General features: G+C 53.6%; 1 protein-coding gene across 1 annotated transcript; it reads left to right on the top strand.

Moving 5' to 3' along the window:
* Positions 1-17,214: 17,214 nt before the first annotated feature.
* LOC144951636 (protein CBFA2T1-like) lies at positions 17,215-71,491 on the top strand. The gene is made up of 12 exons (XM_078881927.1): positions 17,215-17,610; positions 40,387-40,545; positions 47,426-47,877; positions 49,921-50,010; positions 64,136-64,560; positions 65,941-66,413; positions 67,563-67,648; positions 68,027-68,360; positions 68,905-68,973; positions 69,736-69,926; positions 70,740-71,049; positions 71,454-71,491. Exons 2-12 carry the CDS (start codon positions 40,419-40,421, stop codon positions 71,489-71,491), a joined length of 2,595 nt encoding a protein of 864 aa, XP_078738053.1. The 5' UTR covers positions 17,215-17,610; positions 40,387-40,418.
* Positions 71,492-72,089: the final 598 nt, after the last annotated feature.

Here is a 72,089-nt window from a genome sequence, read left to right as displayed (position 1 = left end):
GCTGCTACTCGCTAACAGCACTTGCCCAAACAGTCTGTTAAGGCTACACGAGGGGACTTTGTCTTTGTCACTGGGAGACTTGCCCGCTCCAATCGAGACCCTTATCTGCCACATCCACATGTGGCAGATTTCAAAGCCAGCAACACATTTGCTTAAAATTGGCCGTGGCGTCGGTGTAAGATATTCTGCTTTAAATGACGCGTAATGTTTTCGTTGATTCTGGCACACACAAAAACATAACAAATAAAAAACCAACATTGGCACTGTTTTATCTCCGTAATATCGAAAAATACCCACGGTGGCTAGGAGATGTTAACTACCTCGCTTGGTATGCAGGAGGTCGTGGGTTCGATCCCGACCCTGACGCCTGCTGCTGTATATTTGGAGTTTGCGTGTCTCTCTCTCATCATCATCATGGTGGCTAGGAGATGTTAACTACCTCGCCTGGTGTGCAGGAGGTCGTGGGTTCGATCCCGACCCTGACGCCTGCTGCTGTATATTTGGAGTTGGCGTGTCTCTCTCTCATCATCATCACGGTGGCTAGGAGATGTTAACTACCTCGCCTGGTATGCAGGAGGTTGTGGGTTCAATCCCGACCCTGACGCCTGCTGCTGTATATTTGTAGATTGTGTGTTCTGTATCTCTCCCCGTCCCCACGTTTGTCGCGTAGATTTGTATCCGGGTTCCATCCTGTTTTTTTAGAATCAACGCGCATTCAAATTCTATTTGCTGTCATGCATTTCCACGTGGTAAGCCACTTCGTTGAGATATAATTTGGAGTCGCTCCTGATAAAAAAAACCCTAATAGCTCAGTGGGATTTTAGCTCGTGAAAAAAATATATATACGAACAATTAGTTAATTTTCGATTTAAAGCTTTCGTGACAGCAGGGATTCATCTTCTTGGTTCTTTCGGTAAAGTCACGTAGAAGGGAAATAATAAAATAATACAAATTTAACATAATAAAATAATTCTCACGACGTTTCGGCCACAACGCAAGCAACCTGGTCTTCACCTGAGCACGGCTGCTTGCGTTGTGGCCGAAACGTCGTGAGAATCATTTTATTATGTTTTATTTTTTTATTTTTTTATTTCCCTTCTACGTGACTTTTAATTATAGTTTACTTGTTTTTTACTCTCCCCCCCCCCCCCCAAAAAAAGACAAATCCCACGCAAACATTCCACGCGACACTGGCGAGGGAAACGGATGCGAGAGGTTGTGTAGAGGAAGACAAAGGCGGCCGGGCATGTGGTGCTGACCACTTCACACCATCATGTGGTGGCGCTCGCTCACAGCCCTTGCCCCGACGGCACGCGCCGGCTACTCGGGTCATCTTTGTCGCTGTGCACGTGATTGATGCATGTGTGAGTGTGTATGAGTGTGTGCGAGTGAGTGTGTGTGTATGAATGTGTGAGTGTGTGTGAGTGTATGCGAGTGTGTGAGTGTGTGTGAGTGTGTGTGAATGTGTGCGAGTGAGTGTGTGTGAGTGTGTGCGAGTGTGTGTGAGTGAGTGTGTGCGAGTGAGTGAGTGTGTGTGCGAGTGAGTGTGTGTGCGAGTGAGTGTGTGAGTGAGTGTGTGAGTGTGTGTGTGCGAGTGAGTGTGCGAGTGTGTGTGAGTGTGTGTATATGTGTGTGAGTGTGAGTGAGTGTGAGTGAGTGTGTGTGAGAGTGTGTGAGTGTGTGTGAGTGTGTGCGAGTGTGTGTGAGTGAGTGTTTGCGAGTGAGTGAGTGTGTGTGCGAGTGAGTGTGTGAGTGTGTGAGTGAGTGTGTGTGCGAGTGAGTGTGTGAGTGTGTGCGAGTGAGTGTGTGCGAGTGAGTGTGTGAGTGTGTGCGAGTGAATGTGTGCGAGTGAGTGTGTGCGAGTGAGTGTGTGTGAGTGTGTGTGTGAGTGAGTGTGTGAGTGTCTGTGTATATATTTACGTGCTCGTTACGTCCCAAGGCTTCTTATCAGTGAGTCTCCAAACTTCCCCCGCACGCAGTCCCTGTCTTTTCCGGCTACAGACACACACGTACACACACGCACACGCACACACGTACACACAGACACACACGTACATACACCGACATCAACATTTCACTTCGTCGTTTTTCATTCGGTGGGGGGAGGGAGGGACGGAGGGATGGTGGTGATTACTGTTCTGCATCTGAATAGAAAAAAAAGTCAATTAATTCAAAGTCAATCATCTTCATCGCTGGCGAGGTGTTAACTACCTCGCCTGGTATGCAGGAGGTCGTGGGTTTTATTCGGACCCTGACGCCTGCTGTGTATTTGGAATGTGTTTCTCTCTCTCTCCGTGGTGAGATTGTTAACTACCTCGCCTGGTATACAGGAGGTCGTGGGTTCGATCCGGACCCTGACGCCTGCTGCTGTATGTTTGGAGTTTGCGTATCTCTCTCTCTCTCATCGTCATCACGGTGGCTAGGAGATGTTAACTACCTCGCCTGGTATACAGGAGGTCGTGGGTTCTATTCGGACCTTGACGCCTGCTGCTGTATATTTGGAGTTTGCGTGTCTCTCTCTCATCATCATCACGATGGCTAGGAGATGTTAACTACCTCGCCTGGTCTACAGGAGGTCGTGGGTTCGATCCGGACCCTGACACCTCCTGTATATTTGGAGTGTCTCTCTCCCCGTGGTCGCGTGCATTTTTCTCCAGGTGCTCCGGTTTTTTTGTTTAAGCCTCCACATTCAAAATCAACATCACGCATTTAGAGTCTCTTTTTTTGGGCTGCTACACATTTCCACGTGGTGATGATGACGATGACGATGAGAAGCCACATCGTTAAGCTATCGTCTGTGGCCGGGTCGCTCCTGAAAAGAGAGCTCCACTTCGCTCAGTGGTAAAAGTAAAAGTTCAGTTTCCCTTAATTAGTCTCGAACCATCTTCCATCATCATTCCATCCAGCGATGTTTGCACAGTCCAGTCAACACTTAATGTGTGTTTATGTTACATGGCTATGTTACATGCTTATGTTACATGCCTATGTTACATGCCTATGTTACATAATAGTATCGTGGTGGCAAGAGTGGTAAGACAACTTACTGAAAGTGGCACATCGTAGTTTTGGTATCTGACAAAAATAAATACAAAGATCCCCCGTATAGCCTTGGCAGACTTTTGGGACAAGTGCTGTTAGCGAGCGCCTACGAAGGCCGGCACGGCACACGGGGGGGTGACCAGCACCACGCCCGGCCGCCTTTGTCTCCCCAGCGGCGATGTTTTACACACCGCACCGGGTACTCGTTTGAGGCTGAGTCAACCTAGGGGGAGGCCCAATACCACACTGTCTCAGATAATTGTCACCGATGGTGTTTGACACACACACAGACACACACACAGACACACACACAGACACACACACAGACACGCACAGTAACACGCACAGTCACACGCACAGACAGACACACATAGAGACACACATACAGACACACACACAGACAGACACACAGACAGACACACACACACAGACACACACACACGCTCCTTGCGACCTTACACGCGGACTCTCACTGTTAGTCATGAGACAGGGGCCGGATGGACGCCACCACAAACAGACAAAGGTCCCCCCTATAGCCTCGACGAGCTGTTGGGGCAAAGCTCCCATATCGCTACTCACGTACACACACAAAAGATCCCCCGTGTAGCCTTAACAGACTGTTGGGGCAAGTGCTGTTAGCGAGCACCTATGAAGGCCGGAACGGTACACGAGGGGGTGGGTGGCCAGCACTACGCCCGACCGCCTTTGTATCCCTAGCGGCGATGTTTACACACCGCACCAGGAACAACCGTTCCCCACACTCTCACATACACGCGCGCACACACACACGCGCGCACACACGCGCGCGCACACACACGCTCACACACACACAAAGATACAAAGATCCCCCGTATAGCCTTAACAGACTGTAGGGGCAAGTGCTGTTAGCGAGCACCTATGAAGGCCGGAACGGTACACGAGGGGGTGGGTGGCCAGCACCACGCCCGACCGCCTTTGTCTCCCCAGTGGTTATGTTTACACACCGCACCAGGTACTCATTTAAGGCTGAGTCGACCTAGGGGAGGCCCAGGACCGGTTCAGATAATCGTCACTGGTGTTAGCCGTGAGCGGGAATCGAACCCGGGTCGCCAGGTTCATAGCGCAGCGCGCTAACCGCTACACTACCGCTCCCCACACAGACACACACACACGCTCACGCTCGCACACACGCTCACACACGCTCACACACGCACACACACGCACACACACATACACAGACACGCACACACACTCACACACACACGCACACACACGCTTACACACACACACGCACACACACACATACACTCACACACACACACGCACACACACTCACACAAGCACACACACACGCACACACACGCACACACACGCACGCGCACGTGCGAGCTTGGCAGCTGTGTTGACAGCGCCCCACGCTTCTTCGCGCCTGAACCCTTTCAAGCTTTCAATTCCGGTTCAGTGATTCTGCACTTGCTCTATTACTATAGTCCTATACCGCCTTCGGCTTTTATGAACGACTAGGTTAGCGATTTGTCGTATTATCTGGCTGTATGGCAAATGAAAAAATACAATTGCTTTACTATGAAAGTAAAAACGTTGTGCTTTAATATATTTTGTATTTAAGGCCCCTTTATAACATCATGTTACAGACCCCGCACTCGCTTCATCCTGCATTGGGTAAGGCCATGTCGCTCTTTGTCAGACGCGAAGCTGGCTATCACAAATGATAGCTCAACGAAAGTACGCTTATCATCATCATCATCACGTGGACATGCATAGCAGCAGCCAATTACTCTGAACGCGTGATGTGCATTCTAAATGTGCGGGAGAAAAATCCACGCGACCACGGGGAGAGACAGAGAGAGAGAAAAATGTCCAACAGGCATCGTCAGGGTCGGGATCGAATGGAACCCACGACCTCCTGTATACCGGGCGAGGTAGCAAACATCTCGCCAGCGGTGACGACGATTAACTTTTTATTTATTGACGGGTTTTTTTTTCTATTCAGATGCAGAACAGTATCACCACCACCGCACCTGCCTCTCTCCTCCTACCCACCAACAGAAAAAAAAACGATTTAGTGAAATGCTGATGTCGGTAGCACATTCCTGCGGAGGGAGCTGGTAGGAACGTTGGGTTGCTCGGTCAATGGCCAGGGTCAACGGCGGCGTGGTGTATTCCGCAAATATTGGCCGACTGTGAGGGCGGGCACAAGACGGCGTGAGTAGGTTAAACGTTGAGTTTTATAAGGGCACCACGGGGTGACCAGCCCCTCCCCACCCAGCCCCACCCCTCCCACCCCCCACCCAGCCCTACCCTCCCCACCCAGCCCCTCCCCACTCTCCCTACCCAGCACCTACCCACCCGGCCCCTCCCCACCCAGCCCCTCCCCACCCTCCCCTCTCCACCCAGCCCCACTCCTCCCATGATTGGATGCACGACGGACGGACGAACGGACGGACACAATAATCCCATGTGGGCTGGTGTAACCAGGAGGTTCCTACCAGTATATGTACACTATATATGATGCATCGATATACATAAATCAATAGCAGAAAAGTCGAATGGAATTCCTTCTCAAATGACCATCGATCCGTTGCTTGACTGGTTGGTACTGATCTCCTGCATTCGGCCCTGCTAGGTGCAGTCATGGAAATTCCACATTCCTTTGGTGACGGTAGTGGGAATGGGGGGGGGGACGAGTCTCTCTATAAAACAACAACAACAATCCACTGCTGGATGAAACGCATGTCCAGGCTGGTCACTCGCTCGCACGCTACTGCGGTCCCATTGACCAGCTGCGCATGCGCGTGTGCGCGTATGTTGAACTTCCTTTGCACCGTACGTAGCCAAGCGTGCTTTTCCAGGTGCGTAGCAGTTCTCCTTCTGAGGCTCGGCCGGAGCTTATCGGCAACGCAAGCTGGAGCGCAGGCGTGAGTAGTTCCTTCCGAAAACAAATTGTTGGGGTGGGGTGTAGTGGGGTGGGTCGGTCGGTCGTTCCGCTCCCGCGAGAAACGCCGAGCCTACGATGCACACAAGGAGTTTCACTTTTGCCCCGTTCGCTTCGTGTAAACCACGGGCTAGAAACGACCCTCCCCCCACCACCATCACCACCATCACCACCATCACCCCACCAGCCTCTTGATCGCGAACCGCCACCCGATATCCGAGGTCACCGCGGTAGTAGCTGGCGCATTCGCATCTGAGCAGAGAATCATAATAATACTACTAGTACTACTACATGTTCACAACAACAACAACAACAGCAGCAGCAGCACGAATTGTGTGACCGAACGAGCTCCGACGCACTGTGAAGACGGATTAGGATGCGTGCCCCTTAGCAGGGTATGGTGGACACTCCCGTGGTGGATACTGCCCGTGGTGGACACTGCTAATGGTGGACACTGCTCGTGGTGGACATTGACGACAGTGAATGCTACCCATGGTGGTTACTGGTAGCAAATTCCATCACAGGTGTCACCAATCAACCGCCTTGGCGCCATTTGTGAATGCGTACGCGGTGTGAGTGTGCCCACCTGAGTGAGTGAGTGATTGCGTGTGAGCGAGTGTGAGTAAGAGTATGGGGAGCGGTGGTGTAGCGGTTAGCGCTACGAACCCGGCGAGACGAGTTCGATTCCCACTCACGGCCAAAAACACCAATTGACGATTTTCTGGATCGGTCCCGGGCCTCCCCTAGATCGACTCAGCCTCAAATGAGTACCTGGTGCGGTGTGTAAACATTGCCACTGGGGAGACAAAGGCGGCCGGGCGTGGTGCTGGTCACCCACCCCCTCGTGTGCCGTTCCGGCCTTCATAGGTGCTCGCTAACAGTACTTGCCCCTACAGTCTGTTAAGGCTATACGGGGGATCTTTGTCTTTGTAAGAGTATGGGGAGCGGTGGTGTAGCGGTTAGCGCTATGAACCCGGCGAGCCGAGTTCGATTCCCGCTCACGGCCAAACACCAAGTGACGATTTTCTGCATCGGTCCCGGGCCTCCCCTAGATCGACTCAGCCTCAAATGAGTACCTGGTGCGGTGTGTAAACATCGCCACTGGGGAAACAAAGGCGGCCGGGCGTGGTGCTGGTCACCCACCCCCTCGTGTGCCGTTCCGGCCTTCATAGGTGCTCGCTAACAGTACTTGCCCCTACAGTCTGTTAAGGCTATACGGGGGATCTTTGTCTTTGTAAGAGTATGGGGAGCGGTGGTGTAGCGGTTAGCGCTATGAACCCGGCGAGCCGAGTTCGATTCCCACTCACGGCCAAAAACACCAATTGACGATTTTCTGCATCGGTCCCGGGCCTCCCCTAGATCGACTCAGCCTCAAATGAGTACCTGGTGCGGTGTGTAAACATCGCCACTGGGGAAACAAAGGCGGCCGGGCGTGGTGCTGACCACCCACCCCCTCGTGCGCCGTTCTGAACTCCATAGCCGCTCGCTCACAGCACTTGCCTCAACAGTCTGTTAAGGCTACACGGGGGAATTTTGTCTTTGTATAGCACGGAGTGACTTGGCTCTGGGTGCCGCCACGGGAAGGCTGCAGGCTGATTTTATGGTGCAGATGCGATTCAAATTAGCACGATGTTGTTGTTGTTGTTTTTGTATTATTAATGCCCTGCAATGTGCACACTGTGCGGCAATTCCTCGCTTGACGTGCCGCTTTTCAGGATCTGCTACAGAAATAAACGAGGAATAATTATAGTCACTCTGCTCTGAAATGTTGTTCAAATATATTAATAAAAACAGATAAAAAGAAATATACCTCAACACTCTTCAACAACACTGTGTGGCTTTAAAATAAACACATTCCTCCTGCGGAGGGAGCTGGTAGGAACGTTGGGTTGCTCGGTCAATGGCCAGGGTCAACGGCGGCTTGGTGTATTCCGCAAATATGCCCGACTGTGAGGGCGGGCACAAGCCGGCGTGAGTAGGTTAAACGTTGCCGACCGCTGAGACTACAGCCTCTCAAACCCATGCCCCCCGCCCTCCGCTATTAATAACAAAAGACAAAGATCCCCCGTATAGCCTGTAACAGACTGTGGGGGCAAGTGCTGTTAGCGAGCGCCTATGAAGGCCGGCACGGCACACGAGGGGGTGGGTGGCCAGCACCACCACGCCCGGCCGCCTTTGCGGGAATCGAACTCGAGTCGACGGGGTCGTAGCGCAGCGCGCTAACCGCTCCACCACCGCTCCCCGCACGCACGCACACGTACACACAACAACTGCAAATTGGGACGCAATTTTAATCAGAGGCGAGCAGAGAGCGAGAGAGAGAGGGGAGCGAAAGAGTGAGCAAGAGAGAGAGAGCGAGGGGGTAGAGAGAGGTGGGGGGGGGCGCAGAGAGGGGGGGGTTTACATAAAGCAAAGATAAAAAACGAAATGATGAACGAAGAAAAGTGCCGACTACACCGAGCATCTTCTTGTTTCCTCTGATCGTAAATGAGCTACTTGTCGGAGGCCGTTGGACTGCGAGAAGGGCTGCGTGCAGAACGAGAAAGAACGAGAGAGTGAGCGAGAGAGTGACCGAGAGAATGAGCGAAAGAGTGAGCGAGAGAGTGACCGAGAGAGTGACCGAGAGAGTGACCGAGAGAGTGAGCTAGAGCGTGACCGAGAGAGTGACCGAGAGAGTGACCGAGAGAGTGAGCTAGACAGTGACCGAGAGAGTGACCGAAAGTGTGACCGAGAGAGTGAGCGAAAGAGTGACCGAGAGAGTGACCGAGAGAGTGACCGAGAGAGTGACCGAGAGAGTGAGCGAGAGAGTGAGCGAGAGAGTGACCGAGAGGGTGACCGAGAGGGTGAGCGAGAGGGTGAGCGAGTGAGTGAGCGAGACAGAGAGCGAGAGAGTGACCGAGAGAGTGACCGAGAGAGTTACCGAGAGAGTGAGCGAGAGAGTGACCGAGAGAGTGAGCGAGAGAGTGAGCGAGTGAGTGAGTGAGAGACCGAGAGGGTGAGCGAGAGAGTGAGCGAGAGAGTGAGCGAGAGAGTGACCGAGAGGGTGAGCGAGAGAGTGACCGAGAGAGTGAGCGAGAGAGTGAGCGAGAGAGTGAGCGAGAGAGTGACCGAGAGGGTGACCGAGAGAGTGACCGAGAGGTGGGGGTTTACATAAAGCAAAGTTTAAATTAAAAAAAATTACGAAATGATGAACGAAGCAAAGTGCCGACTACACCGATCATCTTCTTGTTTCCTCTGATCGTAAATAAAAAAAGAGAGAGAGGAGGGAGGAGGGAGAGAGAGCCGCTCTCGACTCGAGCTCACGATGAGAGAGGCCAGAACCACCCAGTCGCCACCCCCCCCCACCACTCCCCCCCCACCACCCCCACCACCCCCACCGTGCACTATCGCGTCCGTAGCAGACGCCGTCGATAACAGGCGTCTACCGCGATGACGATTCTATTGCTCTTTAGGATTTAGTTTTCCTCGTGGCCGGTTCAAGTTTGTGAGCAAGCGGCAATGTCCGGCGTGAGTTTCTTAGACAGCGCATTGCTGCTGCTGCTGCTGATAATGCCCTGCCCCGAAACGTCGTAACGACGCCGTTCCCCCTCCACCCCCCTGACTCCCTTCCTGGACATCTGTGATGCAGGGTGTTGCTCGGTGGGTGTTGCTCAGAGGTCGCAAACGGGTTTTGATTCCTTACCCGTACCCGTACCCGGCCGCACCAGGGTCGCAAATGGGTACCCGTACCCGAATGGGTACGGGTAGCCGTTCCCTACCTGTACCCGTACCCTACCCGAAATGAGTGACAAACGGCTACTCACCAGTGAGTAGCAAACGGCTACCCGTACCCGGCCGGGTACGGGTAGCCGGGTATCGGGTAGGGTACAGGTATCGGGTACCCGGTTGCGACCTCTGGTGTTGCTACATGGGTGTCACGGTGGCTGGGAGATGTTAACTACCTCGCCTGGTGTACAGGAGGTCGTTCGTTCAATCACGACACTGACGCATATTTGGATTTTGCGTCTCTCTCTCTCTCGATGACCACCACCGCCACGTGACTTTTATTTCGTGTTGTGCGCGGTGCTTTTAGCGCCACGGCGCGTGGATTTGTAGCCTTTATTCTCATTTATTTGCCGGTGACTTTGTGTGTTTCGCATCGAAATCGCCTCCAGTGCTGTTGCTGCTGGCGGCAATAAAAGTTGTTTAAAAGTCAAAAAAGTGTATCTTTCTCCCCGCGGTCGCGTGGATTTTTTTTTCCCTCCGGATGTTTCCCTCCACATTTCGAGACGCGCATTGAGATTATGTGGATAATTATTTGGCTGCGAGACGTTTTCTCGCGTGACGAGACGATTTGCTGACCTGTCATTTGCGGCCAGGTCGCTTCCGACAATTAAGTTAAATAGCTCCGAGGGCTTTGCCAGGTAGGATAGGGGCGGTTCAGTGCGGTATTTGTACGTTTTGGGGAGGTTTATTTACCTTTCTTGTGCTCTGCACTCCTATCGTATTTTTCTCGTTCTGTTTGTCGTAACGTTCTTACCCCGTGGCCCCTGCCGGATATCTGTTTAATGAAAAGAGCTTCCTAGCTCATCTGATTCCTCCTGCAGTGTAAGTACAGATTACGATTGTGTTGGAACTCGAGTCTGGCTCAAACTTAATTTGGAGCTTTCGTGACTGCAGGAATTACTCGTTTGGTTCTTTCGGTAAAGTCACGTAGAAAGAGAAAATAATAAATTAAATACTAGCATACGACGTTTCGATTGCAACACAAGCAATCGTCATCAGGTATAAATGAAATAGAAACACAAATCTAGTATACTTAGAAATGTAATGTAATACAACAGAGTCGGATAACATCATCACCATCGTCGTCATCATCATCGTCGTCGTCATCATCGTCGTCATCGTCGTTATCATCGTCATCGTCATCATCGTCATCGTCGTCATCATCATTGTCATCATCGTCGTCGTCATCGTCGTCATCGTCGTCATCATCGTCGTCATCATCGTCATCATCGTCATCATCGTCATCGTCATCATCATCATCGTCGCAATCATCATCATCGTCATCATCGTCATCGTCGTCATCGTCATCATCGTCATCATCGTCGTCGTCATCATCATCGTCGTCATCATCATCGTCATCATCGTCATCATCATCGTCATCATCGTCATCATCACCGTCGTCGTCATCGTCATCATCATCATCGTCATCATCATCGTCGTCATCATCATCATCGTCATCGTCATCATCGTCATCGTCGTCATCGTCATCATCGTCATCGTCATCATCGTCATCGTCATCATCGTCATCGTCATCGTCATCATCATCATCATCATCGTCGTTATCATCGTCGTCATCATCGCTACGATGTCTCCTTCGTATTTGTGGACCGAGGCTCTGCGTCGTTGCGCGTTGCGTGGCCTCTGTTCTGGGTGACCGCAGTCACAACCACAGCTACTGGAGAGAGTTTTGCTTCGTGCATTCGTGCATCAGGAATCATCCGCATCTCCTGCCATGGTTTGTGCAGTGGATGCCGTTTTGGATGGGACTATGGGCAGCTCCGTGGAAGATGAAACCCCCCTAGGAATCTTCTGCGTTTGGCTTTTTCAGAAGTTGTCTCGGTTTTATATTTAATTCGGCATTAATTCCAAATCGCCGAGTCCCATTACGCTTATTCAGCAGGGTCCTGCAACGTATCTGCAGTAGGCAGCGATGATTGCCGCTGCTGCCCCTGATGCTACTGCTGCTGCTACTGCTGCTGCTACTGCTGCTAATGCTGCTACTGCTGGTACTACTACTGCTGCTACTATTGCTGCTGCTACTGCTGCTGCTACTGCCTTGTTGATACTGCTGCTACTACTGCTGCTACTACTGCTGCTACTACTGCTGCTACTACTACTACTGCTGCTACTACTACTGCTGCTACTACTACTGCTGCTGCTAAGACTGCTGCTGCTACTGTTGCTACTGCTGCTGCTACTGCTGCTGCTACTACTGCTGCTGCTACTGCTGCTGCTACTACTGCTGCTACTGCTGCTACTGCTGCTGCTACTGCTGCTGCTAAGACTGCTACTGCTGCTGCTGCTACTGCTGCTGTTGCTACTGCTGCTGCTACTGCTGCTGCTACTACTGCTGCTGCTACTGCTGGTACTACTGCTGCTACTACTACTGCTGCTACTGCTCCTACTACTACTACTGCTGCTACTGCTGCTGCTACTGCCTTGCTGCTACTGCTGCTACTGCTGCTGTGTGTGATCCCAATTGAGCGATTTGCGGGTCTACACGAATACACATACACACGGGGGGGGGGGGGGGTTCTTTCAGGTCACGTGGTGCAGACACGTCGCGCGTGCCTGGTGCGAGCTGCGAGGAGTCTCCGTGCGTGGGGGTTGAGTGGCGGGGCTCTCACCCCCCCACCCCACCCCCCCATTCTTCCCGTGTGGCCACCACTCCCACCGCACTTCTTTACCTAAATTGGGAGCTGTTCATGCAGAGAGCTCAGAGTGCGCGCACACGCACATCCCCGCGCGCGCGTGTGGGTGTGTGTGAGTATGGATGTGTGTGAGTCCTGTGTGTGTGTCCTGTGTGTGTGAGCCAGAGGTGTGGACTCGAGTCATGTGACTTGGACTCGAGTCAGACTCGAGTCATGAATTTGATGACTTGCGACTCGACTTGGACTTGCATAACAATGACTTTGTCCCACCTATGAGATGTGGACTCGAGTCATGTGACTTGGACTCGAGTCAGACTCGAGTCATGAATTTGATGACTTGCGACTCGACTTGGACTTGCATAACAATGACTTTGTCCCACCTATGAGATGTGGACTCGAGTCATGTGACTTGGACTCGAGTCAGACTCGAGTCATGAATTTGATGACTTGCGACTCGACTTGGACTTGCATAACAATGACTTTGTCCCACCTATGAGATGTGGACTCGAGTCATGTGACTTGGACTCGAGTCAGACTCGAGTCATGAATTTGATGACTTGCGACTCGACTTGGACTTGCATAACAATGACTTTGTCCCACCTCTGGTGTGAGCCCCGTGTGTGTGTGTGTGTCCTGTGTGTGTGAGCCCCGTGTGTGTGTGTGTGAGTCCTGTCTGTGTGTGAGTGAGTTCCGTGTGTGTGAGTCTCCTGTGTGTGTGTGGGTGTATGTGGGTGTATGAGTCCCCCGTGTGTGTGTGTGTCCCGTGTGGGTGTGTGTGTGGGTGTGTGTGTGGGTCCCGTGTGTGTGTGTCCCGTGTGTGTGTGGGTGTGTGTGTGTGGGTCCCGTGTGTGTGTATGAGTCCCCCGTGTGTGTGTGTGTGTATGCGTGGGTATGTGTGTGTTTATCCCGTGTGTGTGTGTGCCCCGTGTGTGTGTGAGCCCCGTGTGTGTGTGTGTGTGCCCCGTGTGTGTGTGAGCCCCGTGTGTGTGTGTGTGAGCCCCGTGTGTGTGTGAGCCCCTTGTAAGAGTTCCTGGCGCAGTGTGTACAAATCAGCTGTGGGGAGACAAAGGTGGCCTACCGGACGTGGTGCTGCACTTGCCCCAAAAGCCTGTTGAGGCTATACGGGGAATCTTTATCCTTGGACCGCAGTGAGACAAAACGCAGATCTGTTGAGCCATGTTTTGTTTCGTTTCATAGGTGCTACTCCCTAAGAGCAGCACTTGTCCCAACGGTCTATTGAGGCTATCCGGGGAATCTTTATCTTTGGACCGCAGTGAGAAAAAACGCAGATCTGTTGAGCCATTTTTTGTTTCGTTTCATAGGTGCTGCTCGCTATACAGCAGCACTTGTCCCAACAGTCTGTTGAGGCTATCCGGGGGATCTTTATCTTTGAACAGCAGTGAGACAAAACGCAGGTCTGTTGAGCCATTTTTTTTGCATAGGTGCTGCTCGCTATACAGCAGCACTTGTCCCAACAGTCTGTTGAGGCTATCCGGGGGATCTTTATCTTTGGACAGCAGTGAGACGAAACGCAGGTCTCGTGAGTTTATTTTATTTATTTTTAACCGAAGAATCCCCTCTCGCCTCGCCTCGCAGGACCGCGACATTCACATCGACGGCAGAACCGCGCGTACCGTTGCCAGCAGAGATGCCCACGCAATTACACTGGTCAACAAAAAAAAACATTTGTTTTGGACTGGACACCCCCCCCCCCCCCCAATATTTTGCTATAAAAAATATATTTAAAAAATTGCTATGCTATTAAAATAAAAACAACAATTTGCTAAACTTTGGCCACAATATCTGGACTTGTCTTCATATAACAATGCATAGATTTATGTTTATATGATTGTGGTTATGGCTGTACTTTCTTAATCCCTAATCTCTGCCGTTACATACAATGAAACAAGAAAAGGTAAAAATAAATGAATAAACAGAGCAATGTTAATACAATACACTATTAGACATTATTGTAAAAAATAAATAAAAAGTCCATCCCATGTATTAGTGAATTTTTTAATATTTTAGGCAGGAAATGGCAGGAAATGAGTTTTCAAATTTAGATATTTTTTTCTGGGGGTGACCCCCAGACCCCCTGGAAGATTTGCCCCCCCCCCCCCCAATGTTGACTCAATGGCTACGGCATTAACCGCACGTACATGTGTACAACATGCAGACAAAAACATGCTCTGATAACACTGGTCAATAGAAAAAAAATCGTTTTTTTCTGGCCTGGACTTTTGCAGCTGTTTTAGACTAATTTCAGGATGCTGATTACAAATCTGAGCTCAGATTTGCTCTATCACATCTCATTTTTATGCTATCGGCATACCCCATTTTCATTGATTTTACCCGAAATTAACTCCGTCACTTATGATTGCAAGTTGTTGCGAGTCGGTGACTGCTTTAGTGTTAAAATACTGTGCCGTATTTTTAGTATAGTGTGTTTATAATATCATTTTACGCAGATATCCACGTTAATTTAATATTTTTCTTCTGCAGTTTTTATTGAAAATGCAATATTTGATATCTCAAAAACCTGATATGATAGACAAAAACTGATGCCAGATTTGGAATCGGCACCCCAAAATTACCTTAAAACCGTTGGGTACCTTATGCCAGAAAAGTGTGTTGACCAGCGTTATCCCGTGGAACGCATAACACCCACGAGGAATTTCAATTGCGGGGGGCGGGGGCGGGTAGTGGAGTTGCCTGGCTGACTGGTTCTGGCAAAGACAAAGATCCCCCGTATAGCCTTAACAGACTGTAGGGGCAAGTGCTGTTAGCGAGCACCTTCTATACAGCAGCACTTGACACACACACTCTCTCTCTCTACACACACACACGTGTGCCTGTGTGTGTGTAGCGTGAGGGTGTGTGTGTTGGCATTTGTGTTGGGATGTGAGTGTGTGTGTTGTGCGTGGTGCTGGAAGGGAGCGGTGGTGGAGTGATTAGCGCGCCGCGCTACGAACCCGGCGACCCGAGTTCGATTCCTGCTCATGGCCAATACCGGTGACGATTATCTGAACCGGTCTCGTGCCTCCCCTAGGTCGACTCAGCCTCAAGTGAGTATCTGGTGCGGTGCGTAAAAAACATCGCCACTGGGGAGACAAAGGCGGTCGGGCGTGGTGCTGGCCACACCACCCCCTCGTGTGCCGTGCCGGCCTTCATAGATACCCGCTAACAGCACTTGCCCCAACAATCTGTTAAAGCTACACGGGGGATCTTTGTCTTTTTTTTGTATTGGGATGCGGGTGCGTGTATGTATTGGGATGTGCGTGCGTGTGTGTGTACGTGTCTGTGTGTGCGTGTGTGTGTACGTGTGTGTACGTGTGTGTACGTGTCTGCATGTGCGTGTGTGTGTACTTGTGTGTACGTGTCTGTGTGTGTGTGCGTCTGTGTACGTGTGTGTGCGTGTATGTACGTGTGTGTGTACGTGTGCGCGTGTGTGTGTTCGTGTGTGTACGTGTCTGTATGTGTGTGTATGTGTACGTGTGTACGTGCGCGTGTGTACGCGTGTGTGTGTGTACGTGTGTGTGTGTACGTGTGTGTACGTGTCTGTATGTGTACGTGTGTACGTGCGCGTGTGTGCGCGTGTGTGTGTGCGCGTGTGTGTGCGCGCGTGTGTATGCGCGCGTGTGTGTCTGTGTGTGTACGTGTGTGTGTGTGTGTGCGCGTGTGTACGCGTGTGCGTGTGTGTGTGCGCGTGTGCACGCGTGTGTGCGTGTGTGTGTGTACGTGTGTGTACTGTCTGTATGTGTGTGCGTGTGTGTGTGTGCGTGTGTGTGTGCGTGTGTGTGTGCGCGTGTGTGTGCACGTGTGTGTACGTGTCTGCATGTGCGTGTGTGTGTGTGTACGTGTGTGTACGTGTTTGCATGTGCGTGTGTGTGTACTTGTGTGTACGTATCTGTATGTGTGTGTGTGCGTCTGTGTACGTGTGTGTGTGTGTTACGTCTGCGCGTGTGTGCGTGTGTGTGTGTTCGTGTGTGTACGTGTCTGTATGTGCGTGTGTGTGTGCGCGTGTGTGTGCGTGTGTGTGCGCGCGTGTGTGTGTGTCTATACACACTCCAGTGGCAGCGGCCCCCCAATGAAACTGATTACAGCTGACATCTGGCTTTCTTCAGTGGGGCGTTTAACGGTACCCAGAACTCCTCCCAATGCACCCCCCCCCCGCCCAGCCCCTCTCAACCACAATCCCCCGCCTCCTTCCCCTTCTCCCCTCCACCCCACCACCTCCTTCCCCCCCCCTCTCTCTCTCCTTCCTCAGCAGTCACCCCCCACCACCACCACACACTCCCTCCCATTCACACAGACAAAGACAAAGATTCCCTCTCGCCGTATATAGCCCGTGACAGACTGTCGGGGCAAGTGCTGTTCGACGAGTAGCACCTATGAAGTCCGGCACGGCGCGTGATGCGGGTGTGGTGGGCAACACCACCCACACCAAGCCGCCTTTGTCTCCCCAGTAGCGATGTTTTTGTCTTTACGCACCGCACCAGGTACTCATTTGAGGCCGAGTCGACCTAGGGGAGGCCGCAGGACCGGTCCAAATAATCTTCACTCGGTGTTGGTGTCGGCAATGTGCGGTAGTGGGAGCGTAGCGCGCTAACCGCTGCACCACCGCTCCCCATTCACACACACACGACACACACACATTCACACACACACGACACACACACATTCACACACACACACGCGCGCAGGCAAACACTTCCCCCACCCACCCAACCAGCATCTCCCCCACCCCCCTCTCGCTCTCTCCCCGGCTGTACGAGCATCACACACGACACGCACATTCACAGCAGCGCACGGCTCGCGCTCCCAGCATTGGCTTACGCGGTCTCTTCTCGCTCCACCACCACCACCACCCACCACCAACCAACCACCACAACCACCAACCAACTGTCACCTCCACGTTCTTCTCCTCTTCCGGACGGTGGACGGATGCCGCTACCAACACCACCACCACCAACAACAACAACAACAACCACCACCACCACCGTAGCGCCGTTCGTTAAAGAGTGATGTGGCATCGCGTGCGTCAGCGCGTGGCAGTCCAGAAGCAGCGAAAACAGCAGCAGAAGCAGCAGCAGCAGAAGAAGCAGCAGCCACCGGTTCCATCAGTCCAAGGCAACAGCCACCACCGCTGCTGCTGCCACGGTCACGCGGTGATCCTGGCCGGCTGGTTGTGACGAGGAGGCCCGGGGTCACTGTGTGGGGGAGGTTGGTTGGAGACGAGCTGCTGGGTGGTTTATACCGCGGTGGCTTTACCGGCTCCCTGTGTGGTTGCCGACAGAGCGAGCGAGGCGAGGCGAGGGGAGGAGAGAGAGAGGGGCAGAGAGAGACGAGAGGAAGAACTCGGGGGGGCGGGGGTGAGCAGGGTTTGGTTTGATGGGAGCTTCGGCCCGCGCTGCGAATTTTCATTTCTGGGAGTCGATCGAGCTGAGATGTGAGAGCCGCCGATGACCGAGCGAGTGACCGAGTGACCTTGCTGGTTGCCGAGCGTGGAGGCGGCCGTGACCGGGACGGGAGATTTAAAACCGAAGCCTTTGCTTAATAATAATACTAAGAAGAAGCCGAGCAACCTTGGAGGACTGCCTGAGGAGTGGTGGGAGCTGGGGGAGGGGGGAGAGGTGATGAAGTTGGGGGTGAGTGGGCAAAGAAAAGCGACGAAGATCAATCCCAAGGATTTCTCTCTTTCGATTCTAGATTGTGTTTGCTTGTTAGCGATTTTTTTTTTGGCTTTCGGCTTAAATGCAAAAAGCGACTGCAACGACGACTCGTGGGATGAAGCGTGAATAGTCGGGTAAGTCCTGAGTGACCGGTGATCCCCCCCTCCCAATACCCTCGACCCTCCCCCCTGAACGCCCCCCCCCCAGCCCCCCCCCTCCCCTCCCGTCGTACAACCCAAGCTGACCTTCGTTTGAATCTTAATATTTTACTAGGTTATTTAATTTTAGTGTGTCCTTCTCCTGATTTTCAGGCTTGCTTGCCGTGCCATCGCATTCGCAGCACCACGTCTGTTGACCACTCATTGATATGCAAATTTGTTTCTCTAACCCTCCTCCCTCTCTCTGCCTCCGCCCCCCCCCTCTGTCTATTTAAGGCCACCACACAGAGACGATCACCCCTCTCTGTTACCTGTGTTGCTCTCGCTATGTATCTTGGTGATATCTGTCTGCTAATATGTCTGTCTATAGTTTTCTGGTTAGATTTTATGTCGCTATTTCATTATACCTGATGATTATTGCTTGTGTTGCAATCGAAACGTCGTATTCTATTATTTAATTTAATTTATTATTTTATCTTTAGACGTGACTTAACCGAAAGAAACAAATAATAATACTTCGTTTGAATCTCCAGCCGCGCCAGCCACTGTCCGCGGTGCTGACGAAGCTGAATGATGACCTCTAAGATCTATGGTCTAATTCTAGATTTGAAGCTTTCGCGACTGCACGGATTCATATTCGTAGGTTTTTTTTCGGTAAAGTCACGTAGGTAAAAAAATTAAATTAATAAAAGTAAAATAAAAAATTAAATAAAATCACTACGTTTCGGAGGCAACACAAGCTTCCGTCTTCAGGTGGAACCGTCACAGCACGATAGCTGTATCAAGTGGTCTAAGTCTGCGAGCAATCCTCGATGTTGACACCGCGTGTGATCCAGCCCCCTCCACCCAACCAGCCGCCCCGTCCGGTCTAGTTTGCTGTCCTTCCCCCGCACTTCCGATTAGCTCGGTGCGCTGCGTACGGTGCGAAAGAAGTTCAACACGCATGCAACATACGTGCGCGCAGACGCACGCCCGTGCGCGAACATGCTGCCGTTTACTTGGCCATTGGTGTGCTGCTTTGCGTAACATCATCATCATCACCACCACCACCATCATCATCAACAACAACAACAAAAAGGCGTAGGTTCCCCCCCGTATAGGCTCCAACGACTGTTGGGGCAAGTGCTGTTAGCGAGATGGCACCAATGTGCGGATCATCGAAAGGCGTTCCGAGAAACGATGACGTCTCTGAAAATGCTCGAGGGCCACTGAAGATTGAAACCGCGGGTGATCTGAGATTCCACTGATAACGAGGTCCGTTTGTAAAAAAAATTTCGCGGATAATAAGTGAGTTTTCGCGGATAGGCATGCTTGCAGATGAGATGCTTTGTCGAGCCAGGCCGGACGAGTGTGTAAAGTCAAGCCGTGATCAATGCGATCACCGCTCAACCGGCTTGCGTGCGATACCCATCAGATCTTCAGACGCTACTCAAGGTTGAGCCGCGGCCATCACTCGGATGGGATGATCGACCGGACTGCCGTGGGAATATCCCAGCCTGCCGCTGCATCTGTGCGCTGCAAAGTGGCTAAGAGATGGAATTTATCGCGGCGGATTCCTGAATCTATCCGTGTGGATCTTAGGGACCGTCATGCCCCCCCCCCATCTACCCTCTCTCTCTCTCTGGTAAAGGTCTCGAGTCTCGGCAGCGATGCTCGCCTGGCTAAACGTCGGCTGCGATTAACACCGTAGCCAAATCGTCCCTAACGCCTCTCGTGCAAGGCCCTACAATGCGGTCACAGCTGAACCAGCGTGGGTGCAATACCCATCAGATCTTCAGACGCTACTCGAGGTTGAGGCGCGGCCTTCACTTGGATGGGATGATGGCCAGCACCACGCCTCTTGCTAGCGGCACTTGCCCCAGCACTCTGTGCAGGCTACACGGGGGATCTTTGCCTTTGACGTGCACCCTCGCCGCAAACTGACTGCGTTTTTTTTAAGATCAGTGGAAACAAGAAGATGCTCGGTGTATTCGGCACTTTGCTTCGTTCATCATTTCGTAAAAAAATTGTTTTTAACTTTGCTTTATGTAAAACCCCCACCTCTTGCCCACTCTCTCGCTCACTCTCTCGCTCACTCTCTCGGTCACTCTCTCGCTCACTCTCTCGGTCACTCTCTCGCTCACTCTCTCGGTCACTCTCTCGCTCACTCTCTCGGTCACTCTCTCGCTCACTCTCTCGCTCACTCTCTCGGTCACTCTCTCGCTCACTCTCTCGGTTACTCTCTCGCTCACTCTCTCGGTCACTCTCTCGCTCACTCTCTCGGTCACTCTCTCGCTCACTCTCTCGCTCACTCTCTCGCTCACTCTCTCGGTCACTCTCTGGCTCACTCTCTCGGTCACTCTCTCGCTCACTCTCTCGCTCACTCTCTCGGTCACTCTCTCGCTCACTCTCTCGCTCACTCTCTCGCTCACTCTCTCGGTCACTCTCTCGCTCACTCTCTCGGTTACTCTCTCGCTCACTCTCTCGGTCACTCTCTCGCTCACTCTCTCGGTCACTCTCTCGCTCACTCTCTCGCTCACTCTCTCGCTCACTCTCTCGGTCACTCTCTGGCTCACTCTCTCGGTCACTCTCTCGCTCACTCTCTCGCTCATTCTCTCGCTCACTCTCTCGCTCTCTCTCGTTCTGCACGCAGCCCTTCTTGCAGTCCGACGGCCTCCGACGGGTATAGCTCATATCAGCATGCCCATTCAGCCACCGACCTCAGCACAGCTTAGGGACGGTGCCGTGCTGGTGGCATACCCATGCAAACGGCGAACCCAACACGTCCCGAAGAATTTGAACGATGAGGCCATCCATCGTAACAATAACAATCAGCAGTGGCAGTGGCATCACTTACGCGTGACTGATGCTGGCAGCGGTTGCTGGCCGGTATCGGTGTAGCCAACTCCGATGTTCATGGGGTGGTCTCCAGTGTGTGTGTATGTGCGGTGGCACTGAGTTGAGTGCACTCTCAGAATAAAGTCGATAAATCGATGCCCTCTATTTGACCGCGCGAGGCAACTGATCGCAAGACATTATCTCCCGCTTGGCAGGCCCAAGCTGCATCGCTCGGCAGTGATTTGCGAGCACGCTTGTTTCCATGCGTGCGCGTTACGCGTGTGTATGTTGAACTTCTTTCGCGCCGTACGTGTTGATCGGATGGTAACGGGAGAGAGGGGGGGGTGGACGGCAAACTAAACACAACAACAAGCAGATGTTGATTTAAAGCTTTCGTGACTGCAGGGATTCATATGTTTGGTTGTTTCGGTAAAGTCACGTAGAAGGGAAATACACCTGATGACGATTGCTTGTGTTGCAGTCGAAACGTCGTGAGAATTTTGTATTGTTTTATATTTATATTATTTTATTATTTCCCTTCTACGTGACTTTACCGAAAGAACCAATAATACAACATCAAGCAGTACTCAAGGAATGAGATTTCAATCTGAACGATTTAAAAGCGGGCCCACGGTGGCAGTACGTTGACTACCTCGCCTGGTTTACAGGAGGTCGTGGGTTCGATTCCGACCCTGACGCCTGCTGCTGTATATTTGGTGTTTGCGTGTCTTTCTCTCTCATCATCATCACGGTGGCTAGGAGATGTTGACTACCTCGCCCGGTATACAGGAGGTCGTGGGTTCGATTCCGACCCTGACGCCTGCTGCTGTATATTTGGTGTTTGCGTGTCTTTCTCTCTCATCATCATCACGGTGGCTAGGAGATGTTGACTACCTCGCCCGGTATACAGGAGGTCGTGGGTTCGATTCCGACCCTGACGCCTGCTGCTGTATATTTGGAGCGTGCGTGTCTTTCTCTCTCATCATCATCACGGTGGCTAGGAGATGTTAACTACCTCGCCCGATATACAGGAGGTCGTGGGTTCGATTCCGACCCTGACGCCTGCTGCTGTATATTTGGTGTTTGCGTGTCTTTCTCTCTCATCATCATCACGGTGGCTAGGACATGTTGACTACCTCGCCCGGTATACAGGAGGTCGTGGGTTCAATTCCGACCCTGACTCCTGCTGTATATTTGGAGTTTGCCGCGTCTCTCCCTCTCCCCGTGGTCGCATGGATTCTTCTCCGGGTCTTCCGGTTTCTCCCTCCGCAATTAGAAATCGACGCGTTTAGAGTATTTGACGGATAGAAATATCCACGCGATAAGCCGCTTCGTTGTGCAATCATCTGTGGACAGGTCGGCGGGTTTCACACCGGTTTAACAAAAAAATAAATCGTTGATCGTTTTCAAAGTGTGCAGCTACCCAGTGGCGTCCAAATATCGGAACGGAAGAGCGCGTTCCAGACGGCCGCAGGAGCGCATCTGAAAGCGTTGCGCGGTGACCACCGCCTTCGCTATGACTGACACGCAGGCCCGTTGCTTTCACGCGATCTGAGCCCAACAACCTAAGCTGTGGATGGCGTTGATTGCGACCGCCCGCGTGTTAAACCGTGGTGGGCTGGTTTGGTCGCTTTTTAAAATCCTTTATATTAAGTTCACTTGCTTGCTTGCTTAGGACCGTTCAAATCTTTCGGTCGTTTTTTAACCCACTTCCCGTGATCCAATCGAGCTGACATTTTCCACACAGACTCGTTGTGCGTGACAATTAATGTTCCTGAAATTTTTTTTCCAAAATTTTACACTTTTTAGGACAAAAATATTATATTTAATTACCAATTGCTTAATGCTGCCATGCAATCATCTGACCCATAGGTGGCAGCCATCTCAAGCCAGAGGACGAGAGGACTCTAGCCGCCACGCATATAAAGGATTTATAGTGAAAAACTTTGTTTTTACGGGTTATACTTGTTAAGATTTCCGCTTCTTTTCGAGGCGAGCGCCGTCCTGGAGTCGAACCGATTCCCCTCGCTCCGATGAGCATCGAGGCACCGGCGCGTACCTGCTGCTTTACCCAGCGAAGGAAATTCCACATTCCTATGGCGGGAGGGGGGTGGGGGTTGTCGGGGCGGAGTTTATCGATGGGTGGATAGCGCTGGGAGGGATGATGATGATGATGTCGATGATGATGATGATGGCGATGATGATGGCAATGATATAGTAGTAGGTTTTTACCCTTTTAAACTGGTACAAAACTGACACCTTTATTCAAGGCATCATGTTTGCAATGACCACAACACAAGTAGTCAAAAAGCAAACAACAAGAAGCAACTCTGATAATGATAATAATATGCACTGTCCTTGAAGTTGATTGGTCCACACCCGAGACGGCTTTCTTTAGAGCCTAGTCCCCATTGGTGTTGGACCAGATGACACCAGAAGGCGTACAACTCAAACACAGTGCAATATCAGAGTCTTGAGAGCTCGGGGTAAGCATTTACACTATGAGATCTCTTTTACCAGTGGCAAAATATAGTAGTAGGTTTTTACCCTTTTAAACTGGTACAAAACTGACACCTTTATTCATGGCAATGATGTTGGTGCGGCTGAGTCAACCCCAGTCGGGATTTGAACTCGCGATGTGAACCCCCGTGTGCTTCGGCACTCTCCCGTGGTCGCGCAAACGTGAGCAGCTCGTCACGAGTTGGCCTCGAAGGGCCTTTCACGAGTTGGCCTCGAAGGGCCTTTCACGAGAGGCGTTGGCGACGATTTGTATGCCTTGCACTGGCGGTCGTCACCTCGACGACCATGCACCGTCAATAGCAGCGACGTTGAGCCAGGCAAGCATCGCTGCCGAGTCTCGAGAGAGGGTGGTGGTGGTGGTGGGGGGGAGAAAGCACGACTCTCCCAAAGATCCACACGGATAGATTCAGGAATCCGCCGTTATAATTTTTTTATCTCAGTCCGCTCTATCATCCCGTCCAAGTGATGGCCGGGGATCAACCTCGCGTTGCGTGTGGAGATCTGATGGATATCGTACGCAAGATGGTTGAGCGGTGACCGCGTTGATCACGGCTTGACTTTACACACTCATCCGACCTGGTTCGCTGTGGCTGTACTAGACATAGCATCTCATTAGCAAGCATGGTATCCGCGAAAACTCTCTTTTATCCGCGAAAAAAAATGCAAACGAACCTCATTATCCGTGGAATCTCCCGTCACCCGCGGCTCGAATCTTCCAGAATTTTCAGAGATGTCCTTGTTTCTCGGAACGCCTTCCGATAATCCGCACATCCCGTGCGCCGTGCCGGCCTTCGTTAGGTAGCTACTCGCTAACAGCACTTGCCCCAAAGGTATGTTCAGGCTACGCGGTGTATCTTTGTCTTTGTGCGTGTACGTGGACGGTGCTGGCCACCCACCCCCTCGTGTACCGGCTTTCATTAGGTGCTAATTCGCTAACAGCACTTGCCCCAAAGGCCTGTTACAGCAATATGGGTGAACTTTGTCTTTGTGCGTGTGTGTGTTATGCCCTCCATTCCCTATGATTGCGAAACGTATGAAACATTTAGGCTGGCATGCCTACAATCGTTTAAACACTCTCCATCATGGGTGAGCTCCTTCGGCAGGCGAGGCTGTTTTGGCTGGGTTACATCGCCCGCATGCCCATCCACCGCATGCCCAAGCAGCTTCTGTTTGGCCGGATAGAGGGGGATAAACGGGTGCCACACGGGCTAGAGAAGAGATGGAGTGATGTGGTAGGGGAGGATGTGGAGCTGAGCGGACTTGCCGATGAGCGGTACCAGCGGTGTCAAGATCGGCCTCTGTGCAGGAGGCTGAAGGAGGCTCGTGAAGGACGCTGCTACTGGGCAGTTGGAGGCAGTTGCCTTCCAGCAACAACGGTGGGTAGAGGAGCGACGCTCACAACAACGAGCGGAGTGCTTGGGCGGCTAAAACACAGCGAGTTGACACAGTGTGGGGCAGTACAGCTGGTGCCGATGTTGTGTGCGTCTCACCTGCCCTCTACTGGAGCCAGGTCGACTGGTCCTCAAGTGAGTACCTGGTGCGGTGTGTAAAACATCGACACTGGGGAGACAAAGGCGGTCGGGCGTGGCGCTGGCCATCCACGCTCTCACTACTAACCTGCCGACCTAAGTTCGATTCCAGGACTGTCCCGAGGTTCATGCGGTACGAATTCGGCGACTCGAGATCGATTCGCGCTCATGGCCAACTTTGGGTGGCAAAATGCCTGAATCAATCGCGGGCCGTCGCGTGGGACAACTCCAGATGCGGTGCGTATTGAACATCTCCAGTGGGAAGACAAAGGCGACGGGGCGTTCAAGTTCAAGTTCATTTATTAGGTATAGTCCTGTGAGCCATTCGGCTCTTGAATCGGGTGCAACCGCAACAAACAAAAAACAAAAACATGAACAAAAACATCTTGAATTGCAAACAGAAAATCCAAGAAAAGACAGCAAAATATTGCAGAAAAAAGCACCGTACACCAAAGCTGTGTGCAAAAATCCCAGTGGGATGCAAGTCAAACAACACTCGACTCCACGTGCATTGCGACGTCCTTCCGTAAGTGCGGCTCGCTCAACCGGCACTTCCGTCAATTTTCTTTGCCAGATAAGGGCCCACCCGCGGTATACGCAGCTAGTTTTCAGAAGCGACCCGGCCGCAAATAACGAAGTGGCTCGTTAGCACGCGCACATTCGTAGCGGCTAAAATAAGTCCAAAACGCGTGGTTTGTTCATTCTCGACGTGGACGGGAGGGGGGGTGGGGGAAAAGAAAATCGGAGGATTCTAGATTTGAAGCTTTCGTGACTGCAAGGATTCATACTCTTAGGTTGTTTCGGTAAAGTCACGAAGGTGAAATAAACGTCGTGTGCTTGGTTCTTTCGGTAAAGTCACATAGAAGGAAAATAATAAAAATAAAACATAATAAAATAATTCTCACGACGTTTCGGCCACAACTGCAAGCAGCCGTCCTCAGGTGAAGAACAGGTCAGTCTCATTCAGACGCTGTCTTTCCGACAGACCTGTTCTTCACCTGAGGACGGCTGCTTGCAGTTGTGGCCGAAACGTCGTGAGAATTATTTTATGATGTTTTTTTTATTACTTTATTATTTCCCTTCTACGTGACTTTACCGAAAGAACCAAGAAGATGAATCCCTGCAGTCACGAAAGCTTTAAATCGAAATATAAACGTCGTGATTTATTATTTTATTTTTATCATTTCTTTTATTCATTCTAATTTTATTATTTTACCTACGTGACTTTACCGAAAAAAACCTAAGAGTAAGAATCAGAGGATCCCGGATAACGATCCACGCGACCACGGGCAGAGAGACACGCAAATATGCAACAGGCATCGTCAGGGTCGGCATCGAACCGACGACCTCGCTACACAGGTAGCTCTTGCCCCCCGGCGTGGCTGGGGGGGGGGGCACCTTTGTCTTTGCTCGTTACGCGCGTTCATTGCCTGGGGGATGTCTCGTCTCCCGGATGTTGGCGCGTCTCCCAGGGCAACGGTTCACCTGGGCACGCAGCTGGCTCCATAGGTGGAGATGTGGCAACGGGCTTAGAGGTGGAGTGGGGGTTGGGGGGGGTGTCTGTTTGGGGGTGGGGAGGGTGGCTGTTTGTGGGGGGGGGGGCGAAGCGATTGAGGGGAGGGGTATTTAGGGTGAGGAGGGGGGGTGAGGGGGGTGGCTGTTTGGGGGGTGGGGGGGTGTTGGAGGGGGGCAAAACGGTTAAGGGGAGGGGTATTTGGGGTGAGGTGGGGGGTGGCTGTTTGGGGGGTGGGGGGGGGGGCGAAGCGGTTGAGGGGAGAGGTATGTGGGGCGAGGTGTGGGGGGGCCCTCTGCTTTGCTACAACGAGGGAGGGGGGGTCGAACAACCAAAAATAACGAGAAGAGACAAAAACAATTCATTAGATTTTTTTGCAGGAGTAGTAGCAAACGAAGCACAAGACACAACTCGACATTTCAAGAAGTCTCCGCGCAATGCATTGTGGTGAACACGAGACGGCGTGGCCCTTTAATAGATAACATCACCACGAAATGCAGTCCCATTTCTTTTTTAAATCGCCACGTTGGGCTTCGGATTCGCAGGTTTACCGACCGCTGAGACTACAGCCTCTTAACCCCATGCCCCCCCACCCTCCGCTATGAATAACAAAAGACAAAGATCCCCCGTATAGCCTCAACGGACTGCTGGGGCAAGTGCTGTTAGCGAGCACCGATGAAGTCCGGCACGGCACGCGAGGGGGGGGGGGTGGTGGCGTTACCAGCACCACGCCCGGCCGCCTTTGTCTCCCCAGTGGCGATGTTTACTTCACACCGCACCAGGTAAACACACTTGTGGCTGAGTCGGGTTCGTAGGGCAGCGCGTCACCCGCCACACTACGGCTCCCCTATTAATAACAACCACAATAACAAACACACAACAACAACAGCAGCAGCAGCAGCGGTAATGAGAATAACAATGGTCGGGGAAAATACAAAGTCTCCCTAGGGCGTGAGAGCGAGTTCCTGGCTGCTGTGATGTTTGGCCAATTCCCGGACCCTAAAACTAAACTTTAAGACAATTTTATTTTTAGTTCACCACTGTGGCTGTATAGGTATTTTTTTTCTTCTTCCAGAAGCGACCTGGCATATTGCAAATGATAGGTCTCAACGAAGTGGCTTATCATCATCACGTGTACATTTTATAGCAGACAAGTAACTCTAAACGCGTGGTGATGTTGATTCTAAATGTGGAGGGAAAATCCCGGAGGACCCGGAGAAAAATCCACGCGACCACAGGGAAAGATAGAGAGACACCGCAAACTCCAAATGTACAGGAATCGTCCGGGTCGGGATGGAACCCACGACCTCCTGTATACCAGGCGAGGTAGTTAACATCTCCTAGCCACCGTGGTAATGATGATGATGAGAGACAGAGAGAGACGCAGACTCCAAATTTACAGCAGCAGGCGTCAGGGTTTGGATCGAAGCCACGACCTCTTGTATACCAGGCGAGGTAGTTAACATCTCACAGCCACCGTGATGATGAGAAAGAGAGACACGCAAACTCCAAATATACAGCAGGCATCGTCAGGGTAGGGGTCGAACCCACGACCTCCTGTATACCAGGCGAGGTAGTTAACATCTCCTAGCCACCGTCGTGATGACGATGATGAGAGAGAGAGAGACGCAGACTCCAAATATACAGCAGCAGGCGTCAGGGTCGTGATGGAACCCACGACCTCCTGTATACCAGGCGAGGTAGTTAACATCTCCTAGCCGCCGTGGTGATGATGATGAGAGAGAGAGACGCAAACTCCAAATATACAGCAGGCATCGTCAGGGTAGGGATCGAACCCACGACCTCCTGTATATCAGGCGAGGTAGTTAACATCTCCTAGCCACCGTGATGATGATGATGAGAGAGAGAGAGACGCATACTCCAAATATACAGCAGCAGGTGTCAGGGTCGGGATCGAACCCACGACCTCCTGCATACCAGGCGAGGGAGATGACATCTCCTAGCAACAACAACAGCCGCACTTAAGCTGCATGTGGCATCATCTCTCGCTCTGCACGCAGCCCTTCTCGCAGTCCGACGGCCTCCGACGGGTAGCTGAGTCAATCTATGCCCCGCATGGACTGCTGCCGCTGGCGGTGCCCCTTTCAAAGATGTTGAGACGGGTTGTGATGTGAAGTGTGCCGAGCCTGTGTGCTGTATGAAGGTGGAGATGGCTCGCATGTTAAATGGGCTGCCTTAGTCACTCGCGCGCAGGCGATTTCCGTGTCACGGATGCGGAAACGCAACACGATGCGACCGCGGTTATCCCCCCCACCACCCCCACCCCCGCCACCGCCACCACCCCCACCGTCACCACCACCCCCACCGCCACCACTGCCCCCACCACCACCGCCACCACCACCCCCACCGCCACCACCGCCAGCACCCCCACCGCCACCACCACTCCCACCGCCACCACCGCCACCACCACCCCCACCGCCACCCGCACCGCCACCGCACGGCAAGAAGCCACTCGTGGGGCGACAGGCGCTGAAGCCCTCAGTTGTCACGTGGCTCGCGTGTCATAGGCAGCACGTGGCGAGCACGTGGCGAGAGGCTGCAGAGTGCGTGGAGGGGAGTGGAGTGAGATGAGAGGGGAGAGGCAGGAGGAGAGTTCGTGGAGGGGAGTGGAGTGAGATGAGAGGAACGGGGGAGGCAGCGGTGTGGACGGGGAGGCTGGAAGGAACGAGGGAGAACAGGAGGAACAGATGAGGAGAGAGAGCGAAGTTGGGAAGCCTCCATCCCTCCCCTCCCTCCCTCCCCTCCCCTCCCTCCCTCCCTCTCTGTTCCGTGAGAGCACGCGCGCGTTACCGAGTCGGCTGCCTGCCGGCGTCTGCCACCGCATTAAAGAGGCGATTCTTATCGCCTCTTATCCCGCCCGTCCTTATGCCTGGGGCGACCTTGCGCCTTACAGATTGAAGGAACAGGGATAGAGGGAGGGAGCGAAGGAGGGGGGGGGGGTCAAGATTTTTTTGAAAAATAATTCGGGGGTTGTAATTACAAGCTGGGTCAGACCGAGTCCATTAAGTGAGCAATTTTTTATTTTATTTTTACGAAACCCACCGTGGGAGTTTTAGGATTAACAACAAACAATCTGACGCCGTCTTAACGGCGAACCACAAGCTTGTACGTTCACAGCGAGTGTCTAACTTGTGTCGGGCCCGAGTTGAAATCGCTCTCCGCTCTCCGGCTCCTTGCCACACACACACCCACACACCCACACAACAACAACCGCCATTCGCCACTAAGTGGCGGTGACTTCACCACGACGCTTGTGCCAGGCCATGCGCACCTTGAGGCCACGTGAAGTGTCGAACTCTTGCTGGCAGGAGGTCACGGGGCAGACCCAGGTGCCACACACCCACACACACACCCACACACACCCACACACACCCATACACCCACCCACACACACACCCACCCACACACACACCCACACACTCACCCACACACACATCCACGCACCCACACACACACCAACACACCCACACACCCACCCACACACACCCAGATACACACACCCACACACACACCCACACACCCATCCACCCACCCACACACCCACCCACACACCCACACACACACACACCCAAACACCCTTCCACCCACCCACACACACACCCACACACATACACACCCACACACCCACACACACCCACACACCCACACACACATATTTGCACAGGGTGGCAGTGGTGGGTGGGGTAGTGGTGGTTGTGGTGGTTGTAGTTGTGGGGGTGGTAGTGGTTGTGGGGAGCGGTAGTGTAGCGGTTAAAGCTCTGCACGACGAACCCAGCAACCCGAGTTGGATTCCCGCTCACGGCCAACACCAGCGACGATTATCTGAACCGGTCCTATACACTACATTATACACTACACTATACACTACTATACACTACACTTTACACTACACTATACACGGGCGGGTCGAGGCGGGGGGCGGGGGCGGGGCTGGGGGGGGGGGTCGCGAGGGCTGGGGGGGCGGGAGGCGGGGCTGGGCACGCCTTCCGCGCTGTACGAAAAGTGTTCCCCATTAGAAAAGTCGCGTTATAGCGAAAACGCGTCGTAGCGAAAACGCGTCGTAGCGAAAACGCGTCGTAGCGAAAACGCGTCGTAGCGATAACGCGTCATAGCGAAAACGCGTTGTAGCGAAAACGCGTCGTAGAGAAAACGCGTCGTAGCGAAAACGCGTCGTAGCGAAAACGCGTCGTAGCGAAAACGCGTCGTAGCGAAAACGCGTCGTAGCGATAACGCGTTATAGCGAAAACGCGTTGTAGCGAAAACGCGTCGTAGCGAAAACGCGTCGTAGCGAAAACGCGTCATAGCGAAAACGCGTTGTAGCGAAAACGCGTCGTAGCGAAAACGCGTCGTAGCGAAAACGCGTCGTAGCGAAAACGCGTTCTAGCGAAAACGCGTTGTAGCGAAAACGCGTTGTAGCGAAAACGCGTTGTAGCGCGAGCACCGCCACGCGTTTCCCCACTGAGAGCCCTTCTCTTGATGGGTAACTCCTCAATGTTTTTGTTGTTGGGGGGAGGGAGAGTCGGGGGGGGGAGGGGTGCGATGACTCCATCGGTGTGTGCCACGGGCTCCAGCCACGTGCTGTAGCCAGCATCTCTGCAGCGGACAGCGTTGACCTGCTGATGCTGCTGCTGCTGCTGTTAAATACATCCTCCTTCCAACCCCGCCAAGATAAACACAAAGACAAAAATTCTCTCGTATGACCTTTAACAGACTGCTGGGGCAAGTGCTGTTAGCGAGCATCTATGAAGGCCGGAACGGAACGCGAGGGGGGTGGGGTGGCCAGCACCACGCCCGGCCGCCTTTGTCTCCCCTGTGCTGATGTTTACACACCGCACCAGGTACTCATTTGAGGCTGAGTCGACCTAGGGGAGGCCCGGGACCGGTTCAGATAATCGTCACTGGTGTTGGCCATGAGCGGGAATCCAACTTGGGTGGTCGGGTTCGTAGTGCAGGGTGCAAACCGCTACACTACCGCTCCCCACAAGAAAAAAACACACGTGCAAGCACACACACGTGCACACACACACACACGTGCACGCACACACACGTGCACACACACACACACACGTGCACGCACACACACGTGCACACACACACACACATGCGCACACACACACGTGGACACACACACGTGCACACACACGTGCACACACACACACGTGCACGCACACACACGCGTGCACGCACACACACACGTGCACACACACACGTGCACATACACACGTGCACACACACACGTGCACACACACACGTGCACGCACACACACGTGCACACACACACACACGTGCGCGCACACACACGTGCACGCACACACACGCGCACACACACACACACGTGCGCGCACACACACGCGCACACACACACACACGTGCACACACACACACGTGCACGCACGCTGCTTTATCGGTGACGTGTGGTTCCACACGTGCTCAGTTGGTCCTGCACGACGACAAAAAAACGGAACAAAAAACAACTTAAGGAACGCCAAGGGGGGGGGGGAAGAGCATTTTTCTCAGATGTGCCCGATAGAATGTGCGGACATTCACGCGGCCCGCATGTGTGAGAGCCTCTGTGTGTGTGTCTGTGTGTGTGTGTCTGTGTGTGCCTGTGTGTGTGTGTCTGTGTGTGTGTGTGTCTGTGTGTGTGTCTCTGTGTATGTCTGTGTGTGTGTCTCTGTGTGTGTGTGTCTGTGTGTGTGACTGTGTGTGTGTCTGTGTGTGTGTGTGTCTGTGTATGTGTGTCTGTGTGTGTCTGTGTGTGTGTGTGTCTGTGTGTGCCTGTGTGTGTGTGTCTGTGTGTGTGTGTCTGTGTGTGTGTCTGTGTGTGTCTGTGTGTGTGTGTCTGTGTGTGTCTGTGTGTGTCTCTGTGTGTGTCTCTGTGTGTGTGTGTATGTGTGTCTGTGTGTGTCTGTGTGTGTGTGTGTCTGTGTGTGTGTCTCTGTGTATGTCTGTGTGTGTGTCTCTGTGTGTGTGTGTCTGTGTGTGTGACTGTGTGTGTGTCTGTGTGTGTGTGTGTCTGTGTATGTGTGTCTGTGTGTGTCTGTGTATGTGTGTCTGTGTGTGTGTGTCTCTGTGTGTGTGTGTCTCTGTGTGTGTGTGTGTCTGTGTGTGTCTGTGTGTGTGTGTCTGTGTGTGTGTCTCTGTGTGTGTCTGTGTGTGTCTCTGTGTGTGTCTCTGTGTGTGTCTCTGTGTGTGTATGTGTGTCTGTGTGTGTCTGTGTGTGTGTGTCTGTGTGTGTGTCTCTGTGTATGTCTGTGTGTGTGTCTCTGTGTGTGTGTGTCTGTGTGTGTGTCTCTGTGTGTGTCTGTGTGTCTGTGTGTGTCTCTGTGTGTGTCTCTGTGTGTGTCTCTGTGTGTGTCTCTGTGTGTGTCTGTGTGTGTGTATGTGTGTCTGTGTGTGTCTGTGTGTGTGTCTGTGTGTGTGTCTCTGTGTGTGTCTGTGTGTGTGTCTGTGTCTGTGTGTGTCTGTGTGTGTCTGTGTGTGTCTGTGTATGTGTGTCTCTGTGTGTGTGTGGTTAGCGCGCTGCACTAAGAATATGACGACCCAGGTTCGATTCCCGATCACGGCCAACACCAGTGACGATTATCTGAATCGGTCCTGAGCCACGGTGGTCAGATGTCAACTACCTCGCCTGGTATACAGGAGGTCGTGGGTTCGATCCTGACCCTGACGCCTGCTGCTGTATATTTGGAGTTTGCGTGTCTCTCTCTCTCTCATCATCATCACGGTGGCTAGGCGATGTTAACTACCTCGCCTGGTCTACAGGAGGTCGTGGGTTCGATCCCGACCCTGACGCCTGCTGCTGTGTATTCGGTGTTTGCGTGTCTCTCTCTCTCTCTCCCTCCCCGTGGTCGCGTTGATTTTTCTCCGTATTCCCCGGGTCTTCCCTACAGATTTAGAAACGTGCATTTGTATTATTTGCGTTAATTTGCTGCGAAAAAATGTCCACATGATGAGCCGCTTTGTTGAACTATCACTTGTAGCCAGGTCACATCAAGCGGGCTTTGACTGGTAAGATAAAAACAATGTTTAGTTTAATTTGCATATATATTTGTACGTGATTGATGTACCTTTCCTATGCATTGCGCTCCTATCGATGTTTAGCACTGTCTGTTGTTGTAGCGTCTTGATCCGCTCCTACTGGAGATCTGTGAAAAAATATATTTGGGGCCGTCCATAAATGACGTCACGCAACTAGAGGAGGGGGGGGGTGGTCAGACATTTGTGACGATGTGTGACGAGGGAGGGGGGGGTTTGAGAAATGTGACGTCACATCAAAATGCGCAACTTTAAATAAATATAGACAACACGTTCTACTTAATTAAATAGACTTTTTAATAAATGTTTTCTCCTGCAACATCAGAGTGCAGCGCCACATTAAAACGCACTACAATGACAATAGTTTAAAGCGATTTGAAGCATGTTTTTTTTAGGGGGGGGGGGGCAAAGCTTTGTGACGTCATACTTGAGGGGGGAGGGGTCTGACTTTTTGTGACGCCGTGTGACGAGGAGGGGGGGGGGTCAAAAACCGTCCAAAATCGCGTGACGTCATTTATGGACGCCCCGTTTATAGCTCATAGGGTTCCTGCGGTATAAATAAATATTCTGATTCTGCGTGCTGTGCCTACCTTCATAGGTGCCCGCTCGCAGCACTTGCCCCAACAGTCTGTTAAGAGGTTATGCAGTACGGCGGGAGCTTTTGTCTGTGTGTCTGTGTGTCGTGTGTGTGTGTGTTTCCCATGTCCGTGTGGCACACACATGTTGCGTGAGTTGCCACACGTGGTGGCCACATTTTTGGACGTCAGCGTGCCAACCGCCTGGCTCTCATTACCCCCCCTCCCTCCGCCCACGCCCCCACCTGAGCATCGAGTGTAAAATGTTTTTTTTTTAAATGATAACCAGAGCACGATCGTGAATTGTTGTTGTTGTTGTGCCGGGCATGGTTCGAATTAGATTCATATTCTTAGGTTTTTTCGGTAAAGTCACGTAGGTAAAAAAATTAATTAAAATTAATAAAAGTAAAATAAAAATAAAATAAAAATCACGACGTTTCGGAGGCAACACAAGCCCCCGTCTTCAGGTGGAACCGTCACAACACGATAGCTGTATCAAGTGAGAGAAATTCCAAAAAACTGTATTTTTATTCAATTTTTATTTAACTTTTATTAATTTTAATTATTAATTTACCTACGTGACTTTACCGAAAAAAACCTAAGAATATGAATCCTTGCAGTCACGAAAGCTTCAAATCTAGAATCGAATTAGATTATTAGATTAGACCGCATGGCGCGGCATGGGAATGACAGCAGCAGAATAGGCGATTCTAGTGGTGGGTTATACTGGTAGGAACCTCCTGGTTACACCAGCCCACAGGGGATTATTGTGTCCGTCGTGCAGGGAGGGGCTGGGTGGGGAGGGTGGGGCTGGGTGGGGAGGGTGGGGCTGGGTGGGGAGGGTGGGGAGGGGCTGGGTGGGGAGGGGAGGGTGGGGAGGGGCTGGGTGGTTAGGGGAGGGTGGGGTGGGGCTGGGTGGGGTGGGGCTGGGTCGGGGCTGGGTCGGGGGTGGGAGGGAGGGGCTGCGTGGGGAGGGTGGGGCTGGGTGGGGAGGGGAGGGTGGGGGGTGGGGAGGGTGGAGCTGGGTGGGGAGGGGCTGGTCACCCCGTGGTGCCCTTATAAAACTCAACGTTTAACCTACTCACGCCGGCTTGTGCCCGCCCTCACAGTCGGCCAATATTTGCGGAATACACCACGCCGCCGTTGACCCTGGCCATTGACCGAGCAACCCAACGTTCCTACCAGCTCCCTCCGCAGCAATGTGTTTTTCGTGTGTGTGTGTGCTTTTTTTTTGTTGTTGCCAGATCATTCAAATGATTGGTGCGAGTCAGCTCGCTCAAGGAAGGTTTGGGGAGTTCAGTGGTGGGCGGGTAAACTCTGAGCTGGGGTCCACTTCAGTGTACTTCGAATTCCTTGACGATGTCTCCTTCCGTCTCCTCCTCCTCCTCCCAACGGAGACGTCCCTCCACTCCATCACTCGCCCAACTTGTTCTGTTTTTAAATCCTTTATATTAAGTTCACTTGCTTGCTTGCTTGCGCGCTTACGACCGTGCAAATCTTTCGGTCGTTTTTTAACCCACTTCCCGTGATCCAATCGAGCTGACATTTTGCACACAGACTCGTTGTGCGTGACAATTTATTTTCGTGAAAAAAATTTCCAAAATTTCCCACTTCTTAGGAAAAAGAAACATTTCATATTTAATTTAAAATACCAATGTGATAAAAATGAAACTTTTACTCAAGAAAAACAGAAATGAATAATAAAATAAAACCGATGCCACGCATATAAAGGATTTATAGTGAAAAACTTTGTTTTACGGGTTAATTTTTATGCTTCGGTAACGCCGCCACCTCACTGGATCATTCCGCCTCACTGCCGCATCACGGTGCCGCTCAGCTGAAGCAGCTCCAGATAGTCGTTGGTCATCGGCCGCTCAGAAACCGCGTTATAACGGGCACGTTTCCGCGTTATAACGGGCGCGTTCTGCGCTATAACGGGCGCGTTCTGCGTTATAACGGGCGCGTTCTGCGTTATAACGGTGCGTTCTGCGTTATAACGGTGCGTTCTGCGTTATAACGGGCGAGTTCTGCGTTATAACGGTGCGTTCTGCGTTATAACAGCGCTCGTTCTGCATTACAATGGGTGCGTTCCGCATTATAACGAGCGCGTTTTGCGTTATAACGGTGCGTGTTCTGCTTTATAACGGGCGCGTTCTGCGTCATAATAGTGCACGTCCCGCGAAAACGTGTCGTGATGTGAACACCGCCACGCGTTAGGCGAGGACTTGCCATACGGGGGTTTCCCGTCTTCGAGATTCGACATATCCGGCACCAAACTATAGCAGAAGGGGGGGAAAAATATACCGAAATTGTCCGTTTCAAAACGTAAAAAAAAATCCGTAAAAACAACTACATCTTTTAACCAGAATCTCACACCTAGTCTAGACTGCAGACACACATTTCGGTTACCATGCCAATTGATGTTGGGGAGGGGTGGTGAGTGGATGAGTTTGGTGGGGTAGGAGTGATGGAGGGGGGTACTCAGAGCAGGGGTTCAACAGATGGCTGGGCAAGGTGCCAGGTCTCACACCTGTTGTGTGAGCGAGCGAGCGAGCGGGCAAGGAGCGGAGAGACTGAGTGAGTGAGTGTGTCGGAGTGGTGGGGGGGGGGTAGGGAGCGGTGGTGCAGCGGTCAGAGCACTGCGCCTAGGCAGCCGGGCGACACGGGTTCGATTTCTCGTTCACGGACAACACCGGTGACGAATATTATCTGAAGCGGTCCCGGGCTTCCCCTAGGTCGACTCAGCCTCTGATGAGTACCTGGTGTGATGTGTAAATATCGCCGCTAGGGAGACAAAGGCGGCCGGGCGTGGTGCTGGCCACCCACCCCCTCATGTGCCGTGCCGGCCTTCGTGATTGCTCGCTAACGGCACTTGCCCCTACCAGTCTGCTAAGGCTACACGGGGGATCTTTGTCTTGTTTGCGTGTGCACGTGGGCGCGCATATGCGTGCGCGTGCGTGTGTACGCACTGGGTCACGTGACTGGATCACGTGGCTTGCCACCCGCTCTTCTGGACATCCGTGAAAAATCACAAAAAACAACAAAGCTTCGTAGTCATCTTCTTGGTTCTTTCGGCAAAGTCACGTAGAAAGGAAATAATAAAATAATAAAAATAAAACATAAAATTTTATCTTCTTGGTTCTTTCGGTAAAGTCACGTAGAAGGGAAATAATAAAATAATAAAAATTAAACGTATAATTTGTTTTTATTATTTTATTATTTCCCTTCTACGTGACTTTACCGAAAGAACCAAGAAGATGAATCCCTGCAGTCACGAAAGCTTTACATCGAAAAGCTTCGTAGCTCATCGGATTCCTCCGGTACAAAATCAAGATTCTGATCGTGGGGTCGGTCTCGCCCAGGCTCCAGCCCACAGGCTCCGAGCCGCAGGGGCTCCCTGGAGGCCCTATGGCTCAGCCCCCCAGCGCCAGCTGTTCCCCCACAGCCGCCCGGCTCCCTCCCTCTCTCTCTCTCTTCTTCGATCAGTGGAAACAAGAAGATGCTCGGTGTAGTAGGCACTTTGCTTCGTTCATTATTTCGTAAAAAATATTTTTTTTTGCTTTATGTAAACCCCCACCTCTCGCTCACTCTCTCGCTCGCCCTCTCGCTTTTTCTCTCGCTCGCTCTCTCGGTCGCTCTCTCGGTCACTCTCTCGCTCACTCTCTCGCTCACTCTCTCGCTCACTCTCTCGCTCACTCTCTCGGTCACTCTCTCGGTCACCCTCTCGCTCACCCTCTCGGTCACTCTCTCGCTCACCCTCTCGGTCACTCTCTCGGTCACCCTCTCGCTCACTCTCTCCCTCGCTCACTCTCTCGCTCACTCTCTTTCTCTGGAGGGGGGGGGCTGCCGCTGCCTCTATCTGTTGCTGCCCCCCCCCCCCCACTAATACTACCCCCTCCCTAACCCCCCACCCTCCCCCCTTGTTCTTCCCAGGATAGACTGAACCTGTTGCGCTTACCACCCAAATTAGGTGGTGGGGGGTGGCAGGTGGCAGAGTGACTCTCGCTACTCGCATGATCGGCGCTCCCTTGGTCGCTCGCTCGCTCATTCACTCATTCGCCCACTCTCTCTCGCTTCCTTTCGTTCCCTCTCGCTCTCTCTTTCTACCTCTTTCGCTCATTCACCCCCACCCCCCCAACTCTCTCTCTCGTTCTCTTTCGTTCCATCTCGCTCTCTTTTTTTATTGTATTTTTTTTATTTATTTTCGTCTTTTTTTATAACTTTGCGTTATGTAAACCCCCATCTCTCGCTCACTCTCTCGCTCACTCTCTAGCTCACTCTCTCGGTCACTCTCTCGCTCACTCTCTCGCTCACTCTCTCGCTCACTCTCTCGGTCACTCTCTCGCTCACTCTCTCGCTCACTCTCTCGGTCACTCTCTCGCTCACTCTCTCGGTCACTCTCTCGCTCACTCTCTCGCTCACTCTCTCGCTCACTCTCTCGGTCACTCTCTCGCTCACTCTCTCGCTCACTCTCTCGCTCACTCTCTCGGTCACTTTCTCGCTCACTCTCTCGGTCACTCTCTCGCTCACTCTCTCGGTCACTCTCTCGCTCACTCTCTCGGTCACTCTCTCGCTCACTCTCTCGGTCACTCTCTCGCTCACTCTCTCGGTCACTCTCTAGCTCACTCTCTCGGTCACTCTCTCGCTCACTCTCTCGGTCACTCTCTCGCTCACTCTCTCGCTCACTCTCTCGGTCACTCTCTCTTTCGTTCCCTCACCGTGGCGTGCGCGATGACCACCACCACAACCACGTGACTTTTATTTCGTGTTGTGCGCGGTGCTTTTAGCGCCACAGCGCGTGGATTTGTAGCGTTTATTTTAATTTGTTTGCCGGTGACTTTGTGTATTTCGTATCGAAATCGCCTCCAGTGCTGTTGCTGCTGGCAGCAATAAAAGTTGTTTGAAATTATTTCGTTCCCTCTCGCTCGCTCGCTCTCCCACTCTCGCTTTCGTCCTCTCGCTCTGCCATGCTCGCTGACTCCCTTTCTCGCCTGGTATACAGATGTAGCTCTTCATTGGTACCTCATTTGCCAGTGAAAAATATGATAAAAATGTTTTACCCTTTTATCTGGCAACACAACTGACACCTTTTTTACGAGGAGTCATGTTTGCATATACCACAATACCTGCAGTCATAATGCAAACAAAAAAACACAACTCTGATAATGTATGCACTGTCCTTGAAGTTGATTGGTCCACACCCGATACAGCTTTCCTTAGAGCCTAGTCTCACATGGTGTTGGACCAGATGACGCCAAAAGGCGCACAACTCAAAGACAATGCACCATCAGAGTATTGAGAGCTCGGGGTAAGCATTTACACTATGAGACATCTCCTTTACCAGTGGCAAAATATAGTAGTAGGTTTTTAACCTTTCAACTGGTACAAAAACTGACCGTTTTCCGAAACCCCCCATATATAGAATTCATACCTGTCAACTCGTACGGTTCACCCCCTATTCTTGTGACCCACCTCGCTAATCGGAGGTGCGGACACAGACGAGACAGACGAAGCACACGCGCGAAAAAAGTCAGTGCCGCAGATATTGAGTTCGTCGATCGAGATGACGAGTCACAAACGCGGGCAGCTCCCCCACTGGCTTCCTAGCAGCGGAAGGAGAGAGCGTTCCAGACGGCCGCTGGAGCGCATCTTGAAAGCGCCGCGCGATGCGGTTGACCCCACCGCATTTTTTCCGCGGCCAGAGGATGACCCGAGTTTATTAGCTCCTTTGACGAGTCATCTTCTTGGTTCTTTGGGTAAAGTCACGTGGAAGGGAAATAATAAAATAATAAAAATAAAACATAATAAAATACAATTCTCACGACGTTTCGGCCACAATGCAAGCAGCCGTCCTCAGGTGAAGAACAGGTCTGTCGGAAAGACAGCGTCTGAATGAAAACCACCAGGCTTGGCAGCGTATATTTTTCATTCAGACGCTGTCTTTCCGACAGACCTGTTCTTCACCTGAGGACGGCTGCTTGCGTTGTGGCCGAAACGTCGTGAGAATTATTTTATTATGTTTCATTTTTATTATTTTATTATTTTCCTTCTACGTGACTTTACCGAAAGAACCAAGAAGACGAATCCCTGCAGTCACGAAAGCTTTAAATCGAAACGTGTGTTGGTGTGTGTGTGTTTGTTTTCTTTGGCGTGCAGACAGCTTCGGCAGGGCGAGCAGCAGCGGCAGCATGCCAGACTCCCCGGTGGACGTGAAGGTTCCAGCCCGATCCAGCGCCACTCCTCCAGCCATGCCTCCACCTCCTGCCGCAGTCGCACAGGGAGCCCCGCGAGCCAGCACCTACACACCCACCGCCAGTACGTGCGGCGCACACACATGCACCTACACACCCACCGCCAGTACGTGCGGCGCACACGCACGCACCTACACGCCCACGTGCTGCGCACACGCACTCATCCACGCCCACGTGCTGCGCACACGCACTCATCCACACGCCCACCGCCAGTACGTGCGGCGCACACACGCACCTACACGCCCACCGCCAGTACGTGCGGCAACCACGCACGCACCTACACGCCCACCACCAGTACGTGCGGTGCACACGCACGCACCTACACGCCCACGTGCGGCGCACACGCACGCACCTACACGCCCACCACCAGTACGTGCGGCGCACACGCACGCACCTACACGCCCACGTGCGGCGCACACGCACGCACCTACACGCCCACGTGCAGTGCGCACGCACGTACCTACACGTCCATGTGCGGCGCGCACGCACGCACCTACACGCCCATGTGCGGCGGACACGCACGCACCTACACGCCCACGTGCGGCGGACACGCACGCACCTGCACGCCCACGTGCTGCACACATACGCGCACCTACACGCCCACGTGCAGCGGACACGCACGCACCTACACGCCAACCGCCAGTACGTGCGGCGCACATGCACGCACCTACACGCCCCCGCCAGTACGTGCGGCGGACACGCACGCACCTACACGCCCCCGCCAGTACGTGCAGCGGACACGCACGCACCTACACGTCCATGTGCAGCACGCACGCATGCACCTACACGCCCATGTGCAGCGGATACGCACTCATCTACACGCCCACCGCCAGTACGTGCAGCGGTGACGCACGCACCTACACGACCACGTGCGGCGCACACGCACGCACCTACACGCCCACCGCCAGTACGTGCGGCGCACACGCACGCACCTACACGCCCACGTGCGGCGCACACGCACGCACCTACACGTCCATGTGCAGCGCACACGCACGCACCTACACGCCCACGTGCGGCGCACACGCACGCACCTACACGCCCATGTGCAGCGCACACGCACGCACCTACACGTCCATGTGCGGCGGGCACGCACGCACCTACACGTCCACGTGCGGCGCACACGCACGCACCTACACGCCCACGTGCAGCGTGCACGCACGCACCTACACGCCCACGTGCGGCGCACACGCACGCACCTACACGCCCACCGCCAGTACGTGCGGCGCACACGCGCGCAGGTGAGATCAGAGCCGTCCCTCGGGTAGACGGCGAATCTGGGCGAGAGCCCTGGGCCCCGCGCTTGTGGGAAGAGGGGGGGAGGGGGGGGATCGCGTGTTCGACGTCACGGCGTCATCAGATGCAATGCTTCCGATTGAGTTTGAAGGCGACGGGAGGGAGGGGGAGGGTCAGCACGCAGTGCAGCCTGCCCTGGGCCCCACACTGCCCGTCCCTGGGGGTGACCCTGTAACGACGGTGTCACGAGAGAGAGAGAGAGGGGGTGGGAGAGGCAATGGAGAGAGAGAGAGAAGAAATGAGAGCGTCATCTCTGATGGACATTGACATCTGTGTCCCCCGGTGGTGCGCGTGAGTTCGCGGGTATTTTTCGCGCGTGTGTGCGCGTGTGTCAGTCCGCGTGTGTGCTCGTGTGTGTCAGTCCGCGTGTGTGCGCGTGTGTCAGTCCGCGTGTGTGCGCGTGTGTGTCAGTCCGCGCGTGTGCGCGTGTGTCAGCCCGCGCGTGTGCGCGTGTGTCAGTCCGCGCGTGTGCCGCGTGTGTCAGTCCGCGTGTGTGCGCGTGTGTCAGTCCGCGTGTGTGCGCGTGTGTCAGTCCGCGTGTGTGCGCGTGTGTCAGTCCGCGTGTGTGCGCGTGTGTGTCAGTCCGCGCGTGTGCGCGTGTGTCAGCCCGCGCGTGTGCGCGTGTGTCAGTCCGCGTGTGTGCCGCGTGTGTCAGTCCGCGTGTGTGCGCGTGTGTCAGTCCGCGTGTGTGCGCGTGTGTCAGTCCGCGTGTGTGCGCGTGTGTCAGTCCGCGTGTGTGCGCGTGTGTCAGTCCGCGTGTGTGCGTGTGTGTCAGTCCGCGTGTGTGCGCGTGTGTCAGTCCGCGTGTGTGCGCGTGTGTCAGTCCGCGTGTGTGCGCGTGTGTGTCAGTCCGCGTGTGTGCGCGTGTGTGTCAGTCCGCGTGTGTGCGCGTGTGTGTCAGTCCGCGTGTGTGCGCGTGTGTCAGTCCGCGTGTGTGCGCGTGTGTCAGTCCGCGTGTGTGCGCGTGTGTCAGTCCGCGTGTGTGCGCGTGTGTGTCAGCCCGCGCGTGTGCGTGCGTGTGTGGGGAGCGGGGGTGCAGCGGTTAGCGCGCTGCGCTACGAACCTCGCGAGCCCCGGGTTCGATTCCCGCTCCGGGCCAACATCGGTGACGATTATCTGAACTGGTCCTGGGCCTCCCCTAGGTCGACTCAAATGAGTACCTGGCGCGGTGCGTAAAAACATCGCCACTGGGGAGACAAAGGCGGCCGGGCGTGGTGCTGGCCACCCATCCCCTCGCGTGCCGTTCTGGCCTTCATAGGTGCCCGCTAACGGCACTTGCCCCAACAGTCTGTTGCAGGCTATGCGGGGGGTCTTTGCGTGGGGAGCGGAGGTGCAGTGGTTAGCGCGTTGCGTGACGAACTCCGGCGCACCCGAGTTCGATTCCCGGCCACGGCCACCGTTCACCGGTTCACGATCATCATCTGAGCCGGTCCTGCGCCCACACTCGCTCACCTCGGGGTCGACTTAGCAGCTTTAAATGAGCACCCGCTTATGATGCGTGTTAAACATCGGCAGTTAGGGAGACAAAGGCGGCCGGGCGCGGTTCTGGCCAACCATCCCCGTTCGTGCGCAGTGCCCGCCTTCATGGGTACGGCCGCACTCCGCGAACGGCACTTGCCCCGAACAATCCGTTGAGGCTACACGGGGGATCTTTGCCTGTGCGATGCATGTATAAATAAGCAAGCGGGTACCCATGGAGCCATCGGAGGGCGGGCGACTCGGGACGGGGCTGGCTCTGTGATAGCCGTCGTATTTGCAGAGCACGCGCACACTTTTTAGGGCAAGCCACGATTCCAGTTCTAAATTTAAATGCCACCACCACCACCAACCAGCCAGCCAGCCACCACCAACCAACCAGCCACCACCTACCGCCACCAACGGCCCACCAATCATCACTCGCCAACAACCACCACCACCCAACACCACACACCCACCATCAACCACTACCACCACCAACTCGCCACCACCAACCAGCCACCAGCCACCACCACCAGCCACCCACCCACCAATCACCACTCGCCAACAACCACCACCACCCACCACCACCCACCCATCACCAACCACTACCACCACCAACCCGCCACAACCAACCAACCAGCCACCACCCACCACCACCAACCACCCACCAATCATCACTCACCACCAACCACCACCACCCAACATCACCCACCCATCACCAACCACCACCACCACCAACCAGCCACCACCCACCACCACCAACCACCCACCAATCATCACTCACCACCAACCACCACCACCCAACATCACCCACCCATCACCAACCACCACCACCACCACCAACCAGCCACCACCCACCACCACCAACCACCCACCAATCATCACTCACCACCAACCACCACCACCCAACATCACCCACCCATCACCAACCACCACCACCACCACCAACCAGCCACCACCCACCGCCACCAACCACCCACCAATCATCACTCACCACCAACCACCACCCACCACCAATCACCACCACCACCACCAACCCGCCGCCACACACCATCATCTACCACCAACCAACAACCACCACCCACCCATCACCCACTATCAACCACCGCCGTCACGTCCCAAGACGTAACAGGTAACAAGAACAACAACAACAACAACAATGTCAACAACCTGTAACGCCTAGCCGCCCCTGCACTACGAACCCGGCGACCCGAGTTCGATTCCCGCTCACGTCTGCCAACACCAAGTGACGATTATCCGAACCGGTCCTGGGCCTCCCCTGGGTAGACTCAGCCTCAAATGAGTACCTGGTACGGCGTGTAAAACATCGCCACTGGGGAGACAAAGGCGGCGGGGCGTGGTTTCTGGCCACCCACCCCCTCGTGTGCCGTTCCGGCCTTCATGCTGCTCGATAACAGCACTTGTCATGAGGCTATACGGGGGATCTTTGTCTTTGTGTGTGGGGGGGGGTGGCAAGGGGAGGGGGAAGGTGGTGGTGGTGGGGACGGCAGTGATTGCGTCTCGCTGAGCCCGATGACAGCAGCAAGGCAGGTGGCGGCCACTGCGGTGAAAGGAATGAGAGATGCAGAGGGGAGGCCGAGAGAGAGAGGCGAGTGGGTGGGGGGGGTAGGAAGCGGTAGGGGAGAGCGGCAGACAGGCTGGGTGGCAGAGAGAGAGAGGAGAATCAGAATGTTTTAGACTGCAGCAGGAGGAGGAATCCGATGAGCTATGAAGCTCTTTGTCACAGATGTCCAGTGTGGGCACGGGGGCTCAGCGAACGAGACGCAAATAAACGATAGGAGTGCAAAATAGAGCAACAGGTGAGCAAGTCACCAACTACAAATCAATGATAAACGACTTCATGATATAAGTCCGATTTGTCAAGCTTGAGCAAGGCAGAAAAATTAACCCGTAAAAACTACGTTTTTCACTATAAATCATTTATATGCGTGGCATCGGTTTTATTTTATTATTAATTTCGGTTTTTCTTGAGTAAGAGTTTCATTTTAATCACATTTTATTTTAAATAAAATATGGAAAAAAAATTCCTAAAAAGTGGGAAATTTTGGAAAAAAAATTTTCACGAAAATAAATTGTCACGCACAACGAGTCTGTGTGCAAAATGTTAGCTCGATTGGATCACGGGAAGTGGGTTAAAAAAAACGACCGAAAGGTTTGCACGGTCGTAAGCGCGCAAGCAAGCAAGCAAGTGAACTTAATATAAAGGATTAAAAAAAAAACAGTCCCAGACCAAAACCTCCCAGTTCAACCATTCTACACAACAAAGACTCATTCCTGGCAGTGATTTCAGCCGCACCACCTCTACATAACAAAAGGCTCAGTCCCATTTACACCTTTACAGCAGCCGCACCTAGTTTACACAACAAAGGCTCATTCCTAGCAGCGTGCTTCAGCCGCACCGAACCTCACAACAATAATATCCAGGGCCTACCTTGGCTCCTCCCACCCTCAACCAGTATATATACAAGGACTGTTTTCTTGGAATTTCTCTTCACTTGATACAGCAATCGTGCTGTGACGGTTCCACCTGAAGACGGAAGCTTGTGTTGCCTCCGAAACGTCGTGATTTTTTTTTATTTTACTTTTATAAATTTTTAATTTTAATTTTTTACCTACGTGACTTTACCGAAAAAAACCTAAGAATATGTCCCAGACCACACAAAGATAAACGATTTTAATTTCCGATTTTTATTTCACCAGGTAGGGCCCAATTCAGCTGTGTAGCTCTTTTTAAATCCTTTATATTAAGTGAACTTGCTTGCTTGCTTGCGACCGTGCAAATCTTTCGGTCGTTTTTTAACCCACTTCCCGTGATCCAATCGAGCTGACATTTTGCACACAGACTCGTTGTGCGTGACAATTTCTTTTCGTGAAAATTTTTTTCCAAAATTTTACACGTTTTAGGTAAAAAAAAAATTTTTTATTTAATTACCAATTGCTTAATGGTGGCAGGCAATCATCTGACCCATAGGTGGCAGCCATCTCAAGCCAGAGGACGAGAGGACTCTAGCCGCCCGTTTCAAAGACCAATGTGGGCTGGGTTGTGGCCCATTGAACACGATATTAAGGATTTATAGTAAAAAACTTTGTTTTTACGGGTTAATTTTTTCAGAAGCGACGTGGCCATCACGAGTTATAGCTCAACGAAGCGGACTCGTCGTTTAGGAAACGCATTGCGTCCAAACACTCCGAACGCACGTGACGTTGATTCTAAATGTGGGCGAAAGAAACGGAAGACCCGGAGAAAAATCCACGCGACCACGGGTAGACTTTTTGACTTTTTAAACAACTTTTATTGCCGCCAGCAGCAACAGCACTGGAGGCGATTTCGATATGAAACACACAAAATCACCAGCAAACAAATGAAAATAAACGCTACAAATCCACGCGCTGTGGTGCTAAAAGCACCGCGCACAACACGAAAGAAAAGTCACGTGGTGGTGGTGATGGTGGTGGTCATCGCGCACGCCACGGTGACGAGCGAGCGCTTCAGAAGGTGAACACCACGAGGGTGCCGTCCACGCTGGTACAGAGAGGGGCTTGTCCGGCTCCCCAGCGTTCGAAGAAGACGTGCACATCACCATCATGTGTGTGGTACATGGCGTGCTCCAGCCGGAGCCGCGCATTAAGCAGGCCTCTGAACACTGGAAGCACAGAGCAGCCGTCAGTGTCACCTTCCAGCATCTTTCTCGTACTGTACACCACCATCTTCGCCTGAGCACAGGAATTCCACGTTACTGTGGCGGTGGCCAGTCCATCCGCACAAGCACTTGCGTTGGCTCCACGAATCTACGGCGATGCTCTGTCTCTTTCTCTCTCCCCCCGTCTCAGAATGGTGTGAATGTTGAAACTCACAACAACAACATCAACAAGATCAACAACAAATTAGTTCGTTTACGCGAAACCCACGTACCCAGCCGGGTACGGGTACCCGTTCCCTACCCGTACCCTACCCGAAATGAGTGACAAACGGTTACTCACCAGTGAATCACGGCTTACCCGTACCCGTACCCGGCCGCACCAGGGTCGCAAACGGGTACCCGTACCTGGCCGGGTACGGGTAGTCGGGTATCGGGTAGGGTACGGGTGTCGGGTACCCGGTTGCGACCTCTGGGTCCTACACGTGTCCTCCAAGCTCACGCGGTCGTTCCCGCCCCCGCGTGTTTGCGCAGTGATCAACGGTGGCTCCAGCCACTCGCCCACCGCTGCCTCCATCGGAGGGTCTCCCTCGTCCCCTCCGCACGGCTACCACGGACCGTCGCCCTCGCCCTCGTCTGGGTCCTCATCTTCCTCCTCCTCGCTGTCTTCGTCAACGTCGTCGTCTGCGTCACTCTCCTTGTCCGCCGCGTCAACACTCGGACAGCAGCAGCAGCAGCACCACCAGTCACAGCATCACCACCATCACCACCACCACAACCACCACAGCAACCAACAGCATCATCATCATCATCAGCAGCAGCAGCATCATCCGCAGCAGCAGCACCATCAGCAGCCGGTGCCGGCGGCTTGCGGAGCCAGGCAGCTGAGCAAGTTGAAGAGATTCCTGGCGACGCTGCAACAGTTCGGTTCCGACATCTCGCCCGAGATCGGAGAGCGAGTGCGAGGATTGGTGCTCGGACTCGTGGTGAGTCTCTCTGGGTGTGTGGTGTGTGTGTGTGTACACGCGTGTGTGTGTGTGTAGACACGTGTGTGTGTGTACACGTGTGTGTACACGTGTGTGTGTGTGTGTACACGTGTGTCCATGTGTGTCCGAGTGTGTGTGTGTGTACACGCGTGTGTGTGTGTGTGTAGACACGTGTGTGTGTGTACACGTGTGTGTACACGTGTGTGTACACGTGTGTGTGTACACGTGTGTGTGTGTACACACACGTGTGTGTGTACGCGCGTGTGTGTGTACACGTGTGTCCATGTGTGTCCGAGTGTGTGTGTGTACGCGCGTGTGTCCGGGTGTGTCCGGGTGTGTCCGGGTGTGTACACGTGCGTGTGTGTGTGTGTACACGTGTGTGTCCATGTGTGTCCGGGTGTGTGTGTGTGTGTGTACACGTGTGTGTGTGTGTGTGTACACGTGTGTGTGTGTGTGTACGCGTGGGGAGCGGTGGTGTAGCAGTCCGCGTGCTGCGCTACGAACCCGGCGACCCGAGTTCAATTCCAGCTCACGGCCACCACCAGTAACGATTATCTAAACCAGTCCTGGGCCTCCCCTAGGTCGACTCAGCCTCAAATGAGTACCTGGTGCGGTGTGTAAAACATCGCCTCTAGAGAGACAAAGGCGGCCCGGCGTGGTTGCTGGCCACCCACCCCCTCGTGTACCTGCCTTCATAGGTGCTTGCTCACAGCACTTGCCCCAACAGTCTGTTCAGGTTATATGGAGGATTCATCTTCTTGGTTCTTTCGGTAAAGTCACGTAGAAGGGAAATAATAAATAATAAAAATAAAACATAATAAAATAATTCTCACGACGTTTCGGCCACAACGCAAGCAGCCGTCCTCAGGTGAAGACCAGGTCTGTCGGGAAGACAGCGTCTGAATGAAACAGCACCAGGCTTGGAGCGTATATTTAAGCTGGGTTGGAGGGGGAAGAGCGCCTTGACAAAAGAATTTGGATATCAAGAGGAATTTAGCATATTTATGGGAAAAGCAGATATGTGATTAGTACTACTTGTGAAATGAGTAGGAGGTGGGCGGGGGGTTTCAAAGTCATATTATGCCCGTGCATTATGCAGGATTAGCAGCATCAAAGGGAGGGGATAGGGGTAGCATTAATAAAGGGAAGGAATGTTAATATTTCGATTTAAAGCTTTCGTGACTGCAGGGATTCATCTTCTTGGTTCTTTCGGTAAAGTCACGTAGAAGGGAAGTAATAAAATAATAAAAATAAAAATAAATATAAAAATAAAACATAATAAAACAATTATTTTATTATGTTTTATTTTTATTATTTTATTACTTCCCTTCTACGTGACTTTACCGAAAGAACCAAGAAGAGGAATGTTAATAGTATGTAGCTGCAGTAACTAAACAACCACGTAATAAAACTGAAGTATAAACTACATAGTATCATCAGTATACTAAATATACTCTCCAATAAGCTGAGCTACTAACAGTAAGTAATACATTGCAATTCTGTCGCAAAAAATATAATATGCTTCCAGCTCATCTTCTTGGTTCTTTCGGTAAAGTCACGTAGAAGGAAAATAATAAAATAATAAAAATAAAACATAACAAAATTATATTATAATCTATGAATTTTTTATTATTTTATTATTTTCCTTCTACGTGACTTTACCGAAAAAACCAAGAAGATGAATCCCTGCAGTCACGAAAGCTTTAATCGAAATTTAAGTGTCTGAAAGAAAATGTTTTTTTTCCAATGCTCTTAAATAAGTGACTGTTTTATCCTCCCTTCTTCTCAGGCTGTGAGTTGTTTTGTTGTTTCTTCTTCTATTTCTTCTTCTTCTCCGATGGATTACAGCGGAAAGGGTTTAATGAAATCCGCACTTGTTCTGCCTGCAAGATGAATCCCTGCAGTCACGAAAGCTTTAAATCGATGCTTCCAGCTACATATGGGGGGATCTTTGTCTTTGTGCACGTGAGTCCGCGTGATAGTCCGCGTGAGTCCGCGTGAGTCCGCGACTCTCACGCTGTGGGTCGTCCTCCTCCCTTGCAGAACTCGAGCGTTACCATCGAGGAGTTTCACTCAAAGCTGCAGGAAGCCACCAACTTCCCACTGCGGCCTTTCGTCATCCCCTTCCTGAAGGTAACGCGGACGGGGTCCGGGCGGGGGGGGGGAGGCAGGGGGTGGCGGGGGGGTTGAGATCTAGGAGGGCTATATTTTTGGGTTTTTTCGGTAAAGTCACGTAGGTAAAAACAATTAAATTAATAAAAGTAAAATAAAATAAAAAATCACGACGTTTTGGAGGCAACACAAGCTTCCGTCGTGATCGTCATCATCATCCACCTGAAGACGGAAGCTTGTGTTGCCTCCGAAACGTCGTGATTTTTATTTTATTTTTTATTTTATTTTAACTTTTATTAATTTTAATTTTTTTTACCTACGTGACTTTACCGAAAAAAAACCAAGAATATGAATCCTTGCAGTCACGAAAGCTTCAAATCTAGTCTAGGAGGGGTACCAAGCCAAAGCTCAGCGCCTCAAGCAGCTCAAGACGAGGAGCTCAGATCCATGAGCGAATAAAGGGGGGGGGGGCAAGCAAATATGCAGAGGTGTGGACTCGAGTCATGTGACTTGGACTCGAGTCAGACTCGAGTCATGAATTTGATGACTTGCGACTCGACTTGGACTTGCATAACAATGACTTTGTCCCACCTATGAGATGTGGACTCGAGTCATGTGACTTGGACTCGAGTCAGACTCGAGTCATGAATTTGATGACTTGCGACTCGACTTGGACTTGCATAACAATGACTTTGTCCCACCTCTGGAAATATGAGCTTTGACATTCTCCCGAACATGACAACAACAAGAAGCGACTTATCACGATGAAGTGAATGAGCGTATCTCATCATCGCTGCATCGCTCGCCTCTTGCCTGCGTGTCTCTCTCGCTCACTCGTCTCGCTGCGTCTCTTATCTCTTCCCTTCATCCCTTGGGTCATCCTCGCGGCAAGGAGTTTATACATCACAAGGAGGGGGCGTGGGGTTGGCGTGGCGACGCAGGCAGCATAAATAATGCTGTGCACCCCATCCACTCTCCCCCGTTGGCCAAGCAGCATCGTCATGATCGTCATCATCGTCAGCAATCATCGTCATCATCGTCATCATCAGCAAGCATCATCGTCGTGATCATCATCGTCATCATTAGCAGCTTCGTCATGATCGTCATCATTGTCATCATCGCCATCATCAGCAGCTTCGTCGTAATCGTCATCATCATCGTCATCATCAGCAGCATCGTCGTGATCGTCATCATCAGCAGCTTCGTCGTGATCGTCATCATCATCATCACCAGCATCATCGTCGTTATCGTCATCATCGTCATCATCAGCAGCTTCGTCGTAATCGTCATCATCGTCATCATCAGCATCATCGTCGTGATAGTCATCATCAGAATCGGAATGCATAAGAGGTTTTTTTGGGGGTTAGATCGTGTGAATATATAAATGTGTCGTTAAACCCGCCACCACCCGGCACAGCCAACGAGTAAGGGTTGTCACGTAAACAGAACGTGGCCAATTCGTCACTAGTACAGCACCAGTGTATAGTGTAATGTGTAGTAGTGTATAGTGCAGTGTGTAAGTGTAGTGTATAGTAGTGTATAGTGTAGTGTATAGTGCAGTGTGTAAGTGTAGTGTATAGTGCAGTGTGTTAGTGTAGTGTATAGTGTAGTATACTAGTACAGCACATTGGTGTGTTGGAGAGCCAAGCCACGACATTTACAATCTGAGTTCGACGTTTCACTCGTAATCACAACCAGCATCATCAGGCGACAGCCAGATGTGTGGAATTGGAATATTTGTTTATACCGCAGGAGGAATCCAATGGGCTACAAAGCTCTTTATTTTCACAGACGACCAGTCGGGCGCAGGTCAGAACGTCACAACAGCAAATAACAAAAAAAACACAACAATACGATGGGAGTGCAATGTAAACAAATCACTTAAATATGTATTTTCAAATAAAACTAAACTAATCTTTATTTTTATCTTACTAGGCAAGGCCCATGATGATGGCCTTCTCGTTTCCGAACGGCGGGTACTATTCGTATATACATATATTCGTTTCATGGCTAACTCAAGCGTGCTAATTAACCGGGGCTGCCCGCCGGTATCGAACCGCGACGCTCTGCAAACAAAAAGGTCGAACGCCCCCTGCGTCTGAGCCCTGTCAGCAAGATCACTGCAAGCCGCGGCATGAGGATAACGACAGTGACCATCGCGGTTATCAGCGGCGCCGACGTGCTGATCGAGTAACCTCGAATTACAGAGTCCAGCCTTTTGTCAATTGTGCCCGGCTACAAAGACAAAGATCCCCCAGGTAGAGCCTTTAACAGACTCTTGGGGCAAGTGTCGTTACCTTGCCGATCTCGTCGAGGCGGGCATAAAGCCCTCGCCGCGCGAACTCCGCTCATCCTCGCCAGCAAAGACCGTCACAGATGACGCCCACGGTCACGTGTCCTCCTGTGTGGCTTCTGCAAGAGGTTGATCCCGGCCTTTCAGAGCCACGTGGTGGGGATTTAGCCAAGACCCCCACAGGTCGCACACAAAACGAACCGCGATACATCAACCGTCGTCACGAGGACTCCGCTCGTCATCATCATCATCAGCAGCAGCAGCAGCGGTGCCCAGCGTCGAACAAAAGCGGTAGTCACCGCGCCATCGCGCGGCGCTTTCAGATGCGCTCCTGCGGCCGTCTGGAAAGTTCTGTTCTCGAGAAGCACCTATGCAGTGCCGCAGGGCACGCGAGGGGGCGGGTGGCGAACAGCTGCACGCCCTGCCGCCTTTGTCTCCCCAGCGCTGACGTTTTACGCACACACACCGCTGAGTCTACCTAGGAGAAGCACAAAGACAAGTACAAAGATCCCCCGTATAGCCTTCACGGACTGTAGGGGCAAGTGCTGTTAGCGAGCACCTATAAAGGCCGGCACGGCAACACGAGGGGGTGGGTGGCCAACACCACGCCCGGCCGCCTTTGCCTCCCCAGTGGCGATGTTTACACATCGCACCGGGTACTCATTTGAGGCTGAGTCGACCTAGGGGAGGCCCAGGACCGGTTCAGATAAATCGTTACCGGTGTTGGCAGACGTGAGCGGGAATCGAACCCGGGTCGCCGGGTTCGTAGCGCAGCGTAGCGCTAACCGCCGCGCCACCGCTCCCCGCACACTCAGCCCCGTGCAAATACAACGATCACCCACCTCCCCCACCCCTCCCTATTGGCCTTCCATCCAGCAGCGGATCGACCACGGCTGAAGGTGCTGATGACGTTACACACACACACGATGCCCGCGCTGCTGGCACGGGCATCTGGGCGCAGCTGTCCCGAGTCGCGTGTTTTTGTTTATCACGAAGCGGTAGGGGGTGGGTGGGGGTGGGTGGGGGAGGGTGGGGGGTGGGTGGTGGGTGGGGGAGGGTGGGGGAGGGTGGGGGGTTGCGAGGGGGGAGGGTGGGGGCTGCAAGGGGGTGGGGGGGGGCTGCGAGGGGGAGGGTGGGGGGTGGGTGGTGGGTGGGGGGAGGGTGGGGGAGGGTGGGGGGTTGCGAGGGGGAGGGTGGGGGCTGCAAGGGGGTGGGGCTGCGAGGGGGAGGGTGGGGGGCTGCGAGGGGGGCTGCGAGGGGTGGGGGCTGCGAGGGGGTGGGGGGGGGCTGCTAGGGGGTTGGGGCTGCGAGGGGGTGGGGGGGGGCTGCGAGGGGGTTGGGGGGGGGCTGCGAGGAGGGTGGGGGGGGGGCTGCGAGGAGGGTGGGGGGGGGCTGCGAGGGGGTTGGGGGGGGCTGCGAGGGGGTTGGGGGGGGGCTGCGAGGGGGAGGGTCGGGGGGGGCTGCGATGGGGAGGGGGTATTTGTTTATGTTTATTTTTCGCAAATTCCAAGAACTGCAAGGAAAACATCTGCCCCTGCTGTGGCCTCCTGCGGTCCTCTGCACGCGCGCGCGTGCGTGTGTGTGTAGTGGGGAGGCTATACGGGGGATCTTTGTCTTTGTTGTTGGGGAGCGGTGGCGCAGCGGTTAGCGGTGCGAAGCCAAGCCGCGACCCGAGTTCGATGTCCGTTCGCGGCCAACGCCGCTGAAGAATGCCCGAACCCGCCCTGTGCCTAACCCCCCCCCCTAGGTCGACTCAGCCTCAATTGAATACCTGGCGCGGTGTGTCGGTTGGGGACGCGGTGCTGGCCACCCACACCCTCGTGTGCCGTGCCGCCCTCGTAAACAGCACTTGCCCCGACAGCCTGTTGAAGGCTATACGGGGGACCTTTTTCTGTGTGCGCACACGTGCACGCGCACGCGCGCGTCTCCAGATTTCGTTCTCAAGCTGCGAGTCGCCGTGATGCCGCTCGCACTGCGCGGCAGATGCTGGAAATTTCGTTATTTATTTTATTATTCTTTTATTTCACATTCAAATAAATAGTTATTCGTTTCGTTTTTAAATAAATAATCAATGGTTATTATCTGTAGCAGGTGAGCAAGCCTCACCTGCTACAAATGACAGCAGCTCCACAAAGTGGCGGATCATCATCATCATCAGCATCATCCGCGTGGACATTTATAGCAGCAGGCAAATAAATAACTCCCGAAACGCGTGGTGGGAAAAAAACGTAGGACCCGGACAAAAATCCACGCGACCACGGGGAGAGAGAGAGAGAGACGCACGCAGACTCCAAATATACAGCAGCAGGCGTCGTCAGATTCGGGATCGAACCCAGGACCTCCTCCTGTATACCAGGCGAGGTAGTTAACATCTCCTAGCCACCGTGATGATGATGATGAGAGAGAGACACGCAAACTCCAAATATACAGCAGCAGGCGTCGTCAGGGTCGGGATCGAACCCACGACCTCCTGTATACCAGGCGAGGTGGTTAACATCTCCTAGCCACCGTGATGATGATGATGATGAGAGAAAGAGAGACACGCAAACTCCAAATATACAGCAGACGTCGTCAGGGTCGGGAACGAAACCCACAACCTCCTGCACACCAGGCGAGGTAGTTAACATCTCCTAGCAACCGTGATGATGATGAGAGACACGCAAATTCCAAATATACAGCAGACGTCGTCAGGGTCGGGATCGAACCCACAACCTCCTGCACACCAGGCGAGGTAGTCAACATCTCCTAGCCACCGTGGCGATGCCTCCTGTGTCCGTCACTCGAGGCCTCATCGCAACCCTCATGTGACGACGCAATGCCCCAATCCACAAACATGGAGGAGACATCACAGCCATTCACTCCGCTAGCCCTGACGCTTGACCACCTGAACGTGCCATTGCAGTTGAAGCTCTGCATCTACATCAGGCATACGAAAGAAGATGAATTGTCCACCACGAGCAGTATCCACCACAGACAGCGTCCACCACAGGAAGGAGCTGAGTATATGTCCTGCTTGTACTATAGGCACACACACGCACACACGTCCTGTATATTGTCATAGGCGATTAATATCACGATGGCTATCGTTCAGTGATCAGACGCAAGTACACCCGTGGCTGTAATCCACTTGAACATCGCTTCCTCGTGCCACAGCTCAGGATGGTGACCCGCGTGACCTCCGAGGTCAAACCCCTTCTCGCACATCGCCGGGAGCATTTGCTCAGCCACTACCACCAACCACCACCACCAACCACCAACCACCACCAGCCACTACCACCAACCACCACCAACCACCAACCACCACCACCAACCACCACCACCACCAACCACCACCACCACCAACCACCACCAACCACCACCACCACCAACCACTACCACCCACAACCAACCACCACCACCAACCACCACCACCAGCCACCACCACCACCACCAACCATCACCACCAACCACCACCATCCACCAACCACCACCAACCACCACCACCAACCACCACCAACCACCACCAACAACCACCACCAACCACCACCACCACCACCAACCACCACCACCAACCACCACCACCACCAACCACCAACCACCACCACCACCAACCACCAACCATCACCACCAACTACCACCACCACCACCAACTACCACCACCACCACCAACCACCACCAACTGCCACCAACCACCACCAACCATCACCACCAACCACCACCACCAACCACCACCACCAACCACCACCACCAACCACCAACCACCACCACCACCACCAACCACCACCACCACCACCAACCACCACCACCACCACCAACCACCAACCATCACCACCAACCACCACCACCATCCACCAACCACCACCAACCACCAACCACCACCACCACCACCAACCACCAACCATCACCACCAACCACCACCACCAACCACCACCACCAACCACCACCACCAACCACCAACCACCACCAACCACCACCACCACCACCAACCACCACCACCACCACCACCAACCACCAACCATCACCACCAACCACCACCACCATCCACCAACCACCACCAACCACCAACCACCACCACCACCACCAACCACCACCAACCATCACCACCAACCACCACCACCATCCACCAACCACCACCAACCACCACCACCTCCCAGCGAAGGTGATTCTCCTGCTGGACAGAGGAGAGAGTGGGGAGGAGACGATGCCGATCGCGATAAGTTTGCGACGCTAAATGAGATCCGTTTTGATTGCCCTGAAAATCATGCAATGCGGTGTTGCAAAGCCATGACCCCCCCCCCCCTCAACCAATAGGAATCGATGCCAAAGAGCTTCATAGCTCATCGGATTCCTCCAGTACACGGCGACACCTTGACTTTCGTCGCTTCGCCGTTTTCAACGGTGACCACATTTCAAATTTCGTCCACGTGGCTCTCCCCTTTCGTCCGATTTCATCCCCAAACCTTCCACGACGATTCGCGCCACGCGACGTCTTGTTCGTTCAGTCTTTGAGTAGAAGTCGCTCAGTGAGCAGCATCTCTTGTATGTGTGTGTGTGTTCACGTGTTGATAATACTGTACTTATTTCTGTGATTATACGGTGAACAATTCATCGTCATGTTTGTGATAACAGTATAATACTACAGTCTTCATAGTTTTTTTCGTGGTTATAAAACACGTGCACAGTATTCATACTGTGCTCATTTTTGTGATTACTGTAAAATACTTATTTTTGTGCTTGGATATATTCATAATGGGTCCTTAGTGTGGTAATAGCAAAGCTAAGAGAACCCATGAGGTTTTCAATTTGCAAGAAGAGCTTGGCATAGTCAAACTTAACGAGCAAGGCTAAATCAAGGCTCCGCTTTAACATTCGTCCCTGCTCTGGTCCCTAATCAGACGAAAGTAGGACAATGTATTCCTGTACATATTTCGATTCTGTAAGATCCATCATAGAGGTTTCGTTTTTGCGTTAGGTCAGATCGCGTAAAAACAGTGTTCAACATGCCGCCGATTCCGATTCACACAATACTAGCGTCCACCCACTTACTGCACGAATGTCGAAACTTCTTTCGCACCGTACGCAGCTGACCAACCACGCTAATCGGAGCCGCACATTTCCACGTTGGTAAGCCACGCTGTTGAACAGTCTCGTGCGTGTGATATCCAGGTCGCTTCTGAAAAACAAACACATTCCTGCGGAGGGAGCTGGTAGGAACGTTGGGTTGCTCGGTCAATGGCCAGGGTCAACGGCGGCGTGCTGTATTCCGCAAATATTGGCTGACTGTGAGGGCGGGCACAAGCCGGCGTGAGTAGGTTAAACGTTGAGTTTTATAAGGGCACCACGGGGTGACCAGCCCCTCCCCACCCAGCCCCACCCCTCCCACCCCCACTCAGCCCCACCCTCCCCACCCAGCCCCACCCCTCCCACCCCCACCCAGCCCCACCCTTCCCACCCAGCCCCTCCGTAATCTCCCCACCCAGCCCCTCACCACCCAGCCCCTCCCTGCACGACGGACGGACGGACACAATAATCCCCTGTGGGCTGGTGTAACCAGGAGGTTCCAACCAGTAATAGCTATGTATATATACAGCTCAGTGGGCCTTACCTGATAAAGTAAAAAAAAGACGTGTTCATAGTTGTAATAGTAAAATTATCTAGGCAACGGTAAGCCACACACGTATATATATAAATGCACGGTTGGGTTTGTTTTCTCGTAGCTATTGTTTATATTTGAAGACCACACCTCATCCTGCAGCCCAGCTTGAGGTTTGCGTTTCTTTTTTTATTTTTGTAAATTGTAAATTGCTTCCAGATTCGACTCTGGTCTAGGCTCGTCTGCGCACATACACGGCACACACACAGTGCACACACACACAGACGTGCACTCACACGCGTAGGCTCACATTCACGCAAACACACACACGCACACGGGCACCCACATTCATGCAAACAAAGACAAAGATCCCCCGTATAGCCTATAACAGACTGTTGGGGCAAGTGCTGTTAGCGAGCACCTATGAAGGCCGGCACGGCACACGAGGGGGTGGGTGGCCAGCACCACGCCCGGCCGCCTTTGTCTCCCAAGTGGCGATGTTTACACACCGCACCAGGTACTCATTTGAGGCTGAGTCGACCAAGGGGAGGCCCAGGACCGGTGCAGATAATCGCCACTGATTTTGGCCGTGAGCGGGTCGCCAGGTTCGTAGCGCAGCGTAGCGCTAACCGCTGCACCACCGCTCCCTACAAAGATCCCCCGTATAGCCTGTAACAGACTGTTGGGGCAGTTTGCACTCGCACGCAAACACACAGATGTGCACACACACGCACACACACACACGTGCACACACGCACACAGCGGACTCACACGCACACACACACGCACACACAGGCTGCGCGCTCACATGCATGCAAATAAAGACAAAGATCCCCCGTATAGCCTTAACAGATTGTCGTTGCATGCAAACACACACACAGACGTGCACTCACACGCAAACACACACACACACGTACGTTCACACGCAAACACACACACGCATGTACTCACACACACACACACGTGCGTTCACAAGCAAACACACAGGCACACGTGCATTCACACGCAAACAGACACACACACGCGTGCGTTCACACGCAAACACACACACACGCGTGCACTCACACAAACACACGTGTGCACTCACACGTAAACACACACGCACGCGTTCACACGCAAACACGCACACACGCGTGCGTTCACACGCAAACACACACACATGCACACGTGCGTTCACACGCAAACACGCACACACGCGTGCGTTCACACGCAAACACACACACATACACACGCACGCGTTCACACGCAAACACGCACACACGCATGCGTTCACACGCAAACACACACACATACACACGTGCGTTCACACGCAAACACGCACACACGCGTGCGTTCACACGCAAACACACACACACACACACGCGTGCGTTCACACGCAAACATACGCACGCGTGCACTCACACAAGCACATACACACGTGTGCGTTCACACGCAAACACACGCACACACAGACGTGCACTCACACGTAAACACACACAGGCATGCGCTCACACGCAAACACACACACACGCGTGCACTCACACGTAAACACACACACACACACCCATGCGCTCACACGCAAACACACACGTGCACTCACACGCAAACACACACACACGCATGCACTCACGCAAACACACACACGTACGCTCACTCGCAAACACACACACACGCGTGCACTCACACAAACACACACGCATGCACTCACGCAAACACACACACACGCGTGCGTTCACACGCAAACACACACACGCATGCACTCACGCAAACACACACACACGTACGCTCACTCGCAAACACACACACACACGCATGCGCTCACACACAAACACATACACACGTGTGCACTCACACAAACACACACACACACGTGCACTTACACGCAAACACACGCACGCACACACGTGCACACACACAAACACACACACACGCGTGCGCTCACACGCAAAGACAAAGACCCCCCCCCCCCCCCCGAATAACCTTGAACAGACTGTTGGGGCAAGTGCTGTTAGCGAGTAGCACCTTCGAAGCCCGTCACTGTGGACTGTGGCACACGAAGGGGGGTGGATGTTGGGTATCCAGCGACGACGCAGACACGAACGCCCCCCACCCTCACCACCGCTACCCTCCCCACCCTCCCAGATCCACGGGACATGATTCTTAGAAACGACAGCGTTTGCAATGAACCAGATGTTTAGCTGGACAGCCTCGGTGGAACCCAGAGCGCCCTTCCCACACCGCCCCCCCCCCATCGCCTAATTACCGCCGGGGCCGCGGCGCGCTAACGCAGTCCAGACGCTCGTCGCAGCAGCAGCAGCGAGTCGCGAATTCCTTGCTCTGGGGGGATACACGGGAGGGGAGGGAGGGGGGTGGAGGGGAGGTAGGGAGGGGGGGAGGGAGGGAGGGAGGGGAGGGAGGGGGGGAGGGAGGAGAGGGAGGGGAGGTAGGGAAGGAGGGAGATAGGGAGGGAGGGAGGGAGGGGAGGAGGGAGGGGAGGAGGGGAGGTAGGGAGGGAGGGAAGGGAGGGAGGGGGGGGAGGGGAGGGAGGGAGGGGGGGGAGGGGAGGGAGGGAGGGAGGGGAGGGAGGGAGGGAGGGGAGGGGGGGAGGGAGGAGAGGGAGGGGAGGTAGGGAAGGAGGGAGGTAGGGAGGGGGGGAGGGGAGGAGGGAGGGAGGGAGGGAGGGGAGGAGGGAGGGGAGGAGGGGAGGTAGGGAGGGAGGGAAGGGAGGGAGGGGGGGAGGGGAGGGAGGGAGGGAGGGGAGGGAGGGGAGGGGGGGAGGGAGGAGAGGGAGGAGAGGTAGGGAAGGAGGGAGGTAGGGAGGGGGGAGGGGAGGAGGGAGGGAGGGAGGGAGGGAGGGGAGGAGGAGGTAGGGGAGGAGGGGAGGTAGGGAGGGAGGGGAGGTAGGGAGGGAGGGAAGGGAGGGAGGGAGGGGAGGGAGGTAGGGAGGGGGGGTTGGAGGGGAGGGAGGGTTGGAGGTAGGGAGGTAGGTAGGGAGGGAGGGGAGGGAGGGGAGGTAGGTAGGTAGGGAGGGAAGGAGGGAGGGAGGGGAGGGAGGGTTGGAGGGAGGGAGGTAGGGAGGGAGGTATGGAGGGAGGTAGGGAGGGAGAGAGGAGAGGGAGGGGAGGGAGGGGAGGGAGGGGAGGTAGGGAGGGGAGGGGGGTAGGAGAGGGGGGTAGGAGAGGGAGGTAGGGGAGGGAGGGGAGGGAGGGAGGGAGGGAGGGGAGGGGGGTAGGAGAGGGAGGTAGGAGAGGGAGGTAGGGGAGGGAGGGAGGGAGGGAGGGTTGGAGTGAGGTAGGGAGGGATGGGGGTAGGAGAGGAAGGTAGCTAGGAAGGGAGGGAGGCGATGTTAGCCCCCATGGGTTGTGCCCAGCCGGCCCACTGGCGTGTTTGCTTCCCCTACCCGATTTGACCCGGTGCTGGGCCTCCCCTAGGTCGACTCGGCCTCAAAATAACTACTCGAGCTGGTGCGGTGCGCAGTAAACACGCCCTCGCAGGTGCTGCTCGCTAACAGCACTTGCCCCCGAAAAAAAAATCTGTTGAGGCTATACGGGTGATCTTTGTCTTTGTTCAGCCAGCTTCCACCCCATCCCCCGCCCTCACCCCAAACATATTTCGTAGATATGGCTAAGAGATCATACAAGCGCGCTCACTCTCGCGTCTACGCGTAATGCACAGCTCGTGAATGGGGTTGGGCAAACATCGAACCCCCAATGCAGGGACGGCAGAACTCGGGCAATTGTTCGTAGAGCGCCGGTTCTGGCCGCACTTGCCAAGCGCGTGTCCATGGTGCCAACTCTCGCCCTCTGTGCGAAAGCTGCCCAGCGCGTGACTAACCCTAAGAGAATAGATTACGACGTTTCGATCGCAACACAGGCAACCGTCATCAGGTGACACAAACACAGCAGGCCAACTGCTACGTCAGCAGTTGCGTCAGCAGTTGCTGTCTTTGTGTCACCGGATGACGATCGCTTGCGTTGCGATCGAAACGTCGTGATCTATGCATTTTCTATCCACGGGACTTTATCGAAAGAACCACAGAGTATGGATTCCTGCAGTCACGAAAGCTTCAAATCAAGATTAACCCTACGAGATTGTTTTGAGATGCGATTTGCATACATTATGCAAAACGGTGAACTTTATATATTATGGGAACCTCATTTGCCAGTAAAAATATGATAATTGGTTTTTTACCCTTCTATCTGGCAACAAAACTGACACCTTTTTACAAGGAGTCATGTTTGCATAGACCGCAATACCTGCAGTCATAATACAAACAAAAGACATAACTCTGATAATGTGCACTGTCCTTGAAGTTGATTGGTCCACAACCGAGACAGCTTTCCTTAGAGCCTAGTCTTTTGGCGTCATCTGGTCCAACCCATGTGGCACATGAGAGGATGGCGATATTTACACACCGCAACAGGTACTCATTTGAGGCTGAGTCGACCTAGGGGATTGCCAAGGACCGGTTCAGATAATCGCCACTGATTTTGGCCGTGAGCATGTCGCCAGGTTCGTAGCGCAACGCGCTAACCGCTGCACCACCGCTCCCCAAGTCCAACCACCACCACAACCACCAGCACAACCACCACCACAACCACCAGCACACATGAACTGTGTTTGCTTTGGCGCTGCCGAGAGGGACATGTGTTCCTGGGTTCCGTAGCCCGAGGAGGGCCAGGCGCGTCTGCAAAATATAAAATCGGAGATAAATCAGAAACACGTGTTCGGCAAACTCTGCCGGAGCGAGGTGAGCTTTCTCAACTCGCTCCGCATAGCGTCCAGGTTATCGTTGTTATTATTATTATCAACGCTCCGACTGCCAGTACCGGTTATCATTGAAATGTTATCTTTTTCTTTGCCACTTTCTATTGTATTAGGGGTGAGAAAACGTGTGTTAGCGCGCGTGTTTTATATAAGAGACATTACGGGGGAGGCGTGGTGCAGCGGTTAGCGCTCTGCGTGTGCTACGAACCCGGCTAGACCCGTGTTCGATTCCCGCTCACGGCCCAACTTTACTGATGATTATCTAAAGCAGTCCCGGGCCTCTCCTAGGTCGACTCAGCCAAGTGCGATGTGTACAAAGAGTTGTCACTAGGAAGACAAAGGTGGCGGCCGTGGTGGTGCTGAACACCCACCCTCTCGTCATCCGTTCTGGCCTTCGTAGGTGTCCGCTAACTGCACTTGCCCCAACAAGCTGTTCCAAGCTATATGGGGCGTCTTTGACTTTGTCTTCAAATGAGATGTTACGGGGGAGCGGTGGCGCAGCGGTTAGCGCGCTGCGTGCGCTGCGAACCCGGCGAGAGCCGTGTTCAAGTGCCGCTCACGGCCACGATCGCCCCGTGACAATTATCTTAGCCGGTTCTGGGTCTGCTCTAGGTCGACTCAGCCTCAAATGTGTACCTGGTGGGGTGTATAAACATCAGCGCTGATGTTTATACACCCCAGGCGTCCGGGTGTGGTGATTTCTGGCTTGGGACCCACCACCTCGTGTGCCGTGCCGGCCATCAAAGGTGCTGCTATTCACTAACAGCACTTGCCCCAACAGTCTGTTGAGGCTATACTAAGGGGGGGGTCCATGGTGGCATGGTGTTAACTACCTCGCCTGGTATGCAGGAGGTTCTGAGTTCGATCCCGACCCTGACGATGCCTGTTAAATTGAGTTTGCGTGTTCTCCCCATGACCACGTTGGTTTTCCTCTGCGTAAATCAAGTTTTTCCTTCCGTGTTTACAGACATGCGTTTCGAGTATTTGACTGCTATGAATTTGCCACGCGATGAGTCAGCTCGTTATCATTTCTTGTCCTCCGATGGGCACGGTTGGCTACGTACGGTGCGAAATAAGTTCAACATGCATCCCTACATGTGTCTTTCCGTGGCAAAACGTCTAATAAGACCCCCTACTAAATTAACATTGTAAGCTAGGCAGGATTAAACGGCACGTGGACAGAGTGACAGCGCGCTTGGACCACGCCCCTCCCGGACACGTGATCGGCGCTGGACGTCGCCAGACACGGCGTGGCGTGGTGTCCGATCTTGGAATATTGCGGTGTTGCACGTGGTGGTGTGCACACGCTGTCTGAGGTGTGCACGCGCTGAGGAGTGCACGTGGTGGCGTGCAACGCGGTGGAGTGCACACAAAAACCCCCCGATCCTTTTGGAAGTCATCATGGGCCAACGCAGTGCTTTCTCTGTGTCGCACAAGAGCATTGGGGAGATGCGCGTCAAAATAACGTGGAGCCACCAGACTGGTGGTGTAACATTTGTCTATCGGCGCGTGGGTGTGCGCGTGCGCGCGCGCAGGCCAATCTGCCTCTCCTCCAGCGCGAGCTGCTGCAATGCGCGCGAACCGCCAAGCTGTCTCCGGCTCAATACCTGGCGCAGAACCAGTTCCTGCTCCTTGACGTGGGCATCCCTCCTGCTCCTCCTGCTGCGCCGCTAGCGCCCGGCGCGGGAACCTCGTCCCACGGTGGCGGCACGATGGCGGGATCTCACAACCACCACCACCAGCACCACCACCAGCACCACCAGCAGCACCACCAGCAGCACCACCACCAGCACCACCCACCGCACCACGGGACCGCAACGATGCCACACCACCACCACCAGCAGCAGCAGCAGCACCACCACCACCAGCAACAGCATCAGCAGCAGTCACCGTCACCTTTCGACTCTGCCGAGCCTCTACTGGAGGTCAACGAGAATGGGAAGAGGAGCCTGAGTGACAGGTGAGTGTGGGAGGACGAGTGACAGGTGTGAGGGCGAGGGGGCAGGTGAGGATTGGGGGACAGGTGAGGGTGGGAGGGTTGGGGTGAGTCATCCAGACGATGATTCGGCTGGTGGCATCTTCTGTCCTCTGGGCGGTCATGCATCGCCGGATTTATACATGAGTATAGTCCTCTATACTAATGCATAGAGGACTACGTATAGAGGACTGCAGAGCTTGGGAAATTGTTGATAACACCGGCTCCTCATTGCGTGGCTGCTGCTGCCATCCCCGATAGTCTGTGGTTCCTCTTCACGCCTTTGTGTCTTCCTCTCTCAAAATTAATTGGTTGATAACACCTGAATGTATTGTGGACTGCAGAACTTGGGCAATTGTTGGTAGCGCCGGTTCCTCATTGGGTGGCTGCTGCTGCTGCCTTCCCCGCCCGTCCGGTGGTTCCTCCTCCTCGTGGTGCCTTTGAGTCGCCTTTTATCTACGAGAGCGGAGGAGCAGATACTGTGTGTCGGCAGTGCGGCGTTACAAGTTGACATCATTATTGTCAGAATTATCCAGTAGTGAATTTGCATAATTGGCCACAGGTGTAAGCTTCGTATATTATCATTATGAGCATGGACATTGTCTGAGAAAGCTGAACAAAAGCTCAGAAGTGCGCAGAGAAGTGTGGCGAGGCGCGCGCTTGGAATTACGAGGACACGTGCTATAACTATTATCATTGGTTTTTTACCCTTCTATCTGGCAACAAAACTGACACCTTTTTTACGAGGAGTCATGTTTGCATAGACCACACTACCTGCAGTCATAATGCAAACAAAAAACATAACTCTGATAATGTATGCACTGTCCTTGAAGTTGATTGGTCCACACCCGAGACAACTTTCCTTAGAGCCTAGTCTCACATGGGTTGGACAAATGAGGTACCAATGGTGCTATAACTAAACTAACCAGGTAAGGCCCACTGAGCTATGCAGCTCTTTTTAGAAGTGACCTGGCCACAAATGATAGCTCAACGAAGTGGCTTATCAAGTGAAAATATACAGCAGTCAAATACTCTAAAACGCATGTCGATTCTCAATATGGAGAGGTGAAACCGGAGGACACGGAGATAAAATCCGCGGGACCACGGGGACAGAGACACACAAACCCCAAATGTACAGGCATCAGGATCGGGATCGAACCCAGGACCTCCTGCATACCAGGCGAGGGAGTTAACATCTCGCTACCGCGGTGCCTCAGGCACGCCGTTACACCATCCACCGTGAAGGCGAGGAGCAATTCGGTCGGCGCTTTGGCGGGCGTGTCTTGCGCCCGCACCGTCGTCGCTGCCCGCCTGCGCCCAACTAACTGCTGCCCCCCCCTTCCCCATTGCCGCCCTCCACCACAGGGGCAGCCGGGAGAATGGGCTGGGCCACGACGCGCCGAGCAGCAAACGCCTGTGCCCTCCGCTCGCTCCCCCACCGCCGTCCATCGGCGGCGGCGGCGGCAACGGGCCGCCTCTCAACGGCTCGGCCGCTTCCTCCCACAATGCCCTGGCCGCTCTGGCTTCTCCGCTGGCTCCTCCGTTAGCCCCGAGTGGCGGCGGCGCAGGGGTCGCGGGGTCGACGGCGCAGCGCCCGGCGTCGAGCGGAGGGGTCCACGGCCAGTCGGCGGTGGTGGGGCTGTCTCAGCCGGCGACGTTGTACTCGCTGGGCGGCGGCAGCGGTGGGCACCACAGACGGGCGGAGGAGATGGCGCACGGAGGGAGGGCGGCACACAACATCCCGCACGGAGGGGCGGCCATGGCGGCCTCGCCGTCCGGGCTCTACCGGGACGCGGCGTGCGAGATGCGGGAGCACCGGGAGCGGCACCACTCGCTAGGTGAGGATGTCTAAACTATAAAACTAAAATTTTACCAGGCAAGGCCCACAGAGCTTTACAGATCTTTTTCAGAAGCGACCTGGCTGTCACGAATATTAGCTTAACGAAGTGGCTTATCATCACGATGTCGATTCCAAATGTGGAGGAAAAAATCGGAGACCCGGAGAAAAATCCTTGCGACCTCAGGGAGAGAGAGAACATGCACATGAAAGCTCCAAATATACAAGCATCCGGTTCCGGATTGAACCCACGACCTCCTGTATACCAGGCAAGGTAGTTAACATCTCCTAGCCACCGTGATGATGATGAGAGAGACACACAAACTCCAAATATACAGCAGCAGGTTCCGGATTGAACCCACGACCTCCTGTATACCAGGCAAGGTAGTTAACATCTCCTAGCAACCGTTGCAACCCGACAGTAGCTCCCGCGTTGGTTGGTGACAGCGCTGCCGCCGCCGCTGACGTATTCTCTGGATTATAGACGCTCCGGGGAAGTAAGACACCGACAAAGCCCCAAGCGAGCTTTGGGGGGTTTGTTTTGAGAAAAGGAAAGAGTGTCTTGTAATCGGGAGATCATGGTACTGGTTAGGCAGAGCTGACCTCCGCATGGTTACATTGTTACTTGCTAACCCCGTGCCCATACTGGACATCGGTGATAAAGAGCTTCATAGCTCATCGAATTCTGCCTTCTCCGGCAGTCTAAATAAAGATTCTGATCATGGTTGTGAACGCGCTGCTTTTACAATGGGGAGAGACGTCTTCCGGGAGATGATTCCGAACAATTATCACGAAACACATATTCTGGAAGATAAGGTATTTGCTTCGGAGATATGTCTACCGGGGGATGAACGGGCTATGCTGGTCTACATCAGCAGCTTCCTGATATTAATTATAACGTTAAACTATAAAGCCGCGTAACTGTCCTTCCCCGCACCTCCAAATCGCACGGTTGGCTGCATATGGTGCGAAAGAAGTTCAATATACATGCATACGAAACTAAACGCTCTCTAAAGTCTCTGCCATAAAAAAAATGGCGTCTCAACTTGCCGCCTCGCGAGTCGCAAATACAGATGATCGGGGTCAAAGGTCAATGAGGGCAGCCATGACCCCATTCACATTTCCTTCTCCATCTCTCTCTCTCCGCCAGCCCTGCCCGTGTCACGTCCCGAAGAGGTGATCGACCACCGCTTGACGGAGCGTGAGTGGGCCGAGGAGTGGAAACACCTCGACCACGTAAGCATGGAGGGTGGGTGGGTGAGTGCGGGTGGGTGGGTGGGTGAGTGCATTATAGGTGGGTGGGTATTAGTGGGTGAGTAGATGGGTATGGGCGAGTAGGTGGGTATTGGTGGATGGGTACTGATGCGTGGATGAGCATGGGTGGGTATGGGTCGGTGGGTGGGCATGGGTGGGTATGGGCGCGTGGATGGGTAAGGGGCATGGGTGGGTATCGATGGGTGAATGTGTATTAGTCGGTATGGGCGAGTCGCAGTTGGAGACCCACACACCCCGCTACACCTTCAACACTACCTCCTTGTTTCCACGATACTTGGAACACGCGTACCGCTCCCAAATTAACGACTCCCTCCGTCCCACCCACCGACCCGCCTACAGCTACTCTCCTGCATCCTCGAGATGGTGGAGAAGACGCGGCGCGCCATCTCCGTCCTCCGCCGCTGCCAGGAGACCGACCGGCAGGAGCTGGCGCGCTGGGTCCGCCGCTGCTGCTCCGAGGAGGCTGCCGACCCTCCCGGCGCCAGCGCCAGCGCCGGCCCCGTCGGCAAGAAGAACGGCCTGGGCCACGTCGCGGTCGGAGGCTCCGGCTCCACGCTCGGCTCCGTGTCCGGGATTTCCAAGCAGCAGCAGCAGCAGCTGCAGCAGCTGGCGCCGGTGGTGGCAGCCGTCCCGTCGGGCGGGCTGGCGTCGACGGCGTCGCTGCTTCTGCTGGGTGAGTCGGAAGCGACCGGTGCCGTAAAAGCGGATCTCGTAGAACTGCATCAGAGAGGCTCTTGGGAAATAAGACTGGCGGAGGAGGCTTGCCTTTCTATCGTGCGCAGAGCGGAATTAACATCTCAACCTAGGTGACCACCAGCCCCCCCCCCCCCCCCCCCCACAATGGTAGCAGACCCTGTACGGCACAAGTTGAACACGGCACCAGGGTGGTGGCACGTCTAGCCGCTGGTTGCCGCGGTTTTATTCCTCGCAGGTTAATGCCGTGGGTTTGTGAATGATGAACACTAAACAGGGTGCCGTCCGCCGCACCACAGTGGACGGTAAAGATCCCGTGACATAATTTGGCAAAGGAGCGGGCCGTCACGGACCACAAGCGTCAGGGTCAAAAATATCCTTTTTTTAAATATATAACACCGTAAATTACTCAACTGGTAGATCACACAGCAGGATCGCCCCCGTTACTGTGAAACTAGACCGGCCGCGTAGTGTACGACAGCTTTGATTTGATTTTAAGGTATCATCTCATCGCTTCGTTTCAGACACGCACCAGGAATTCTTGTCGAGGCCAGGAACGCGCTACATGCCCGAAGATATCTGGAGAAAAGCAGGTGAGGACATTTGCGGGCTAATCTGAGAGCGTAAACAAGAGCTTGTGGATTTCCTACGTAGGCTCTCAATGGGCATATGAAAACCAGACGATGCTAAAGATTCCTGGCTCCCATCTTGCACCATGAAACTTCTGGGCCACAAACCCTACACTACATCATCCACTGCACACAAAATATTGCAGCAGATGGTACAGATAACTTGATGACAATGATGATGATGATGCTGCTGATGCAAAAATGCTAAATTACGAACTCTCCGGGCAGTGTGCGGCGATTGTGGTCACCACCCAGAGCAGAACCACGGAACGAACTACAGATACTCAATGCCCCGATTCGCAAATACGAAGGAGGGATCATCGCAGTGATGATTCACAGATACGTAGGAGGAATCATCACAGCGATGATTCACAGATATGTAAGAGGATTCATCACAGCGATGATTCACAGATATGAAGGAAGGATCATCACAGTGGTGATTCACAGATATGTAGGAGGGACCATCACGGCAATGATACAGCACTCTGCCGCTACTCCTGATTTAATCGCCTGGCTCGTTAACCACCTCGGTGTAGAATCACAGCTATGGCCCGATATCAACATCAGCCACGCGAAGAACAGCGGTGACAACGGCGATGGTGATGACAACGATGACAATGTAAACAACGATGACAGTGACGACAACGGCGATAACGACGACGACAACGGCGATGGCTGCGACGATGACGACGACGACGATTATTTCTCCCCGCGTGCGCCGGGCAGAGGAGGCGGTGAACGATGTGAAGCGGCGGGCCATGTCGGAGCTGCAGAAGGCCGTGTCGGACGCCGAGAGGCAGGCGCGCAGCACCATCGAGGGGGAGCGCGCACGCATGGAGCGGGCGCTCGCAGATGCCAAGCGGCAGGCGGCCAGCGACGCCATCGCCATCGTGGCGCGGCAGGATGACTCCAGCGAGGTGAGGAGGTGGACGAGGAGGAGAGGGGATGACAGAGGTCGCAAACGGGTTTGGATTCCTTACCCGTACCCGGCCGCACCAGGGTCGCAAATGGGTACCCGTACCCGGCCATACCCGTACCCTACCCGTACCCGGCCGGGTACGGGTAGGGTACGGGTATTGGGTACCTGATTGCGACCTCTGGGATGAAGCTATGTTGCAGGCGCGGGTAGGTTGATTCTAGGAACTTGAATTGTGAGAAGAGACAAGACGTTGGGAAATGAGTGACAAACGGTTACTCACCAGTTACTCACGGTCTACCCGTACCCCTACCCGGCCGCACCAGGGTCGCAAACGGGTACCCGTACCCGTACCCGGCCGGGTACGGGTAGCCGCGTATCGGGTAGGGTACGGGCATCGGGTACCCGGTTGCGACCTCTGGGGGAGGATGAGGTGGACGAGGGGTGGGGGAGGGGGGGTATGATGGAGGAGTTGGGGAGGAGGATGAGGGATGGGGGAGTTGGGGAGGATGAAGTGGAGGGGGGGGAGGAGGAGGAGCAGGAGGATGAGGGGGAGGGCGATTAGGAGTGAGGGGGAGGAGGTGGACGAGGAGGAGAGGGGAAGATGAGGTGGACGAGGAGTGGGGGAGAGGGTGGGTGGTTAGGATGGAGGAGTTGGGGAGGATGGGAGGATGAGATGCAGGTGGGGGTAATGGAGGAGCACGCACGCATGGAGTGCTCGCAGATGTGTACTCAGGGCGCGTTTAACTCAGGGCGTGTACTCGGGCTCATACTCAGGCTCGTGTACTCAGGGCGCGTGTCTCCTCGCCCGCAGAGCTGCTGGAACTGCGGCCGCAAGGCGAGCGAGACGTGCTCGGGCTGCAACACGGCACGCTACTGCGGCGCCTTCTGCCAACACAAGGACTGGGAGCGCCATCACCACGTTTGTGGGCAGCGGCAACAGCAGCAGCAACCACAAAAGGAACAACATCGTCATCATCAGCAACAACAACAACAACAGCCCAAGGTTGAACCATCTCCACAACCCTCAGCTGACCTCATCGTTCAAACGGCCGGATCGGTCAAGGGAGGTGGAGGAGGAGGAGGAGGCGGTAGCAGCAGCAGCAGCAGCGGCGGCGGCGGAGGTAGGGTTGGTGGTTCACCAGATGATGGGGTTATCGCCGCCGCTGTCTCTGCCCCGCCGCCGCCACCGCCGCGACCCGACTCGCCGATCGTGGTAGAGAGCGCAGCCGCAGCTTCTCGCTGAGTTGTGGGCTCCTTGGCCCCGTTCGCCCGCACGACGGCGGCGGCGGCGAACGATGTCTGGCCGCCCACTGGGCCCACCGATGTCTGGCCGCCCGCTGGGCCCACCGGGAAATTAACTCGTTACGTTGTAAACAAACAAACAGAAACCGCGTGCAGCAGGGTTGTTTTTTGTTGTTGTAAGGGCTTCAGCTTTTTTTTATTTTACACACTTCCATCAATTTGTTGTGGAGGAGAGAGATGTTCGTTGTTGCTATTGTTGTTGTGGAATCTTGTTGCATTCTAGGAAAGGCTCAGGAGGCTGTGGACAAGGCCTCGGCCTAGATTTTGCATTTCCATGACAACGAAAAATTCTCCCTCCCGACACTCTCCACACAGGTGGGGGGCGAGGTGGGGGCAAGGTGGGTGGGGGGGGATGCAGGGAGTGGGTGGGGGGGTGCAAGAAAGTGGGGGGCTCATTCGCCAGACGCGGTCTCCTCAACAATAGGCCGCTCTCGGTGAAGGGGGGGGGGCATCCCCCAACACTCAGAATAATAAAATTAATTACGAGCGAGAAGAGGCTTTGAAGAAGAAGAAGACACAACAACAACAACAACGAACAAACAACAACAATGCTCGCAAGCAAACGACGCTCTACCTGATGATGTTGCCACCCCGATGGCGGTGACCTCCATTGGCAATGTCACAGACATCGCCGCCTCTGTCAGACTTTGACGAGGAAGAGAATCGTGAAAAAGACGGCGGCCTTCGTGCCACTCAACTTGCGCGGAGGGGTCGCGAACGTGGTGCGGGGGGGCCATGGCTTTTGTTTTTAAGAAGAAGGCGTTCAACTCTGCGACTTCTCCACCAGTAAAAATACGGAGCCGAACCAGCCCTCCATCCCTCGCCCCCTAAACTCAACATTTTGTATTAATCGTGCTTG

The sequence above is a fragment of the Lampetra fluviatilis genome, chromosome 63 (assembly GCF_964198595.1).
Source record: "Lampetra fluviatilis chromosome 63, kcLamFluv1.1, whole genome shotgun sequence".
NCBI lineage: Eukaryota > Metazoa > Chordata > Hyperoartia > Petromyzontiformes > Petromyzontidae > Lampetra > Lampetra fluviatilis.
Note: the sequence above shows the minus strand (reverse complement) of the source record. Positions and strands in the feature narration are given on the sequence as shown.

Bases quoted from the DNA above. Each gene is read 5' to 3' on its own strand.
- LOC144951636 (XM_078881927.1), top strand. From the start codon at position 40,419: ATGCCAGACTCCCCGGTGGACGTGAAGGTTCCAGCCCGATCCAGCGCC. The intron at 47,878-49,920 runs GTGAGTCTCTCT...CCTCCCTTGCAG, and splicing joins GATTGGTGCTCGGACTCGTG to AACTCGAGCGTTACCATCGA. The intron at 50,011-64,135 runs GTAACGCGGACG...GCGCGCGCGCAG, and splicing joins TCGTCATCCCCTTCCTGAAG to GCCAATCTGCCTCTCCTCCA.